This window comes from Chenopodium album, chromosome 8, assembly GCF_948465745.1.
Source record: "Chenopodium album chromosome 8, dcCheAlbu1.1, whole genome shotgun sequence".
NCBI lineage: Eukaryota > Viridiplantae > Streptophyta > Magnoliopsida > Caryophyllales > Amaranthaceae > Chenopodium > Chenopodium album.
Window position 1 is genome coordinate 18699965 of NC_137841.1, and position 72089 is coordinate 18772053.

Genomic DNA, 72089 nt, shown 5'->3' on the forward strand with positions numbered 1-72089 from the left:
TATTTATGGATCCCCATAAACCCTAGAAATAAAACTACTCACACATAATTAAATCTAAACAAATCAGAGTAATAAAACAAGACATGATCAAAGGAATAAAATAAATAACTAAGATTAAGAGAAGAGAAATCGTTACCAAAGAAAATCTGGAATTAAGAATAGAGTTAAGAACAAAGTATATGAGAGATAAACTAATCTAAAAGCTAAGTAGAGAGAGAAAATCTAAGAAATAATTAAGAAAGAGTAAAAGAAGATGCTAAACTTGCTTAACGGAAAAGTATTTATACTAAGCAAGAATCCTAAACTAAAACAAACTTAATCGTCGATAATTAACTCCTTAAAATAACACGCTCCCGATCGGGCGCGCCTTTTTCTCCGCGTACTCTTCTAAACAGTCGCGCCCGATTGAGCTAGCAGCTCACCCGATCGGGCGCGCCTTTGGCCACGCACCAGCACAAATCTCGCGCCACGCCCGATCGAGCTAAGCTTGCTCCGATCGGGCCCTTGCTTCACCTCGAGGCTTGGAACTTCGATTGGGCTTATTTCTTCGGCCCAATCCGGATATCCACTTAGGGTCTTGATCATTCGGTCCAAATACCTCGGTATCCCGATTACCGAGCCCTTAATCACCGGCTTGATGACTCTAACCGGCCTTGGGCTTCAAAGATGGTCGTACTCCTCCAATTTCCGTAGTTGATCCATGAAAACCCGGAAAATGCTCCAAAAGTGCAATTTCCTACAAAACTCAACCAAAACTACGAAAACACCAATTAGTAATAAAGTGGCTCTAAAGAGCCAAAAACACTACCAATTATGACCAAGGGACGGGGGTAAAATACTATATAAAATACACATATAATCTTCCCACATGTTGTCTCCTCACCTACCCCACTTTATTGTTTTCTTACAATATAAAAATACAAAAGAGATTTTTTTTTAGGAAAAATACACTTTATTAATCCCAACTTTGGCCAATTTATTTTAAATAAACTCAACTATCGATTATTCTGCAATAATCCCAACTTTTATCTTCGTTTTCTTCTATCAATCCCAAATCGGTCAACAAAAATCAATAACTTTCTATTGTAGGTTATCGGACACGTGTCACAAAGTGAGTGGTAAAAAAGTTTAAATTTTTTAATTTTTTTAAAAAGAAAAACTAACTTAACTAAACATCCATCCCAATTGCCACCGCTAACCTATCGCCGCAACCCACCTAAACCACCTCCTTCTACAACCACCCAACCTAAAAGGACCCCCTTTCCTCAGATCCACCGTCGAATCGACCAAACCCCAAACTCTTTCCCTTGAAATTAGGGATGGCAATGGGTCGGGTCTAGTTGGGTTCACCCAGACCGAGACCTGAAACTTTGGAGGTGGACTTTAATTCGACCCAGACACAAACCCAGATCCATCGGGTCTAAAACAGGTCCAAAATCTTGTTCATAATTATGACACACAAATAATCTATACTAATCTATTAACAGGCGTTACTAAGAACGTCTCTGTGCCATGTAGACCACGCCACGTCACTTACTCCATTTCTCATTATGCCACATCATCACTACTCAATCAACTAGAATATTGCTTCATATAAATAAAAATGATGATAAGGGGATTCGAACACCCAACCTTTTATTATAAGAAAGGTAGTTACTTAACCATCTAAGCCAATTATAAGCTATGTTATAAACATGAAAATAAATGTATATAATTGATAATCACAAGGTCGAATTAAAGTAGCAACCAGTGCAACGCCCGAGCTATACACTAGTTTGTTCATTAAAAAGTGTTGACAATGCATGAAAAAAAAAAATCTTAAAAAATAAATTTCTTGGATGTATTGACTTTCTCTAAATTCTATCATCTCATCCTCTTATTACATAGTATATTATTAAAGTATATCTGATTAAGTGGTTTTTTTTTTTTTTTTAAATAATGTTATATCTGATATATATTATTATTTATAAAAAAAATTTAAAAAACGGGTCCATGGGTCGGATTTGGGTCTATATTTTTTGGACCCAGACCCAGACCCGACCCGACCCAGACCAGACCCAGACCCATTGAGTCTAAAATATAAGGGCCCATATCCTAAAATATGGATCGGGTCAAACCGGGCATGGGTCGAGTCCAAGACCCAATGCCATCCCTACTTGAAATCACTCCCATCTGGCTCATTAGTTACTAATTCGAACTTGGGGGAAGAGAAGGGGTTGATTTTTAGGTTGGAGCAAGAGAGGGAGGGCCAGTATAGGTGGTGTGGGAAGGGAGGAGGCACCATTTCAGCAGCTACGAGCAATTGTGAGGCTCCTCTGTTTTGTGCGGAAGTGGAGATGGGGGTTGTGGTGGCGAAGGAGAGAGAATTTGACAGTTGGGGTGTGGTGTAACGAGGACAAGGTTGGCTATGGTGGCTTGGTGGTTGTGGGCTTGCGACGGAGGAGTGACAGTTACGAGCTTGCGACTGGGAAGGGGGATGGTTTTCCGATAAGCTAGGGAGGAGGGGACGCGGCTGGGGAATGAAGTGGTGGCTGAATCTGGGTGTAACAACCCGACCCCAAACAAATTAGGGAGGGGCCTATTGTCACGAAATGCGCATCGAGGGCCAACAACTGTCCCCACAAACCAACACAAGTCCTTCCGGCGCATTTTGTCCTCACTTATGCGCACCCCGAGAAAACTTCCCAAGAGGTCACCCATCCCAAGACTACTCCCAACCAAGCACGCTTAACTGTGGAGTATCTTAGCAAATGAGCTCCCTAAAAGGAAGATGCACCTTGCTGATATGAGTAGTATATCAAATCCTTTTTAAAGCAATCATGAGGGGTATTACATACACCCCCACTTGAGAACGGCAACGCCCTCGTTGCGCCTGGAAAGCTAGGGACTCCAATATTACGCCTGATGGCAACTGGGTAGCCAAAGTGTTACATCCAGTCTGGCTATGGCCATATGGCCTCATAATTCTCCCCCGCTAGGCGACTAACATAGGATTAATTATCCACGGTCAGCACACGGTCGCAGGGTTGCTCTGATACCATTTGTAACACCCCGACCCCAAACAAATTAGGGAGGGGCCTATTGTCACGAAATGCGCATCGAGGGCCAACAACTGTCCCCACAAACCAACACAAGTCCTTCCGGCGCATTTTGTCCTCACTACCAAGCACGCTTAACTGTGGAGTATCTTAGCAAATGAGCCCCCTAAAAGGAAGATGCACCTTGTTGATATGAGTAGTATATCAAATCCTTTTTAAAGCAATCATGAGGGGTATTACATTGGGAACTTAGGGGTGGTTGTGTGTGGTTTTTTTTTTTTATTTTTGTAATTATTTTTTTTTGTTGTTTTTGATTTTTTTGGACCAATGCAAGAGTGACACGCGACATTTTAAAAAAAAAAACCTTTTCAACAGGTAACTGGTTTTCGGGATTGATAGAAGAAAACGGAGATTAAAGTTGGGATTATTGCAGAATAATCGATAGTTGGGATTATCCAAACTAAATTGGTCAAAATTGGGATTAATAAAGTGTATTTTTCCTATCTTTTATACAATCAACATATATTTTAATGGACGCACTTGTAAATTTTTTTAAACTACGTGTCCATCCGGCCATCTCAACGTCCCAAGTATTATGAGACAGGGGGAGTAGTACATCCCCTACGTAGACCATTTTATATTATACTATGGGCTTGTTTGGTTGCACAAAGAAAATGGGGGAAGTGGAAAATCATGAGAATTTGCAAATGAGTAAGTTGTTTGGTTGACAATAAAAATGCCTCGTTTAGTTGACACGGGAAATAAATTCCCATAGGAAGTTGTATTTCATGGGAAGTTATTACCCTCATGAAATTCATAGGAATTTCTCAAAGATGTTTGGTTCTAACAATGGGAAGTTGAAATTCCCATGAATTTTAATTGACCAAGGGGAACCTTGGTACTCCGTAATTTATTTCCTATGTTTTGTGGGAAGTTGAAATTCCCATGAATTCCAACTTCCTCCATATTTTTTTTTGTGTCAACCAAACAAGTATCCAATTTGTCAATTCCCATGAATTTCCACTTCCCCCATTTTATTTTCTCAACCAAACAAGCTCAAAGTGTAAATGGGGGAATTGCAAATTCATGGGAATTGTGACTTCCCACAAAACGTGGGAAGTATTACCTAACCTCCTTAGGTAACTCAAAATTCCCATGATTTGCAATTTCCTTAAACTTAAACCAAGTTTAGCCCCAAGTCTTAAGACTTGGATGTGACATAATTTTTGGTGGTCCCAATTGAAAATGATGTCATCAAATTCTTGTTAAGACTCAATAAGATTTACACATATTTATCACTTTAGCCCTAAGACTTAAATATTTGACATATTATATGTAGAAATGTTTAAGAAAAAAAAAAGGATAATAAAAATAAAAGTAAGGTGAGAGTAGTGGGTTCCAATCTCAAGTCTTAAGTTGAGTCTTGAAATTCCAAGACTCAAATTGAGACTTGCTTGAGATTTTTGAAGAAAATTAAGACTTATGCTTAAGACTTAAAATGATGTCACCCCAAGTCTTAAGATATAAGTATTTAATTCCCATAAAATACAAATTCCCATGAGAATTAAATTCCATTATCAAACAAACAACACCCATGTATATTATCTCCTCTATTAATCCCCACACTTGCAATTGATAGAACTCAACTGCTATTTGTCGCTCCCATTTTACCAGGTAACGCTCCCTTTTTTTCTTGAAATTACCACTATGCCCTTTATGCAATATGGGTTATAAAAATGAACTTGTTCCCCATTTGGACACCATACATGAAACGGTACCCTTACTTCACGACATTGTTGTCCCGAGCTTCCCAAAATCGGTCCCCACGACCTTGCAACCAAATCGGTCCCCACGACCACCTAAAATTTCTATTTTCAAAAATCGTTAAATTTTCCGACGGGTCTTGGGTCATGGACGGCGAGTGGAACATACGTACGCCGGAGAATGCGTCGGATCATTCTGTAAGTATTTTTTTTTTTATTTTCGGTAAGTAGGACATCCGCCTAAAATTTCCGGATGTCCAAGGTACATCCGCCTAAAATTTCCGGATGTACCATGGAACATCCGGAAATTCCAAGCGGAAGTTGGGATCCGCCTAAAAAATCCGGATGTTCCATGGTACATCCGGAAATTTCAGGCGGATGTACCTAGGCACATCCGGAAATTTTAGGCGGATGTACCTAGGGACATCCGGAAATTTTAGGCGGATGTCCCAAATTTTTTTTTTTTTTTTTTTTTTTTTTTTTTTTTTTTTTTTAAATTGTTAAAGTACGTTTATCAACATATGTCTTGTGATTATTGTTGTGATTTAGTATTTGATAATTAATGTAATTTTGTTGTATTAATATGATTATTAGTAATATGTTTAATTATTATTATTATTAATATTATTATTATTATTATTATTAATATGTTGATATTATTGTTGTTGTTGTTGTTGATATTATTATTGTTGTTGTTGCTGTTATTTTTATTGTTGTTGTTGTTGTTGATTTTGTTATTATTAATTAGTAGAAATATAATTTTAATATTAATATTAATATTAATATTATTATTATTATTATTATTATTATTGTTGTTATTGTTATTATTATTATTATTTATTTATTTTTATTATTATTATTATTATTATTGTTTTTATTATTATTATTTTGACATAAAGCATGTTTTGTTTTAATTTGTATAGGATATGGAATCTGAGGAAGGCGGTGACGGTGTGAATTATAGTGGGAATTTTGTCACCGATACGTTTTTTCCTACATTTGACGATGCTGTTACATGGGCTGATGGTGTTTCCATAAAATTGGGATTTATATTGGTGAAATCGTCTTATAACAAAACCATTTATGGTCGGCCGTATCGGTATTTGCGATGTGATCGGTCACGAAGGAGCAAGCCGAGAGATTTGGAGAACGCGATACGGAAGGACACCAAAACCAAAGCTAATGGTTGTCCATTCTACATCAAGATATATTATGATGTCAGCACCGAAAGTTGGAAGATCATTGCGAAAAATGATCACACCGGGACACATAACCACCCAATGATTGTGTACCCAGAGGGACACCGTAAAGTGAGCGGATTGAGTCCGGGTGCAAAACAGGTTGTGCGGGACATGACAAAGTCCAAGGTTGCTCCCCGTAACATCATGTCCACTATTGCCGAGCAATTTCCTGATGATCATCCAAACATCCGACACATTTACAATTGCCGAAATGACTTCAGGATGGAGATGTCCGAAGGAAGAGGAGTTGTTCAGCAATTTCTTCATCTGGCGAGAGAGAGTAAATACATTTACTGGGTCACGAACGATGATCACAACGTTTTGCAACATGCATTTATGGTGCACCCGATCATGGTCAACATACTCCGCACATACCCACATGTCATAGGTATGGATTCTACTTACAAGACCAATCGATATAACATGCCTTTCTTTGAGGTAGTAGGCGTGACACCGACAAACCAGAATTTTCTAGTTGGATATGTTTTCATGCGCGACGAGTGCACGGCTAGCTATCGGTGGGTGTTGCAGAGATTAAGGGAGTTGATTGGGTTTGATATAGAGCCATCTGTATTTATTTCAGACCGTGATCTTGGGCTTTGTGCGGCTTTGAGAGAAGTCTTTCCAGGGACGTCACATTTACTCTGTCTATGGCACATCAACAGAGATGTGGAGGCTAAGGTGACGAAGATGTTTGGAAACAAGACGGTTGGTGTCAGTTTTAGAGCTGGGAGATGGTTCAAAATCGTGAATGCAACAACACAGGCGGAGTATGATCGTGCTCTAACTGCCATGCAAGTGAGGTGGGGAAAATATCCGGAAGTGATTCAGTATGTTCAGAGAACATGGCTTTGTCATAAGGAGAAATTTGTGAAATTTTGGACGAACCAGATTCTTCATTTTGGTAACACCACCAATTGCAGAGTTGAGAGCCAACATTCAGCAGTGAAAACTTGGTTTGAATCATCCACAGGTTAGTTGTATGATTTTATTAGTTGTTCTGGTTGTTACGTAATTGTAATTGCATTTCAATTTACTAATTGGAATCATTGGCAGGTGCTTTGGATACCGTATGGGCCCGAGTCCATTGTCATATCGGTAATCGCATCATAGAAATTCGTAATGAGTTGGAGGCATCAAGGTCTAAAATTGGTCAGATGTACAGACAGTTGCCCCTGTCACGTATAAATGGCAAAGTGTCTCAACATTGCTTGAAAGTTCTGGATAAGGAGATGAAAAGGATGCGGGATTTGAGTTACCAGGTCCATGAACGGTGCGGATGTGCTATGCGTGTGACCCATGGTCTTCCATGTGCTTGCCAGATACATGATTCGATAGTTGCACAGACGGGATTGTATAGCAGCCAAATTAATTATTTCTGGAAGACACTGGTTATTGGTGATGGTGGTAACATTCCTGAAGTGGTAAATGATTCGACCGAGGAGGCTGCACATTTTCGGTCCCTAATCGACGAAGTCATGGAAAGTGACCCGGCCGTACGTCGAAATGTAACGCGAATCATTGAAGAGGAGCTACATCCAGATCATTCACACCTTGAAGAACCACATATCAACCTTAACCCTCGTGGTCGGCCGAAAAAAAATAACACCAGGCGTGATCGTAGCTATTTCGAGCATGTGAACCGTCAACACACTCAACGTGGTGGTGACCCAGAACCAGGTAATACTAAAATTCTATATTTAATATAAAAATATGTAAACTTAATACGTGTAGCTTTACTAATAATTTATCTTTTAATTTTGTGTTGTAGATCCAAGTGACATTAGTCAATGCAGGTATTTGAACTTGCTTCCAGCCCCAATGTTGCCGTACATTTCATCTTGGAAGGATGTCATTGGTGATGGGAACTGTGGCTTTCGTTGTGTCGCCGACTTCTTTTTTGGCGATCAAAATAAGTGGTTTGACGCTCGGGAAACAATAGCAAACGAGGTCGCTGGTCATCCTGATTTGTACGAACGGATTTACGGGCTTGGGCGACTTTGGATGAACGTGGAGCGTATTCGATGGGATGGTGGGGCTGTCGGGGAGCGGCATTGGATGGTTACAATTCAAGATTTATTTCCTATTGCTACGTGGTTCAACGCAAGGGTGATTTGTCTCGGAGTAGGCCTAGTACCAACTTGCTACTACCCATGCATCACAGTCTTACCGCTTAGGGCACGCAACGGGGTTCGGTCACCGACTCGAGAGTTTGTGATTGCTACAGTTGGTGGATCACATTTTATCCGTCTTGACCTTGTACCTGATTCACCACTCCCGCCGATCGCCGGTTGGTGGACGGAACACCACGAGGATAGTGTCAACGGATGGGATCAAGCATATCAATTGAGAAGGGACATGTGGGATGCATTAGTTAGGTAGTTTGTAATGTACATTCACTAACTTTGAACATTTGTACGAAAATTAGATTTATGAAATTAATTTTATATGTATTTGCTTTTAATCTAACATGATATTTGTACAAAACATCAAATATAAAATAAAATAAGTGTCCAGTTTATACATTACATTTTTAAAAATAAAATACAAATAAGTTCATAACATAATTAAAACCATCACTAACAGAACATCTAATCAAAATAATCTAAAGTCCCATTTTTGACTTCCAATCAAATACAAGTTGCTCAGTCATTGTTCGAGTCTCACTCGACATTTCAGGATACTCAGCTAGTGCTCTTTGGTGAATCTCCATGGACCGACCCATCCACTGCAAATAAAACAATAACATATTATAACACAAAAATTAATAGAAGTCATTGTTAATATAATATTAAGCATTAATACGTACGTAATCAGTGTTAGTCCGCTCAGGCAGGTTGCTTGTAACTCCTGGACCTGGAGATACCCGCGGGTGAGAAAACCTGTACAGCCACTGCATGTAACCGGGCGCAACCGAAGGAGCTGCAGCACTAAGCCTGGGTAGGGCACCTAAAACAACACTCTGAGATACCCCAGGGACAAACCTATTCCACAACACAGCTGTCATCTCAGTCGGGAAGTCTACCCGATACATCTTCAAGTTAGTCGGCCTCTTGGCCTTCTCTGGCCTGATGATCTCGCGGGGAATGCCTTGCACGAAACCAAGCTGGCGGACCACTCTATCCGGCATGTACGGCTCAATGATGTTACGGTACTGGATGCAGCCAATGAATAAAGTGGGGGGCACTCGTAATGCAGGATCAGCTCCGTACGGTAGCCAGTTCACCTCACGGTCGGTAAGCGCATCAATCCTAGTACGAAAAGCTAACAGGCGCTCCAGGTTCTTGCTAGGACATCCCGCTCCTACATCCCAAGCAGACGCACGAGGCATTTGAAGGTCCCGGGTCAAGGTACCCTGCTGTGGCCGAAAGCACGGAAAGTACTCGTAAATCCACGCTTGCAGAAGCGTGAGACAACCAGCAATCGAATCAGCACCTTTCCGTGATGCCGTGCCCAGTTGTCGATACAAGTAGGCCAGTGCAGCTGTTCCCCAAGCATACTCGTTAATAGGGACATCCGTGTGACATAGCTCGTGGAGGAAGGAAGGATGCGTACGGTTACCACTCTTGTCTACAAACAGTGTACCTCCAAGCACTAACCACAAGTATGCATCAAGCTGCTCACTAAAATCCCGGTCGACCGCCAACGTCGACTCAAAAATCTTATCAGTCAACACCCCACTACCCTGCCAAATGGTCTTTGTGCCGCAAACCTCAGACAGATCATCTGGAGTCATATCCATGGTGACCGAGCACTCGTCCCGTAACACGTCCGTGCTAGGAGTAGTGGACACCATATTGCCTGCAACCCGTAACCCAAGTATGTTGTACACGTCGTGCAGCAAGATCGTAATCTCCCCAAATGGCATGTGAAAGGTGTTCGTATCTGGCTGCCACCTCTCAACAAAAGCAGAAATCAACGGCCAATCAAGTCTCTTAAACATCAGGCCGGGCAAGTGAGACAACCAACTAGCATCAATCTCCGCAATGGCCTCCACAGATTGACGGCCTCGCCAAGTACACAAGTCAGAACATAACTTTGTCCTACTCAAACAGCGCAAAACACTACGCTCCTGCTCCATCCAGATATATCGTGCCACGTGACCGCCAAAACTAGGGATAACTGACCCATCCTCAGGCCCACCCGGCATCGGTTCCTGCACTAACCATGCCTCTGCAGAGCTGGAAGTAGGCTGACTCGACCCACTACCAACAAATCTCCCAAACTGACCCCTATATACCATATGGTAATCCTGAGGGTCCTGTTCTTCATCCCGGTCACCAGCATGACTACCCGAACATTCGTCTTCCTCGTCAGATATGGGTGCTCCACTTGCAGAGTACAAGGGCCGACTACTACCAGACTGTTGGTCTCTCGACCAACCACTAGTAGACCCGTATTGCTGCTGCTCGGGCTGAGCCAGTGAAGATCGAGATGTCTGTCTCCTAACAGACGCATTCAGACGTCGTGATATTGCATGTCGAGCACCAGAACCCTCGATCTACATAAAATTAAAAATTAATCCGATTTTAGTAATAACAATAACAATAATAACCATAATAACAATAACAACAACAACAATAATAATAACAATAATAATAACAATAATAATAATAATAGTAATAATAATATCAACAACAATAATAATAATAATAATAATAATAATAATAATAATAATAATAATAATAATACTAACCATAACACTTCAAAATAACAACAACAACAATAATAACAACAATAATAACAATAATAATAACAATAATAATAATAATAATAATAATAATAATAATAATAATAATACTAACCATAACACTTCAAAATAACAACAACAACAATAATAACAATAATAATAACAATAATAATAATAATAATAATAATAATAATAATACTAACCATAACAACAATAATAATAACACTTCATAATAAAAAAAAAAACAAAACAAAATCCGAAAAAAAAAATAAAATTAACAACTTTTTTAAACGGCCAAAAAAAAAAAAAAAAAAAAAAAAATTGGAACTTCCGCCCTAAATTTCCGGAAGTTCCATGGAGGATCCGCCTGGAATTTCCGGATCCTCCATGGAACATCCGGAAATTCTGGGCGGATGTCACACTTCCGCCCAGAATTTCCGGATGTTCCATGGAGGATCCGGAAATTCCAGGCGGATCCTCCATGGAACTTCCGGATATTCTGGGCGGAAGTTCCAGGATCCGAAATTAAAAAAAAAAAAAAAATTTTACCTCGTCTCCACCGCCGCCGCCGCCGCCTCCGCCGCTGCCACCAGCTCCGCCGCTGCCACCAGCTCCGCCAGAAGTCCTCCCTCCGAATCTTAGCCTAATCCGCCTCGAATCACCCATGTAAAACAATTTTTGATTTTTTTTTTTTTTACAAAAAAATTGTTTGAGAGTTAGAGAGTAAGAGAGTTTGAGAGTAAGAGAGTTAGAGAGAGAAGTAAAGAAGTGAGAAATGTGGGTCGGGAATGAAAAAACCGTATTTATATATCAAGGGTAAGATTGGAATTTCAAGAAAAAAAGGGAGCGTTACCCGGTAAAATGGGAGCGACAAATAACAACACCCTTGATAGAAACGGAGGGAGTGTTGAAGTTGGCTGACCACTTTTTAAAACACCTCCTTGCAAGACAAAAGGGTAAAAAACAGAAGATTGGAAGACAGAAAATGACGAACATCCCTTCAACACCTCTCCTCCAGTCCACCGTTTGTTCTTCACCGGCCACCAAAATCAACGAGCCAAAAACTATGACACAGAATTGCGTTGCAGAAAATCAACCTTCAATCTCCAAGCAAAGGTTTATACTTTTCACTAAATTCTCTAATTTCCAATTTTCACCAATTCATATTATTCTCCTAATTTGTTTTCCAATTCCAATTTTGAGAATTCTAACTCAAATTATTGTGTTATCTAACTTCTTTAATTCTCACTTTTTTCTTCTTGTTATTGTTGCATAAATGGATCTATGTTGTTATTTTTCGATTTCTATTTTTTTGGATGAGGATTGTGGTTGAATGCGAAGTAATTAACTTGCAATTGGGTGTTTGACCATGAGTTTATTTTTCTTTTTGATGATTTTTTAGCAATTTTTATGAATTAAGGTGTGTAATCTGTAAAATTTTTATGAACTGTAAATTATAATTTTTGTGGGTGATTGTTGGTTATTGGAAGCTATTACTTTTATGGGTAGACCCTAAAGTGCAATGTAAGTTTTGTTACTAAAACCATTGTATGTTGTTGGGTACCAGTATATAACGTCCGACTATAGTTCTGACCTTGGCTTTATAGAGCACAAGTAAATTGATTGAATCGAATACTTCGTAGTGTTTACCCATTGTAGTCAATCAAAGTAGGTAGTTGCCAAAAACCGAGTGTAGTTCTATAGCTTCATTCCGTGGCATAAGGATATTCACTATCCAGAATGATATTGTCAAGATTCATAATAGGAGGGAGTATGGAAATTGGCTTAGGGTATGAGCAATATGAGTATATGACTTGTGAGAGGTTGTCGAGTGGTTTATTTTGTTTTAAGTGAGATCATCTTCCTGAGAACGAGTCTGATTTTTTGGATAGTGAATACATCTTCATTATGCATGGATGCAGCTAATGTTGATTTGCTAAGTTCTTATAGAAGATGCTGTCAAACAGGGAGGTTTTGCCATTTTGGCACTACATTATCAGTAAAGGTTTATCTTTTTTGGTGTTAAGAAAGTTTTGCAAATGAGGTTAAGCTCTCCTATCTCCTTGGTCTATTCAATGGTTGAGAAGGTAGTTAGGAGGATGGTTGTGCTTCATAATTTTAGAGGCAGAATGGGATTGATGTTAGTTGACTCTTGGTCCATTATCCAAATTTCTCTCTTCATTGATGTCACTGCATTAGTTGTTATAATCTGTTATTGTAAGGTAGATACTCTTTCAATTTTTATCCCCCATCTTAAAATAACAAGAAAAGGTGTTAGTATAGAATCACAACACTTGCAGTTCAGTTAACACTTTGATGGCTGCAAATACTGATTTAACACTCGTGAGGTGCTGTTTCTGCGACACCGTGACTGCTACTGCTGTCACTTTTTACCCCTAATGATTAGTGTATGAAGTTTTATCATTGTAAAAAGTTTGCTCTTGCTGCAACACCTTTATCCCTCTAAGACTCTATGTATAGCATTATACTGTAATTTTTCTTTTTTCTTTTATTTTTTGCAACAATGTTCTACTCTTGTTGCAGAAAGAAGAGGAGGTGGGATCAGCCTGACGAATCTTTTGTCTCTTGTGGAGCTTTACCTGGAATGCTACCCATGAACACTGTAGGATGCTCTGGTATATCTCTTCCAGGAGCGGCTTCAGCTTCGTGTGCTGCTTCAACCAGTTCCACGAAAGCTTCTTATGTCAATATCCAGGCTTCTGTTCAACAACAAGCTGCTGCTGTGGTCCAAAAACTGATTGAGGTGAGCTGTGTGGCTGTCTTGCCTTAGAACTATAGATTTATGTTATCCTCTATATTTTTAGGTATAGTGGTACTTGATGTAACTCTTGTAATCTTTTATACTTACTGGGATTTTTTTTATTTAAGTGAAAGTCTGTATGCATATCAATAATTTTGTGATTTATCTACCTTGTGTGGCTGTGAATGGTGATGATTTCTTTTGGCTGTCTTAACGAAAAGAAGATGGGTTATCTGATGTGAGTGTCTGCATCCATGGTTTTTGGGTGAGCAATGTATTTGTGCATCATGTGTATTTAATGAAACTGCTTCTCTTTTTTTGGAGGGCAATATAATACCTTTGTTAAGTGGTTGTCCAATTGACCAATTTTCCAATGTTTTACACTAGTTCAGGATTTTCTTGATTTATTTCATTTACTTATCTATAAGTATCATTCTGGCATTATAGCCGAAGATTCAGGATGATCTCATAATTGCAAGAGAAATTGTTATAAATGATGCAGATCCAGCTATGCGTTACAAGCTGACAAAACGTCAGACACAGGAAGAGGTGAATTCCCCTAGACCAATGCTATTAATATTACTAATATTGTTATTTTTTTTTCCGCATTTCAGATGGAAATATTGTTATTTTTTTGTTTCAAAATACCCACATCCTAAAGTAAGGGGTACCAACTTGGAAGCATTATATGCTGGCTGTAGTGTAAACATCGTTTGATATAAGTATTATAACTTTACAAGGAGACTCATTCACGGTTTGGTTTACAAGTGCAGATTCAAAAGTGTACTGGTGCAGTCGTAATAACTAGGTTAGTCTGTTCTTGGAGGCTCTTGAAAGCCTTACTGATTATTGTTCGTGTTATATCTTCTCCTTTTCATATCTTGTTTGTGATGATGACATATTCTCCAGGGGCAAGTATCGACCACCCAATGCAGTACCAGATGGTGATAAACCACTTTACCTTCACGTATCTGCTGGAGCTCATGTATGTTAAGTGTTCCTGATTATTTCCCTCTTTTCCCCCTTAACTGTATTGGCTTGTATTGTTTACTTTTTTTTTTTTTTTTGATGGAATGAAATGGCTAGATAAAATAGAAAATGTCATTTCATGCTCATTAATCCATATATGTTCTTTCAAAAAAAAAAAAATAAAAAAAATCCATATATGTAAACTGGTAGTGTGTAGAAAGTAGGGTGATATTGAGTTAGGCTGACTCATAAACGATTCCATTGTTTGGCACAAGCATGGATCAGCAAACGAGCGAAGTTGAGCAAGCTTGAGCTCTAAAAGCTTGTGATTAGCCTCAACAAAATTATATAAAGGTTAATAAGTAACAATATTATTCATGAAAATTTTAATTTTATTTGATGTAGCAATTTTAGGGAAGTAGTAAAAGTCCAATCTTTATTAAGTAATTATATTAAAGCAATACATATACATGCTCTACTATTATGCTCTTAGAAAAAGGGAATACAATAATTTTCTTCTTTTTAGTCATTCTTGCATGTTATGTGTGGATTTAATCCTAGACCTTCAACTTTGGCTGTTGGATAAATTCATCAAAGTTCAAATGGAGATGTTGGTTGGTAACTATTGATGGTGGGTTGACCCTTTGTTTTTGGTTGGAGATCCCAATGGGTATTGGTGTAGGTCGTGGAGGTCGGGATTTGAAGTATGGTGGTGGTTAAGTTAAGGAATTCTCGGTTGGATGTGGGTTGGGTTCCGAAGCATGTTCGGTGACGGTAGGTTATAGGTTTTGTGGACCGGTGGTTGGGTGGTGGTGGAGTGCATGAAGGGTAGAGGATAATGGGATTACTCTTGGGCCTTGATGCGGACGAGAATTAAAATAGGAAATTGGGGTAAGGGGTTTTCAAAATTAGCTAACAAAACAGCTTGAAAGGGATTTATGGTCGTTTTATTCATTTAGGGGAAAGGGAATGAGTTAAAGAAAGAGAAAGAAGAATAGAATGTAACTTACCTTGATATAGGGTGCTGTTTGGTATCTCATATCTTCTTTCTCTCATCCTTGCTACGCCATTTTCCATACTCACTCTCATGGAGTCATCACCACCCTCCACCCACACCACTTCCCCTCCTTACCACTGTTGTCGCCACACTCCTTGCAATTGCCGCTCTCCTTCTCTAATTATTTTATCACGCCATTGTTATCTTTTAGGTTTTGAAGGTCAAATTTGACCATGAAAACACTAGATTCTAAGGTTTTGAAGGTCGAATTTGACCATATAAAACCATAATGGATGATATCAGTAGATATGTTTTTCATTAATAATCTTGGTATCTCTTTTCGATTTTCTAGGTTGTGGGTTTTGGATGGGTGTTGGTGGTTATGAGTGGGTATCAGTGGGCTTTCAAGGTGGGATAATAATTTTTTTTTGGGCAGGGGTTGCTTTTGGGGGAGGGTTGCTTTTGGGTGGTGGTGTATGGTTTTGGGACGGTGGAGTATGGGTTTTGGAAGGTGGGGTGGTTTTGGGTGGGTGGATTGGTTTCAGGATGATTATCGAGTGGGTAAAGGTGGTGGTTGCGGGGTGGTGCCGGTGAGGATGACAATGGCTGGACGGCGTGGATGAAAGTGGCATGGTATGGCGTGCGGTGGTGGTGTGGTGGTGTGGTGGTTTAAGAAAGGGAATGAAAATACCATGGGGAGTGGGGAATCAAATTAGAGGACTTTGGGGGTATGGAGAGGGTAAAGAGAGTGACTAAAGTGGCATTACAAACAACAACAACGGGAATATGCCTTGTTAATTCCCTTTCCCTTTTCTGATTACCCTATGTCTTATGCCCCCTTGGATGAACTACCTTTACCTTTTCTTGATTTTCCCCGATCAAAGCAGTCCTTTAAATCAATCCAGTATCATGCAATATGTAATGAATTATTGATGAGTAGTCAGCGTACCTTAGAATTTTCAGCTCGACTAGTTTGAGATCAAGTCGAGCATGGCCAATCATGTGTTGAGCTGAGCTGAGTCTACCCCGTTGGTCAAGCTTAGCTGCCCTATGTTACAGACATATATAACCTATTTTATGTCCTTTTTTTTTTCTGTTTCATTGTTGGGCCGGATAAATTTGATTCAAGTACTCTGGTTGCTAAATTTACTATCCTGCCTCACACAGTGGATGCAAATATTTCAAATTTCAATAATTGAAAACTTAACTTCGATTCATCTATTTCTGGAACAAGGAGAATAGAAGTTAATTGATCTTGCCAGTCTAGGACCTGTAAATAATGCACTAGAATACCTTTGAGATTTGATTACCAACTAAGGAAAGCATCTTGTTCACAGATTCTTATGATTCTGATACAAGTTATCCTTAGTGATTTGCTAACCATGGAAAATGTACAATATTCTTTTTTGTAATTTGATTAAGAAAAACAAGTTGATGTGTTTTTTTAGAGATTTATCAGTTGATGCATTATAAAGATAACATCCGTCTGGCACACTTCTATATATAGTACTTTTTAAATGCTTCAGAGGAGGAGGATAGGGGGAAGGGGTGGAAATTAAAGGAAGGATCTGTAAAAATGCCTCTGTTATGACAGAATTATGTTATCCGAGTATTAAGTGTGGACTTTATTGCAGTTGAAAGAGACATCAGAACGAATCCTTGCAGTAGATCGTGCGGCTGCCATGGTTGAGGATATGCTGAAACAGGTTCGAAACTTGCTTGCCAGTTCTAGATCTTGTGCAGGCATAAACTGTTCCAGAATTTCAAATTTTTTTGTTGAATTTATCCAAAGCTAAGTTTTTGTTTATCGTAATTAGGTATCTCAGCCATTTAGCACATGTATCTATTTGGGCTTTGATGCAGATCCATCACTAAACATGGTTGCAAGGATACGCGGTCCAAATGTGAGTCAATTTCGCATCTTACATCTGCCTTCTTACTAATCAATCAATCAATCAATCAATCAATCAAAGCCTTAATCCCAAAAGTGGGGTCGGCTAACATGAACCAAATTTGATTATTCCGTGTAGTCATCAACATAAATCTTTCTCCTCCATCCCTTACGATCCAAAACTTCATCCTCACGTAAATCCATGCACTTCATATCCTTCCTCACTCCTTCCAACCAAGTCATCTTTGGTCTCCCTCTTCCTCGTTTAATCCCTCCATGGTCCCACTCTTCCACTCTTCGCACCGGTGCACCCTCGGGTCTCCGTCTTACATGTCCAAACCAACGCAGACGATTTTCCCTTAATTTATCTACAATGCCCGCCACACCTACTTTCTTGCGAATAACCTCATTTCTGATTCTATCTCTTAAAGTGTTTCCACACATCCACCTTAACATGCGCATTTCCGTAACCTCCATCTTTTTAATATGCTCTTTCTTAGAAGCCCAACATTCTGTACCATAGAGCAACACTGGTCTTATGGCAGTCCTGTAGAATTTTCCCTTCAACTTTAAGGGAATGCTGCGGTCGCATAGCACTCCCGTGGCCGCTCTCCATTTAAGCCACCCTGACTTAATCCTGTGGGTCACGTCTTGATCAATGTCACCATTCTTCTGGATGATCGACCCTAGGTACTTAAAACATTCACTCATGGTCAAATCCTTTCCATCCAAACTCACCACTTCATTGCTTGTCCCCCTCTGAGTGCCAAAACGACATACCAAATATTCAGTCTTACTCCGACTTAGCTTAAACCCTCTAGATTCCAACCTTTGCCTCCATTGCTCCAACTTGACATTAACCCCATCCTTAGTCTCATCCACCAAAACGATATCATCTGCGAACAGCATACACCATGGACCCTCATCTTGAATTGGTCTAGTTAATTCGTCTAGAACCGTTGCAAAAAGAAAAGGGCTTAATGCAGACCCTTGATGCAATCCGATTGTAATAGGGAAATCTTTTGTCAACCCTCCGCATGTCCTCACATTTGTTGACACATCCCGATACATATCCTTAACTAGGTCTACATACCTTCGTGGGATACCTTTCTTCAACATTGCCCACCAAAGTATCTCTCTTGGCACCTTGTCATATGCCTTCTCTAAATCAATAAAGACCATATGAAGATCTTTCTTCTTTACCCTATAAAACTCCATCATTTGTCTTATCAAATGGATTGCCTCCATAGTAGATCTCCCAGGCATAAAACCAAATTGGTTATCTGAAATGCTTGTGCATGCCCTCAACCTTTGTTCAATCACCCTTTCCCACAACTTCATAGTATGGCTCATAAGCTTAATTCCTCGATAGTTAGAACAATCTTGAGCGTCTCCTTTGTTTTTATAAACCGGGTACATTAATATTGAAAGAACTAAACTATCTTGGCTTCTCCATCCTAAATTTGATATTCAAATAGTGCAAATAAAATCGTGATCTTTTTGGTAGAAACTACCAATTAAATTATACACTCTTGTAATAAATTACCTTTTAATTATCATTATTAATTTTTTATGTAATGATAAGCTACCCAAAAATCTCAAAAAGTTTGGGTTGCACTATTTACAAGTGGTTCCAACTAGGGCCCTGCTAATTTTTTCTTTCTTTCGATTTTTGGCATGTGAAAAGTCAATTCTACCCATCTTATTTTTGTCTCCTTCAATGTCATTTTTTTCTTATTGAATTCCCTTATTTTCAACTTTTTTTTTTATATTTTTTTTTTCATTTTTTACTAAGAAAGTGAAATCGAATCCCTTGAACAACTTTTTCTTCAAAACTATTTTATTGTTAAGCGAAGAAAAACCCTTCAATGGTAACTTTAAATTCCCTAAATGAAAACCTCTAAGTCTATTGAAGAACTCTAATCCCCTACTTGAAAACCCTAATTTTTAAAATTGGGTGAGCCACAACTGTATATAAACGAAATAAACCCTAATATCTATATTCATGATCATGGATACATTATTGAAGAATCATGCCTATTGTTAAAGAAATCAATCAATCCTTAAAATTTTTGGTAGCTTGAATTAGTTTTGTGTTTGTATCTAAGGGAAGAAGGAAGACGTTTTAAATACGAGAGGTTTGATTTAGTAATTCATAGGTAGTTAGAGCCCTTGGAGGGAAATGATTTAGTGGGTCCCTTGATAAATTTGGCGAAAAATTGTTAACGGGAAGTGTTACCTAAACTTTAATTTTGGTTGTTTTTTTTTTTAAAAATATTTTTTTTGTTGACATTTTAATATTTGTTTCCAAAAGTGCGTATTTAATAGGTCATCTTGAACCAAAATATTATAAATTCATCTATAGATCAGTTTATTTATTCATTCAATGCAACTTCATGCCTCATTGTTGAAAATGTTAATAGTGATATCACTACTAGTGGTTTCATGTTTTTGAGATTGTCTCAAACCATCATTCTAAAACTTTTTGATTCCTTTTGGATGATATCTGAGAGTTCTGGTTAACAATTTAGTTTCTTTTTTCTCAACCTTCTGATGAATACATTATATTCTAATTTTCTTGTTATGCATGATTTATGCGAGAGTTTCTAATGTCTGAGCTTTCCCTGATGTCTCCATACATTGGGAGAGATTTTTTTTTTTTTTGTTGGTGGTGGTTGGTTTTTGTACTTGCAGGACCAATATATAAATCACATTATAAATGAAACAGGAGCAACAGTTGTACTACGTGGGTGTGGTTCAGGCTATCTTGGGAACATTCAGGGTGAAGGTATCCATTCCCCTCTTTTTTAACCTTTTGGACCCACCTCATTATTTTTATCTATTTATTTTTCCAACTTTGTTCAGAGGCATCTCTTTGCCTTTTTTGACAGTATCATTTATTTATTTATTTTGAGCGAGTCTCACTTCGTTTGTTTTTCATGCTTCTAGAGGGACAGCAACCTTTACATTTACTGTTGTCCAGTAACAATCAAAAGAGCCTTGAAGATGCAAAACTTTTAGCGGAAAATCTTTTGGATACAATCAGTCGAGAGTGTGGTGCAAATAGGTAGTTCTTACATATGAATTTTTTTTTGATATGGTTTTGTGTTAGACTATTCTCTATGTAAATACTGGAAAAGTAATTTCGTTGTATAATCATTAAATTTAAACGGCATTTTCTGAGACATGATATAGCAGGACGGGTGCAGTTTTTTTCCTCTTTTGTGTTGCATATAGTGTTTATTTGTGGCTAATTGATTTTAATTGTTTGTATTGGACCAATCCGTGTCAACTTATCATCAGCCTTCCCTGTTTGTTGTTGGACTCCAATATGTTTAATTTATTTTCTAGGTATTAAAATTGGTGGTGTACATTGTTTTAAGTACAGTTTTGTGGTACAGGGTCTCATCATGCAAAGTTTATGGTGCTGTTCCACCCCCACAACAATTGTTGGTCGGCGTTCAGAGTTCAGGGACTGAAATGCAACCAAACTTGAGTTCTGCTGCAACTTCAATGCCAGGAGTAGCTGTTCCTTCGGTTGGAGCAGTGGTTCCAACTTCCTTTTCTTATGGGCAGGTAGTGCAACATGGAGCCTTGCTTCCTCCTGGCCATGCCCAAACAAATGGGCTTCCCTATTCCCAGCCACTGACGGCCTGTACTAGCTACAGTGCATATGCTGGAATATATCCGCAGGCCACACCTTTGCAGCAAGTGGGATTAGCTATTAGACAGTCAGGTCCAGTCTCCTCTACAGTTGATCCTGCTACATCAACCTCAAGGGTGATGTCAAAAAGCTTATCAGAGTCAGAAAAGCGTAAGCGGAAATTCAAAGAGTTGCCTGCAGCTGTAAATAGAGTTGCTGTCTCCCAACAGGTACCCTAATTTTTGGTTCGTTCAGCTGGAGTGAGATATTTTCTATTAAATTTGTTTGTATGCAAAGAATTTTCACTATAATTAATTGATTGAGAACAGTATGTCAATGAATTTTCTTGTATGGGCTGAGAAACAAAACATTATCCTGAGTTATAGTGGGTTAAAGTGACTGGACTTCTAGTTCAGTTGAGGGTAAGGATAAGAAGAATATCAACATTTTAAATTGAACATGTTTTTCACATAGAGAAGAAAGCTGTGTTCTCTATATCTTACCTGCTTTGTTTTGTAAAATAGTAAATATTGGAAAATATGACCCACCCACTGAATATAGAGCCCCAAGGTATGTTTTGTCTGCCTTGTTTGTTATGGTTGAATTCAATAGATTTGAATGAATTGAATCTAGAGGACATTGAAGTGTGAAATTGACTCTTGTCCTTGGCCCTAAATTTTTGGTATTGATACTCTTCTGAAGAGGAGATCAATGGGGCTAAAGTCCACAAATGGTATAAATCGGAGAAAAATGTTGCATTCAGATGTTAATATTGAGCAAGATTCGCACAAAATCTCTATAGAGGTGGCTGAAAGAATATCTAAAGTTACAACTTATTCCCACAAAGAAGCTGGACTAGACACATGTGTTTATGCTCTCTTCACCTGATTTGAATTTATAAAAGTCTGATATGAATCTGTCAAATTTTGCCTGGCCTGGTATGAATCTTTCTAGTCTGCTTTAGTCTGATTTTTTTTTTTCTTACTGAACTTTGACTACACTTTAACGCTAATATGTAAGGAAAGACATTATCATGAGGGATCTTGTTAATCTTGTGTCAATGGGGACTTTCTACACATCTAAAATTTCATTACTTGTTTAATAATACGAACTTAAAGATATTTTGTAGTAAGTAAACATAAAAGAGATCTCCTCTGACCAGAATTCTGTTCTGGTCTAACTTTAATAAGAATTCTTTACGTTGCCTTGATCATGGAAGATCATACAATACCTTCACTAGTGATTTAATATCTCGTGACAATTATGTTTTCTCATTTCACCTTTTAAGAGGGAGAAATTGGGTGGTTGTCAGTGATATAAGGTTTATCCCGAGAACTATCTATATACTTTTTGTATCTATTATCCTAAGCACTCGGCAATCCAGAGCCAGGCTTCATACATGATACAAGTAATAGTGAAATGATACAAGTAATAGTGAAGCACTTCTATGTTGCAAAGACTTTTATTTAGGTGTCAAAGCTTAAGTATGTATCCAAGAGTCTGACATGGAAAGTTCTTTATAGGATGATATAGGAACACTCATGAATATTGGTGTTTTGTTATGGTCATATCATCTGGAATAGTATACATGTGCAGTGTCCATATGCACATATACTTGAGTGGAATTTATATTTTATGAACAAAATTGAATGTCAAAGTGTTTATATGTGTCTGGAGTGTCATTTATGCAACTTAAATACTCAAGCTGAAATGAAGAGTTTAAGTATCACAGGCTCATAACTACTCTTTGATGTCAAGGTCTATCAGTTTTCATTGTCTAGCTTTAATAGGAATCTAATGAATTATCCTCAAAAAAACTATATTTATGGCTGCAGTTTTATAATGTTGACCATAAATCTTTAACATATCATTAACAAGCATACCAGACTAGGCATTATTATTATTTTTATTTTTATTATTATGATTATGATTATGATTATGATATCTCTTAGTCCTGTTCTTTCTCATATGAATAAAAATGTTGTTGGAGAACATGGCTGTAATAGATTGTCATTATTTTCTCGTCTCCTTTTTGATAAACAATGCTTGGAAAACATATTATACTTATACATCCATGCATCTAAACTTCCTCTGCTTCTTATTATCTGTCAAATTTAATTTTTTTCCGATGTGTTTAGATATTTCTTAGTTTCTTATCAATCAATCAGTTAATCAATCAAAGCGTTAATCCCATATATTTAGTTTCTATTGTGTCTGAATGAAAATTAGGTGAAAGTCAAAAAGAAAGTAGCCACATTGTAAAAGGAGTTTGACTAGTGTTCTTCTTTGATTAAATATTCTATTTTTATACTCACACAGATATATTTATAATTCAAGTTCTCTCATGCTCTTAAATTTCCTTTGTAAGTGATTTATTTTACTTCTGTATGCTTCATATTACACGAATAAGAATTTAGTGCAGTTGATTTCTATTAGATAACCCATGAACACTTGCTATTGTTCATTTTTCTTATTGGAATATGTTTTGACTTTGTTGGGGACCTTGGGGTTATAACAAACTGCTTACTAGAATTTGTGATAGAATTTCATACTTGTATGCATTTAGCTTAACTATCATCAATTGTTTGAGTTTGCATCATTTTAGTCTAGATAGCTTTCTTGATTGACTAACAATCCAACGAAATTTTGGTTATTAGAGTGGATTGTGTATCATCATTGCTATAACTTGTTAGTCTTCATAAAAAAACTTGGTAGTCATGATTAGCTCATACTGTGATGTGTCCTGGACTATGTCGTATTATATTGACAATCCTTTTATCTCCCTTTGTTTCACCTTGACTGTTCTTACCAACTTGGAATATTTTATGTTCTCTTATTTTTGTTATTCTGTATTATAATTGCATAACTCCAGTTAAGTATGCATGTTTTTATCAATGTGGTGAAATTGTGACAAACATAGTAATTATTTCCTAGTGGTCATTTTTGGTTCCCCTTAACATGCATGTTTATCAATGTGGCAGTAAAGTTGTGACAAAGGTAGTAATTATTCCTTAATTAAGCTATCCAAAATGCATGGACACACATACACAATTATTTTTAATTTAGAAAAGTTACTTCTTTTCCATGATGGCTAACCTTTTCTACTGATTATTCCAGGTATTTTCTCTGATTTCTATGCAGCTAATAGGCCGATATGGACTGTTTTCACAGGATTTACAGCTTCAGTTGGGAGCAAATCTAATGAGGGCTTCAAGTGCTTCTGCTCCTTGTTCTATTGGATCAGTCGTTTTGATTGTTGGCTTTTAATATGTGTTTTTTTCTACTTTCATTCTTCTTGACTCTATTCATAGAGTTTCACATCTCTCATTCTATTTTGCACTTTTGGAACAACATTTTGGCAGCAGCCCTAGCTGCACCAATTTTTTCATTGCTCAGTTTCTAGTGCCTTCAAGTTTGCCATAAATTTTTTTCGTTTCCTCATTTCTGCTGTTGCTACATGTGTAGTTCTTTAAAAAGAGAATAGGTTGTTGACAATTCGGTTTTGATCACCCTTATGAATATGCAACAAATTCTGAACAACCTATTCTCTTTTTGCTGACCCTATGTGCAACAAAGGGCGATAAACAAACAAATCCCAAGCTATTCTATTTTTGCTGAATTATTATCTCCCTTGCATCACAAGACCTCTGCTTGCTACACTTCTTCAATTTCTTGCAAGTTCAGGCTATCCCCTCCTGCCTTCCTGGACTATAGTATTAAAATATTTTGACTTCATTAAGTGAAGCATGGATACACTTTTACAGAGCAATGACATCATTTAAGCTCAAATTTTAGCTTTGTTTATTGGGTTTTTGCCATTTTAACTCGTAAACAAATTTGTTTTGATTTTCAATTTGTTACAGGAATCAGATCTTCAGGACCCATGTAAAAAAGATACAAGTCTTCCACCTCCCTCTTTGAAGAGCATGCTTCCTCCTCCTCCTCCAAAGAATAGTTCTACACCTTTCCTGGATTCAAGAAGCATGCTTCTGTCACAAAATCCACCAAAGAGCATGCTGCCACCACCACCTTCATCAAACAGCATGCATAAACCTTTGCCTAAGTTTGATTCACCAGTCTCTGTCAGTAAAGTGAACGATAGGGACACCATTTCAAAAAGATTAAATCCACCCATTGTCCCAGGTAGCTGCAGAGCTTAATTGTTTTTTCATGAATTACCGCCTGGGGGAAGAAAATTCCTGCTATGAATGTTTAAATAGAGAAAAACCATAAAAGTATAATGTTTTTTTTTTTTTGGTCGTTTCAGATACTTTAGTGAAGCTAATGGAATATGGGGATGATGATGATGATGATGATGATGTTGAGGAAAGTGAGAAAGAATCATGTAAGAACAGCGCCAATCAAGTTGCCTCTTTGAAACCATTCTGGGCCGTGTGAAATGATATCTGATGCAACGAAACTCAATGATTTTTACTTTGCATCAAAGAATTCGTCTATCCAGACCACGTGAATCAAAGACAAGCTCCGGTGACAGTTTTGCAGAAATGGACTCACGGTGCTCCTTGTTCAAATAACAAAGAATCAAAGTCAGATTCCAGGATCATTGTGGATTTCAGAGTTGGCAAGGTCACTCTGCTTTGCTAGTTTTAATGCATGTTGTTGCTGTATGTTGTATGCTTGTATCAATTAGTTTTGGTTGATGCTATATTACCATGAGAAATCTCTTTCTTCCCCTTTCAGCATTAATGGATTGGAAGAAAGGGAAATATGCAGATTGTAATGTCAAATTTTTTAATGAAATGTTCAGCTAGCTCAGTATTGATACTGCAGCATATTGTCTGTTTTTATGGCTGTATTGATGCAATGGAATTACGATAAAGATGTACGGATAAAATTTTAAGTATTGGAGAGGTGATTTCAATGAAGAGGATTGATGAGAGTACCCCCTCTCAAAATTTGCTATTTTCACCTTTTGGCTCCCTTTGCTTGCTAGCCCATCTTGCCTTTGGTTGCCAGGCGGTTTGAATTGTGTTCATGTATCTCTGATTCTTTCTTCAATTATAGCTGGGTGCAGGACTTGCATGGTATGCATTTGTTGGTGATATTGGTCTAGATTTTGGGGATTGGGTTTAATCTGAGTTTGGTTTTACGCGAATCTCTGCGGTATAGTTATGGTTTCAACGTGGGTTTTCATTAATCACAAAGCTTTTAATTTGAGAGTTTTGAATCCGTTGATTAAAGAGTGACGATTTCCTCGGTTTTTTTTTGACAGGAATTTCACCGTAATTTTTTTTTTTGAGGAATCTCCGTAATTAATACTCCGTATTATTTATAATTTGTTATTTGGAAAGACAAAATAAGGCATATTATTAGAAAGATACGCAATGAAAACATTTAATTTCAAGCATTCTCGAGCACACAACTCTGAATCTAAATCTAACGATATATATCGACAAAAGTGAAATTCCAAATGTTGTAATTTGATTGACACATCCAAAACATCAACCGTTTACAATTCGAGAATTCCACAAGACCAAATATTACTTTGTGAGAATTCCTTTAAAATGACACTCGAATCCTACAATAAAAACCCATCAATAGTCCTGTCAAAAAGAGGGAAAAAAAAACGGTATGAGCAAGGAACGAAAAAAAAGACATGTTCCTCGTAAATCATGATGAACAAATTAGATAGTTCAATCATCTGGTAATATTTTCCAATCAACCAAACCTGGAATTGACATAGCCATTGTCATATATGTTGCCTCTGGGCTCATCCTGATTATTACAGTTATTGCTGGTGTCCAAGTTATGACCTTGCCAATTACCGTTGCCTTGTCTCATGGTAGTACAAGGTGTCAGGTGTCTTGCCACTAAAGCTGTTAAATCCGTTATTAGTAGTGTTGTAGCTATCAGCAATTCCATTGCCATCTCTGCTACTGCTATAGTTGCCAGTGGGTCCATGACTACCATTTTCGAAACTACATCTACCAAATGCAGCACCATAACCACTCCCAGGACTGCCTCCAAAGTCGTTACCTGCATTCTGTATATAGCGCCCACCATCAGCTCCATTTGAGACATAATGGGTCTTGAAGCTATCAGGACTGGCAGTGTAATTAGTTGCTCCATTTTCATTGGCAGAAAAGCCCTCATATATGCCAGCATTAGGCCTGCTGCAGTTGCCATCACTGTATTCTCCAGTGTTTCCAAATCCTGCGTTACTAAAGGAATCATAACCACCATTTGCGTTGTTACTGTCTCCGCCACTGAACTTGCCACCAGTGTGACTGGTAACAGTTCCATAACTGTCATTTCCTCTAAAGCTGTCACCATAACCAGAAGCACCAGAAAAACTTGGACCAGGACTAGTACACCTCTGGTCAGCAGCATAAGCTACTCTTAGAAATCGGCCATGAAGGTCCTGGAAATTATAAATTGAACAGTGAATTAGAACTCCTAGAAGAAAAATGAACTCTAGAATTAGGAATTCTGCACCCAGTAATATAGCAAAGTGAAATAACACCACCACCAACTAATTCTATTCTAAATCAAATATGATGGTCTCGTAAGAACCAGAATACTAGTGAGACTTTGTCTTTCATAATTCTCAAATTTTACAGGTACACAACCATTATCCAAAACCAAGAGGCTATCCAGCAAATGATTTCTCCCTGCCCCAATTTTTGTAAGTTCTGGTTGACCAATGTAGAAAATTTGCCTTTTTAAAAAAAAAAAAAAATATTAATTTTGGTCCAATAATGATATAAGAAGTATGTTACTTCTCACAGGTGCTAAAGTGCATGATAAATTCTTTTTGTTGTTGATGTGTGTGTTTGCGCAATTGCGCATTATGGTATTGCATTACTTTTGGCAAGTGGCAAAGGGCATAGCTGCACTTAAGCCACTAAAATAATGAGGCAACCAACTGCTTATAAATAAAATAACCCTTAAAAGAAGAGCAAATTATCAGTCATTACCCTTCCATCCAAAGCCTGGATGGCAGAAGATGCCTCTTCAGCAGATGCATAAGAGACAAAGCCAAAGCCTCTTGACCTTCCAGACTCACGATCAAATATAACCCTGGCTGCAAGAAACAGACACAAAAGTTGAAAATTCATCCCTGGTTGAAAAAACAAAAAAGTGTATATCAAAGATAAAACTTCAATACAAGATGAGTGCTAAATACACTCAGTTTACACTCTCAATATGCACTCACCAAGTCGATCTCACCAACAGGGTTTTGTTCGAAAGAGGTAAAGAATTCAAGGGTTAGCTCCCTATAAGTTCAAACATTGGTTTTGACGAAGGTTCCAAAGCCAAGATTGCTAAAAAAGCCGGGTTCTCCTATATGATGGGGAGTGTGGTTATGATGATGATGATGCCGGCCCTAGTGGCCACTAGCTTCCTCTTGTTTTTTTTTTGTTTCCCCTTTGTCCCTCCCTACTCTTGTTTGTTTTTTGTAGCGTCAAGTACAGTGCTCATTTCTTATGTGTGGGGTGGGTGGCTGGGGGGGGGGGGGGGAGGGGGGCGGGGGAGGGGGGGGGGGGGGGTTGTCACTCTTATTCGTGTGTTGGGATACAGGGTTGTTGCTAGCTTAGTGTGGGGGGATTGCATCATGTTTGGTGTGGGGAACTCTTGCTTGTTTGTTGCTAGCATAGTGTGGGACTTGTTTGTTGGGATACAGGGATGTTGCTTGATTGTTGTTAAATAAAGGTTCCTTTTGATGGTGAATACACATAATTTTGATTTTGAGGATTAATCACCCTTTGCTTCACATTTTCGATGTAGAGGCCGCACTCCCCCCCCCCCAAAAAAAAAAAAAAAAAAAAACAAAAAAAAAAACGAGGAGAGTTGGTACATCCGGCTATGCTAAATCATGTGGTAGGTTCTTATCCCTCAACTCCAAACGCTTTTAATTGATTGATTTTCCCTAGTTGTTTAGTGCTTGATTTAGTAATTCAAATATTGAACATCTTTAATTTGCTATGTCCTAAGCTCACAGTCAGAGCTTGATCTAACCAAAATATTTACAAAAAAGTTGACTCAAAAACCCTATACCCTAAAATTATCTAATAACAGATTTGTAAGAAATATATGTTCATATCTAGAGAAAGGATGCATCCATCTTGAATAATGACATGGTGACCAAAAAGGTGGTAGCCCATGAATCGAGATAAAACTATTATCAATGCCCATAGTATCCCAACAAACAAGATTTTAGCAAAGAAATCAATGGTAAAAAGTGTAGAATTAACACACCTTCCACGACATCCCCATAAGGCAGGAATGCTTCTCTTAAGCTATTCTCATCTGTAGCAAACGAAAGACCTGGAACAAAATAGACAGTCGTATAAATATACAAACCAACATTGAACAAGCCACCTTGTCTGAATAATGCGACAGGAAGCACAAGATAACTATATAACCAATGTCTGTCTTTGATTTCGGTGGTTCAAAACAATTTGGAGATGAAATGAAAGACTTAATACCTCCAATGAAAAGCTTTGAAGAAGAAAAACATCTGATAGCCTGGTGAAATGGTGCATTAGGAATTGATGGCTCCAAAATTTGCAGCTTGTGTGATGTTTGCTTGAGTATATTTCCAATCTTGTTGATAAAAGCCATCCTGAAAATAAAGTAGAATTCAGAGAGACCACATAACATGTATGTAAAAAGGCCACACATTATGCATATGACCCTTTTTAATTTTTTAATAAATAATAGGTGCATTTGATGCATTGAATAATTGAAGAACAAAAGTTAATAAATCCATTCAAACTATCTAGTGCCCATAGAATCAAGTGGCATTCACTTAACTTCTTGACTCCAGGAAACTAACATGAGATCAAGCTCAATATTTTTATACCAAGTTGAGACCACATTTCTTCTTTTGCGTAAGACAGGGAAAGAAAAACAAGTCACTGGTGGAAAGAGTTCACCAGAGTTAAAATTTCCTGCAACCTGTAAGTTTATAAAAAGACAGGCTTACCTTTTGCGAGTTAAAAAAAGGAAATAGAACGATAATTTTTAAGTTCCTATTTTCCATACTTCTGTGGACCAGAAATCTCCTATAGTACTGACTCAGTGACATGGTTATGAAATCTTATGGATGCATAGATCCCCAATTCAGACAGGCCAAGAACATGCAATTTAATTTTCAGAAAACAATGAAATGCAGTATTAAGACACATCTCAGTATTGTATAAATCCTAATTGAATCCGTGTAACATCGCTAAAAACACAATCTTCAGAACATGGTTGAATCCAAATGAAGTAACACATTAGGGGATTTAAGGGACATGGTACATGCTTCTTTGTTTCACACTGGTTGAGCAGTAAGAAAACAATAGGAAAAGGAAATATAACTTGTCAGACTATCGTTTACAAGAATTCAATTTCGTATTTCAGTTCCGGAGTTTATGTGCTAGGTATATACCAAGTAGAACCATGAAGCAAATTTCCAAAGGAATCCAAGTAATTAAATCCATTACTTGCCATCAAATTAATACAAGTACATTACAATTATCATTTCATACACTTATTACTCGTACCGGAAATCATAAACCTACATTTCATCCTTAAAATTTGCATAAACATCCAGGCATTTAAATCTCATTCTTTGCACAATAAATTGTGAAATAGCAAACTACGTGAGGTTTTGTTTGAAAAGCCAGCGCCTTTTTCAACAAGCTTCGAATTTCGAATGAATTTGGATACCTTAAAACTAATAGTTGAGCAAAATTGACTGTTATGAAAATATGAATATTGCATAATATAATTACATCCAAACAATCACATTCCACTTCCTGAATCTTGAAACTACAAATATTTGAACCCAAAAATCTCAAATTACCATATATTGTTTCCTAACAACATTACAACCAATATTATTAAGCACATGTAAACTCCTAATCATTTATGTTGAGTTCAATTGGTTAATTATTAGTAACTTTTCTGATATACAGTTTATAAAAAGTAAACAATAAATTTCAGGTAAATTAGCAAAATATTAGTGAAAAACAGAAATTGGCATCTACCCTTTGATTGAAAGATAAAAGGGATGAAGATGGAGAAGGGTTTGGAAGAGTGTTGTTTGTATCTGCTTCTTGTGCTGGACTGGAGGTTGCGCCGCCGAGTGAGTAGGACTAGCGTCTACCGGACAGGAGAAACTGGAAAGTAAGAATTTGGGTATTGAGTTTAAAGTTTAAACCAAGTTAAGCTTTTTTATTTCTCTCAAAAAAAAAAGTTAAGCTTTTTTATTTTATTTTATTTTTATTTATTCATAGTATTTATTTTTATTTTTTTTGGAGAAAAACCAAGTTACGCTTTGGTTCTTTTGGATTATTAAATGAAAATAAAAACATTGTTCATGTTAAGTAAATAAAAACGGAGGGTATTATAAAAATTATACAATAAGATATTGAAGTTAATATTATATTAAAAGAAAGGGATGTAAGGGTGAAAGAAATAATATTAATTAAAAACAAAAAAGTAGTCTTGGGTTAAGGCGTACCCAAGTGTTATGCTCATTTGATATATTATTTTTGTTCATTTTAAAATCTAAAATGAGCAAAATTATATCAAATTCCTTTGGATGCACCTACCTCTATGTGCACTCGGGTGTATATAAAAGGTTTATTGAATTCTGTGCATTCAGAGCAGAGAAATATAAAGACTTATCTTATGATATTCCAGAACCTTTCTTATTTCCAACAGATCCCATCTCAAACACAGAACCCATACCAAACACAGACCCTATCCCAAACACATAATCTACTTCAAACACAGTCACATTTCCTATTTCTCAAACTCCACCTATTCCTGATCAATTTCCTCTGAGACAGTCTACATACCTAAAAAATGGCCTTCTCATTTTGACAATTTTGTTTGCATAACAGATACAATGTCTGAACACTGGTGCAATATTGTGCAATTTGAAGTTTTACCTACAGACACTAAGGCATTAATCAATACTGTTTCTCAAGTTAGTGAACCAGTTAGCTACTTTGAAGCATCTTAGCACTCTGGTTGGGTCCAAGCAATGAAAAAGGAGGCTGATGCCTTAACAGCTAACAATACTTGGGAATTAGTTCCTTTACCCAAAGGAAAAAATCCTATAGGGTGTAAATGGGTATTCAAAGTCAAGTTAAAGGCAGATGGGACAGTTGAAAGGTTGAAAGCTAGACTGGTAGCCAAGGGTTTTACTCAGAAGTATGGTATAGACTATCTGGAGACTTTCTCGCCTGTGGTCAAAATGGCTACAATCAGATGTATTCTTTCTTTGGGAGTTAGTTAGCATTGGCAGATTCATCAATTGGACATAAACAATGCTTTCTTACATGGAAAGCTTAATAAAGAAGTGTATATGAGGGTTCCTAAAGGAATGCAGAATCCAAGTTATTTGGTGTGCAAGCTTAAAAAATCCCTATATGGGCTCAAGCAGGCTTCTAGGTAGTGGTTTGCTAAGCTGACTACAGAGTTGCTGCACATGGGATACACACAGTCCAAGAATGACTACTTCTTGTTCTTAAAGAAATCAGATACTTCTTTTACCCTAGCAGCGGTTTATGTTGATGATATTATAGTAACAGGGTCAGATCCTGTAGAGGTTGAGCATTTTAAGACTCACTTACACTCAAAGTTCAGCATTAAAGATTTGGGGTTGCTGAATTTCTTCTTGGGGATTGAGGTAACTCACTTACCTTCTGGTATACTTATGACTTAGAACAAGTTCACTAGGGAACTTTTGTAAGGCTGTCAAATGGACATCTCAAAGGCTGCTTCTACTCCTCTCCCTACCTATCTGAAGTTACAGGTAGATGTTGGTGATTTTTATCATGACCCTGAGTTATACAGAAGTTTGGTTGGAAAATTGAATTTTCTGTCTCACACAAGGCCAGATATTGCTTTCTCAATACAAACTTTAAGTCAGTTTCTCAGTCAACCTAGCGTACATCATGTAACAGCTTTGAATCATGTAGTCAGATATGTTGCTCATACATAGGGACAGGGCATCCTGCTCAGAGCAACTGATAAGCTTACTCTTCAAGCTTATTCAGATTCAGATTGGGATGCTTGCCCTAATACAAGGAAATCTGTAACTGCCTATATTCTTCTACTTGGGAACTCTCCTGTTTCTTGGAAATCAAGGAAGCAGTCTACTACCTCTTGAGGAGGTAGAGGATGCATCATCAAGATATTGGATCTTGTATTAGCAAATTTGTTATTCAGCTTCATCAAAAGTAGAACAAGACGTTCTTCTTGTTGCTGCTTTAGGAACTTCTGTGTCAAAGCACAAGTACAACCATTACAGGAACATGTAGGCAAAGGATTCATCTCAGTGATCTGATCCCAAACTGCCTTAATCTAAGTGAAAAAATCAGCAATAGAGGTTTCTGAACCTTGAGATATGTTTGATAGCTTCTGCTGCAAAGTATACAGTTGAGGACCTGAAGTCAGTGAATACCTTTCCTCCAAATCCTTCCAGATTTCTCTAGAAGTTGTCAAGTATAGAATGAAGGAGTTATGTCTTCGATAAGTGCAATTACTAGATATATCAAGGATAATTAGTTCATTCTATAGGGTCGTCAATGTTTGGTGCTAGATATGACAATTGATCTTTAACGATTATGGAGATAATTAGTTCATTCTATAGGGTCGTCAATGTTTGGTGCTAGATATGACAATTGATCTTTGGGCTAGCTTAATGGCCCAAAGCCTTATAGAATGGATCCTACAAGGTCACACATAAGAGTATTGGGTTAAACAAGTTAGAGGCCCATTATTGGGCCTCATGAGTTCATGACATGCCATGTTGACAATTGGGCTTGGGTAGTTAGAAGAGTTTAATGGGTTTTGGACTTGACATGGTTTTATTTCTAGATATGATCTATAAATATAAACCATGCTTAGGGTTGCGAGAGACAACAATTAACATACAGTGAATTGTCACACAAGCAACCAAGCTTCCCAAAAGCCCTAACTCTCTCTCTCTCTACTCGGCCATCTCTCTCTCCTCCCTGTCCGTACGGCCCTCCTCCTTGGGTGGCGCGTGGGTGGTGTTGTGGTGTGTTTGTGGCTCAAATCTGCGTTGAAGGTTGATTGAAGTGTCCAGTCACAACTAACTAGCATTAATGGAGGTTTAATCCGTGCTCGTGGACTAAGTAGAGGAATCACACGTGGGGTTCTTGTTCTCCTTATTGTTCTTGTTCGATCACTTGTGGAATCACGCTTCAAAGGTATAATTCTTACTTCTTTATGTGTTATGCATGAGATCCTTGGTTTAGGTGCTTTATGAATATGATTCATATTTTCCGCAATTTAGTACCTATAATCTCCTACAGTGGTATTAGTTAGCCTCTTGCAATTACATGTATTGAGTATTAATTCTTTGATAATCCACAATTTTAATTCAATTAGGAGGGAGAATAATTTAATTATGGGTCAATTATTATATTAAATGTGATTTAACAATATAGAATCATTAAAAGTTGTTTAATTTGTTCCATATTAGCCCTAATTTGATCCGAAAATTGCCCTATAAAATTCGAAAAATTCGAAACCCCCCACCCTATTTTTTCGAAAATATCGAAATCATAAACCCTAATTTATGAAATTTGTGTTTTGATTTTGATATAATTCGATAGTTATGTGTTTAAAGAATTTAATCTATTTGATTTCATGTTAAATTATGAATTTTTCATGATCAAATTATTTAATTTAAAAGTTAAATTGAATAGGGGATTAAATTCATGAACAACCCTAATTTTGAAATTGAATATGATTTAATTTTAAAATTAGAAGGACCACATTAATTTTATTTTAATAAAAATGTTTTGTTTTAAATTAAAAAAAAAAGTGTTTTATGGTGCGGCAGCCGCGGCTGGGTGGCGCAGCCACGGCGACTGCCGCACCGGCGGTGGTCCAGGAGGGAGGGTGGGCTGGGCATGGGTCGAACAGGGGCAGCGCAGCAGTGCACCACCTTGTTGCGTGTGCTGCTGCTGTTGTCCTTGCATCGCTGCAGGGCAGCGTACACCGCAAGGTGTACGACCACCGTGGCCGCCTTCGGCTGGCCACACCACGGTGGCTGACGCGGTTTTTAAAAAAATTTATTTTATTTTGGATAAAAATCAGTTTTTTCAAAATTAAAAAAAAAAAATTTAAAGGATAAGTTTTGATTTTGAAAAGATAATTAACAAAGTATAAGTGGTTAATTTTGTTAAGATAGGATAACTATGGAGCAAAAGATTATATTTGGATAATAATTGATTAAATAATGTGATTATCCCATAATTATTTTAGGATATTAATTGATTTAAAATATGTGATTGACAAGTAATTAGGATAGAATTTCCTAAAAGTTAGGATAATCATGGAAAATAAATATGATTTATCTTCCATAATTAAAAATAAGATTTGATTCTATCTCATACCTAAATTAAAATATATGATATTTTATAGCTGGTTATGAATAATATATGATATTGTCTAATTACAGTAATTAATTAAAATATGAGATATTTAGGAGCCATGTTTCCTTAATTGTAAACACTCGATGTTGTAGTTTAGGAAAGCATGATGAGTGATTTATTATATGACATTTTATAATATATGATGTTATTTATTGCTATATAGACTAGTATGACCCATAGATTCTAAATACAATCTGCACACCGTTTTGTATTTTTGGTAATCTAAATACGGTCTGCGTACCATTAAGTATTTTTGTAATTTATTTTATTTTATTTAAGTAGTAGATAGAATAGAATAGTATTACAGGTTGTAGTTAATCTAAGAATCCATGGAGTGAAGGCCCAAAGGAGCAAGATGGATGAGATCCATGAAGGTTCAAGTGGGAGCTTTTTCTTTATTAGTTTTCTTAGGATTAAGGGGCCATACTATGTCATGTTTTATTTATGCATTAGTAGATTAGGCATGTTAGATTTTATTTATGTTGTTTGATGATGCGCTAGAGTTCACTAAATAATCACAACATAATAAATCTAGGTCCCGGTAATATTGAGGTTGCTTTTCCAATTAAAAACCCGATGAAACCTTCGATATTTATGATAGGTCATGCCTCAGCTGGGTGTCATACTATATCTTAGGAGAGTGGGGGTAAATCACGTTTTAAAATTTTAATTGGTTATACTCAACAAGGTTACCTAAAGAGTTTAGAACCTTGAAGCTAAGGGTAATAATTAAACATGTGATGGGAATTTATTCAACCAATAATTACAAAGAGTTGTAATCAGTAAAGAGTTTACTCACCTTGAAAATGCAATACTTGATGGTAGGGCCTCAGTTCGGTCAATTATTGCACAAATAAAGGATCTTGGAATCATTCTATTCAATAGGGATCAATTAAAATTGAATAAATGCTTTAAGGTTACCAATTTTAAAATAGCTTATGGTACTTTAAAATTTATTTAACATAATTGAATTTTGCGTTTACTCATAAGTAACATGTCGTTCTAATTTTATTATTATATATAATCTCCTCGATTGAAAATAAAGTTGAGAAATGTTCTCAAAAGGTTAAAAGATAATCCATAAAACTATATTCCAATTTTACAAAAATGATTCTAAAAGGCAAGTTTTAGAAACTCATGTCACATGTCTAAGGTTGGTTATTCAAAATGTTTAAGTAAAATGCCAACACATCTTCATTTTGAAAAGTGTTTCAAGGGATATAATGAGATGGGAGGTACAAACCCTCTAAAAGACAAGTATAGAAGTCCAATAAAATCTCTTATCCTCAATATAATTGAATATAAAAAAGTGATTGGAAATCTCTATGATCAAAAGTTGATCAAATGACATTATTCTTCATCCATTTTTTTTTGAAGACCCGTTAAAGGTGATTATATTGATAATTTATCCATAAGTACATACGGAGAAACCTCACAAGGGCAATGGTTCTCCCATATTTGTTCATTACCAAAAGGTGTTAAACGGGCTAAATGATGAGCGACTACATTGCCATCCCGTTTAACATGACACCAATTAACGGAATTAAATGAAAAACAAGAAGAAATAATATCATCTAGCACTGCATCAAGGTCAGTATAATACGTCACAGCTCTGCTTAGTCTATTGACAAGTATCTGGCTGTCGGACTCCATCACAATGTCCATCAAACCGTGGCTCCTTGCAAGATTAATTGCCCACCTGACTGCCTTCCCTTCAGCAATAATTGGTGGCCAATGGGCTCTGAAACGGCGCGTGGCAGCAAAGAGAACGTCCCCCTTCCAGTCTCTAGCAACGACCCCTAAACCGACCCAACCTTCCACGCTGAGACACACATCACAGTTCAGCTTAGTTGTGCCTTCAGGTAGCGCAGTCCAGACCTTCGAACTTCGATTAGAGCTCTTTTTGACGCACCCATATATTTTCTTAGAGTATGTGTTATAATCTGCAGCAAGGCGAAAAACCTTCTCAACAATAATGGGATGGTATACTTCTTTGCCATTGAAAATCATTTCATTCCTTCGAATCCAAATATTCCACAATAGGATGACACCTCTGCATACTATTTTTGCGTCTAGCTTACTCCAAGACTCAAATAATTCAAGGAAGTTCATACCATTTGGCCAGAGAGACATTTCAGGGAAATTGCATTCCAGCCATAGGTTTCTAACTGTGGGGCAATCGAAGAGAGCGTGCTGGGCAGTTTCTGGAGTACCTGAGCACCAAGGGAAGTCCGCATAATCAGTCATATGCCTGTGTTTCAGATAGGCTCTCACAGGCAGCGTCCCTGTGCACACTCACCATAAAAAGTCTCTCACCTTCGGGATGACGTCCAATTTCCAGATATCCACCCAAGATTTGTGAAAGAGCTCAAAGTTACAAGACTTACCAAGCATGTACGCTGTTTTAACCGAATAGCAACCATCATGTGAGAACGCCCAATATATACTATCGGGCCCTGCATTAGAGCTCAAGGGGATAGCCAAGATGCTGCGAACATCCTCATCATTAAAAATACTCTCAATGCGCTGCACATCCCACTCTCCAGATTCGTGGTCAATCAACTCTTCCACCAATTGGACTTCATCAGAAATTGGAGAGTTAATAAATCGGCTTTCACCATTATCAACCCACGGGTCATTCCAGATGTTAACAGATGATCCGTTGCCAATTCTCCATAGTAACTCTTCTTTGAAAAGCCCCTTCGAAGACCATATGCTACGCCAAGAATAACTTCCTCCCAATCCGAGATGAGCATCAAGGAAGCCCTTTCCCGGATAGTACTTCGCACTAAGGACTTTGTTAAGCAGAGAGCCCGGGTTACTAGTGAGTCTCCAAGCCTGCCGACCAAGAAGAGCATCATTGAATACTTTTAGATCTCTAAATCCCATCCCCCCAAGGCACTTAGGAGTACAAAGATCTTTCCAACTTTTCCAGTGCACTCGTTTTTTATCATCTTCTTGACCCCACCAAAACCGAGCCATCATAGCATGAATGTCATCTATTAACCCTGCCGGAATTTTATAGACCCCCATAATGTAGGTTGGAATAGCTTGGATTACTGATTTGAGAAGAATCTCCTTTCCTGCCCTTGATAACAATTTTTCCTTCCATCCCGATAACTTCTTACTTATTCTATCCTTCAGAGCCGAAAAAACCATATTTTTTTACTTTCCGATGATGGTTGGGATCCCAAGGTACTTCTCATGATTATCAACTTGCCGCATTGCTAGAATATTCAACAATTCCTCTTGCATTGTGTTACTGACACCTTTGCTAAAAGAAACCTCTGATTTGTCGTAGTTAATTTTCTGCCCGGAAGCTTGCTCGTATACGTTGAGAATTTCGACGATTTTTGAGCACTCCCTTCGGTTGGCTCTTGCAAAGAGAAGACTGTCATCTGCAAAGAGGAGATGAGATATTTCTGGCCCTTTCCGACTAGCTCTGGCTCCATGGAGAGAGCCCTCCACTAAAGCTTTCCGCATTAGACCCGAAAAAGCATCCGCAACAAGAATGAAAAGATACGGGGAGAGTGGATCCCCCTGTCTGAGACCCCTTTGAGGCTATCTTATACAACACATTGCAGAGGGCAATTGGTCTGAATTTAGAGACCAGAGTAGGGGAATTTACTTTCGGGATAAGAACAATGTTAGTATTATTTACAGAGCCAATTGATTCATTACCCTGTAAAACATTACTAACAAGCCTAGTGACATCATCACCAACAATATGCCAAAATTTCTGAAAAAATATAGCATGCATACCGTCAGGTCCCGGAGCTTTGCAGGGGTGCATTTGAGACAAAGCAGCAAAAATTTTGTCTTTAGAGAAAGGCCGCAAGAGTTTCGAATTAATTTCCGGAGTAATGATGCTTTCAGTTGACTGTAAGACTGCATCGCATGCCTCAACCGACGGGGAGCCAGCCGTAAACAGGTCTTGATAGAAATTCTGAACAATCTTCTGAATCTCCTCATCATCATCTTGCCAGTTACCATCACCATCAAATAGGCCTTTGATCTCATTTTTCCTTCGTCTCTGAGAAGCTTTGTGATGGAAGTACGAAGTATTTCGATCCCCATCTTTGATTTCCGAGGCTCTAGACCGCAAGTACCAATAAGCTTCCTGTTTTTCATGGAGTTCATCAAGCTTTTTCTCAAGGTCGGCACCCCTAGCAAGAGACTCATCAGACACTCTTTCACCCCGCACCTTTTTCAACTCGTCCTCCATAACACTAATTTGTGATCCCAAGCTCTGAAATTTTTTCTGGCTCCATATTTGAAGATCGTTAGCCACGAACTTCACACGGTCCTCCACCCTACCATCATTGTCACGCCATGCCCCTCTAACCACCGCTTCACATTCGCCTTCTAGCAGCCAACCCGTCTCAAAACGAAACCTTTTTTTTCTTTTTCTTCCTTCTGTGAGAGCCGAATCTGAGGAAAATTGGAGAATGGTCTGACTTGACTCTCTCAATGTTTTCAACAATTGGATTCGGGAAAGCATCGAACCACATTCCGTTAGCCACATAGCGATCAAGTCTCTCTCTAATGAGAGTTTGCATAGACAAACCTCTTTCCCAAGTGAACCACTGACCCATGTACCCCAAATCATGAAGATCACAATCCATTAGAGCATCGCGAAAATTCGTCATCTCCTTTCTTTCATTATCGACTCCTCCCTCCTTTTCATCATAACTCAAGATCTCATTAAAGTCACCACCAAACAAAATAGGACCGTCAAACTCATTGCAAAGTCTTCTGATCAGAGTCCAAGTTTTGTTTTTATTTCCAGAATCGGGCCAACCATAAATTCCAATAAATCGCCAAAACAATCCAGTGCTAGTTTTTAAATCGCCACAAATATGATTTTGAGAGAAAGAGACAATAGAGAAATCAATGCTATCCTTCCAATACAAGCACAGGCCACCGACTTTACCAATACTACTAACACTAAAAGCATACGAAAAACCAAATCTACTTTTATTATTTTCAGCAATATTTTTATTAATTTTTGTTTTTGACAAAAATAAAACATCGGGAACTAAACTTGTGCACCACTTTCGTAGTGCTCGAACTGCACGGGGATTAGAAAGTCCCCGGCAGTTCCAACATAGTAAACTCATTGGGAATGGAGGGGTTGATCCATGTCAACCACCGCCGGACTAGCAGAAAATAGAGTCACCTCAGGGTTGGATTTGAGTCTCTTCCCAAATTGTGAGTCTTGTAATACTGCTTCAGAGTGTTGATCAGTTTGTTTCCTCTTCCCGAATAGGGGTGAGGGCTCCTCCATTGTGGCATCTATGTCTCTGTCCACCCGTTTCCATGAATTGCCTGGGCGCCCTTCTGGTTTAAAAACCTTCTGGGGAACCTCCTTCTCAAGCTCTGGCACGGAGCAATCAATGTTATTAGATGCGGGACCTTGCTCAGAATAAGGAAGCAGGCTGCCAGCTACCTCAAGGGGGATGAGATGCTGCTGCTCCTCGACGTTGGATGTATGTACCTCAGTTTCTGGACTTGTGGCCTCGGTAATAGTACCTGAGATAGGGGTCTTCACCTGTTGGCAGGGAGTCTGATTTGACTCTAAACTCCCTGCCTTGTTTGTCACTTGCTGTAGAGGAGAGCTGAAAAGCTTACGCGCCACACTTGAAGGGATTTTTCGGATGACTCTAGGATCATTGTACCCAGGCAGTTTAGTACTTTGATTACCTTTAAGTTTCGACAGCCACGCCTTCTCCTTCTCTTGTTCAAAGATCGAGGGTCGAGCTAGTTTCTTTGGTGAAGCACATAACCATGGTCCGTACTCATACACCACACCATTTTTTACTTCCTCAGCCCCGACAAACTGACACTCAATATCAGTATGGTCCATTCTACCACAATAGTAACAAAAATCAGCAAGCCTTTCGTATTGAATGCTGCACCATTTTGAGGAATGAGAGCTGTTAGCTATTTTAATTCCCCTCCGCAAAGGCTTCCTGATGTCCACAAGCACCTTAACCCTTAAGAACTCATTCCATTCAAGAGGATCGGAATCATCAAACTCCAAGAATCCACCTAGAGGCTCACCTATTTCATACGCAAAATCAGTCGATCGCTTGTTAAAGGGGACATCTCTGATTCGAGTCCAGAAGGGGGAAGTCGTGAATTGCACTTCTGATGGCTGTTCGTCACCAACAATTTTAGTCAAAAGGAGCAATTTTTTGTCAAAAAACCAAGGATATCCGTCCATTACCCTCCTCTTATCATCCTCGCTGAAAAATTGAAACACAAAAAGGTTTGTTTCAACCATCCTGATCGCCACATTGTCCCTAATTTTCTAGACATTAAGGAGGGTTCGCTTCATTTCCTCGACATTGAAGGGTCTCCTCGTGAGTAATTTGCCAACCAAGGTCAGTGAAATCTGTGTTTTTGTGTCATCATCAATACTGTCAGCAACATCATCACCAATCACCTTGTCCCCGTCCTCTGTGAGGCGCAATTTCTCCAACTCCTCCAACAAATTCGATTCCATCGCTCAATCTATGGTGAAACAGGGGAAGCAGGGGGTACAAACGAGAGAAATTGGTCGGAAATAGCTGACTTACCACCGGAAACTGGCTGAAAAAAAAACCAAACCCTAGTCGAGGGACGAGAGCATACCCTAGTCGAGAGCATATCCATTTCATATAGAGTTAAATGGTTGATTAAACTCTAATATGAATAATGATTGAATAAGACTTAGAAAAATAATGAAAAGTGCTTAAAGTAGTTAAGCAAAGCATCATTTTGAACCTAAGAGAAGTGTTCTAAGTGGCTCAAATGGGAAAGGTTTTAGGAATATATAAGGAATGCATTAAGAAGTTATAGGCCAAGAAATGCAAACAAGTTGCTACTTCTCAAACTTAGAACTACTTACATGCTAAAAGTTGTTCTGAACAACAAATGTTTCTAATTAAATGGACCAATTTCAATTGATTAGAAACTACCTCATATAGTTGGAAGGTAAAAGAATGGAAATGTTCCAATTTAAGAAGTATATTATAGAAATTGATTTAGCACATTGCTACTTCTTGGACATATGATGTCTTGTTTAGTTCTCTCTCATTGAGAATGAGGTTTAACTAAAGGAAGAAGTTATTGCTAAGGGAGAAATAAATCTACAAGTTTAGAAGCAAATGTTGCTACTTCACTAGTAGAATCTACAAGTCTGGAAGCAAAAGTTGCAACTTTACAAGTAGAACCTATATTTCACCTTACCTTGTTATCGGCTAGAATTAAATAAATGTTATTCATTCTTGCCATTATCAAAACACCATTCAATGTTAGTAATGACTAAGCATCAAAGATTCAAAAACGTGGAATAAATGTTATTCTGTGCTTCATTGAGTCATAATGTGTTTTGAGATTGCTAAATTGGTTCAAAGTTCTATATGATAGAAATAATTAAACCATTTCTATATATGAATTGTCTCTAAAATGTCAAATAATTCAAACATCCTTGAACATTGCATGCGGAAGATCCAAAGGGATGGACTTTCAATATCATTGGATTATGAATCCATTGATATATGTAATTATCATTCTAATTTGAAATTTTAACAAAAGTACCACCTAGAGAAATGATGGTGCAAACTCGAGGTCGAATACATATCGATGTAAGAGAATCACAGGTTCAGAGGCTAGAGACGGACAATGAAACTTCATTTGTGATATGATCACAATACATGTGCTTAGTTGAAGCATAAGAGTGAAAATTTTGAAAATTTCAAAATATTCAGTATAAAGTTCAGTATCAACTTGACAAGATAATGATTACATTTACAATATGATTGTAATTGTAAAAATTTAAGTCAAGACATATACTTGGCAACACATTCAAAATATTGCAATATGATCGTAATAATGAAAATTTAAGCCAAGACCTTGATGAACATCCAAGAGTTGTGAAATCGTTTTACAACAAACTCCGAAAGAAAACCTTATGAAGTGTTTATGAAGGGAGCTATCAATCTATATAAGATATATTCTGATAATTGATGAAAATTACCTATCTTCCAACCATTGTTCAAGGGATATACTTTCAAAATAAGTTACAAAACTAAACAAACTACATAGGTCAAATCAAAATGCAGCAAAGGTTTCATATGTGATATGGATAAGAAAAGTTCTTATTAAGTCTTTCTACAAAGTAAGGAATAAATGTTATATTAAATCGTTTACTGCACGATAAATTCCTATACAGAGCACGGGGTACTACTACACAAATCATACTTAGCAAAAAATGTTTGTTGCTCAAGTAGGTGCCCTTATGGAAATTGTTCCAAAAGGTCAAGTGGGAGTAGTGTAAATCTTGAAAAAGTTCGAGAAAAGCAACAAACAAACATGGTTCAAACCATGGTTGGTTCACTCTATGCTAAAAGTGCCTCCTCAAAAAGGCAAGTGGGAGTATAAGAATCTTGAAAAGTTCGAGAGCCTTGAAAGAGTTCAAGAAAAGCTAATTTGAAAATCTTGAAGAAATTTGAGAAGTAATCGAATCAAAGCAACAATATAAGCATGATTCACCTCATGTTACAAATGACAATGTGTGGTCTCATTAAGTGTAATGGGAATAATAACCATGTGTCGAAGGTAGTTCATTCCAAGTGCACATCCTCTATTGTCGTTTCTCATTGAAAACTAAACAAAGTTGTTGTATGAGTTTCAATTGTTGCATAAAAACCCACAATGATGACTAGCATATGTAAAACTTAGCCAAAGAAATATGATTTCATATTGACTAAGAGTTCTAAAATATTCAAATTTGAACATGATGATTATGCAAGTAATAAAGATGATTTGACAAATTATGACTCCAAGTGGTTTAAAAACCAGGAAATCTTAAATAGATTCTAAGTCTATAAGCAAGTGTATGACACTTGAATAATTTGCCTAATTGGATGAGACCCATTATAAGCAAAACAGACAAGAAAGAAAAATATTTTCTAACTAAAGCAAAGACTTGCTAAAGGATTCAACTAATTCATAGTATGACTATGACTACGACGAAAACTTTACATTAGTCATGTTGCAAAGATCTATTAAAGACATTTTTAGTGATTACTACCTTATGAGATTTGGTAGATGGATTTCAAAACACTTACTTGAAATTGTTCATGAAAGAAGATTTGTATATGATACAATCAGAGAATCCAATAATCCTAAGGATGCATAAAAGAGCATAAAAGATTCATTAATGGATGGAAGTAAGCATCATGGAGTTGTTGCTCTTAATTTTGTGAGTTAATCAAATCGTTTGATGTTCTCATAAAATGAAGAAAAGGTCTTGTGTATACAAGATGTTTAGTGGGGGCTATAAAGTCTTCTTAGTCTAGTATAAAGAGCAATTATTCATTGCTTGAATAGTCAAGTGGTGGGTAATGCATTTTGTATGAAAACCTTGAAGAAGAAGATGAGTACATTTGAAATTCAAGATCTATAGAGATATTTTTAGAAGGATGTTTGAGTTTGGTTAAGAATCTTATATTGATCAGATTCTTATAAGGTTCAACATTATATTGAAAGGAGTTTCAATCCCATGTAACATGACACGTTGCTTAATGATTCAATGCTTTGAGAAAGGTTGATGAAATTAAGGTTTTGAGTGATGATCCTTATGCAATTTGCAAAGGATGCATCATGCATGCCATGGACTATACTAGTCTATTTGATTCACGTGTTTTTAGAACAAATGATGATAGATTTCAATCAAAATCCAATATAACGTTGGAATACAAATTAGAAATTCCAGAGTTCCTTGCGAAAGGGCGAAGGAAAATTCTTAGTGTATGGAGATGAAAATGATTATAAAATTTAGAAATTGCAAAGTTCATGTTTATGAGAATGTCTCATGAACTCTACTTAGTAAACCCCTTCCATTTCCAAAGCATGAGAAACATGATAATGAAACTAGATTGAGGCAAATGATGTAATTAGAAGTTGTATTTGTTTTTGGAGAAAAACAAGTTACATGTGTAATACATTCATTTGCAGAATTATGTTTATCAATTGAAACAAAGTTTCAATCTTATTTAATCGTGGTTTCAAGATTAAATAAAATGTCCAAAATAATTATGAATTGATGGGCTCATCAGGTTGATGACCTGTTAAATGAAACCCCACAGGTGAACTAAATTCATACATTATTTAAGTTCCTAGTTCGGAATCATTAAAGTGAACATAAATGATTTCATAAATTGGACTAGCATGTAAGATTGATTGGATAGTACAGTTTCATGGGCTATAGGAGCATAGTGATGATGCTCGGTCAATCACATGGATATGCATGAATGATGCATGATCGAACTATAGACCTACTTTGAAGTTCAAGTGTAGAACTTCTGGATATATTAGTGGATTCCTTTGACATGAGTGGAACACTGATTCCATTCAATGATTGATTTAACTGTGGTACACTCAAACGTCCAGCCGTAATTGGGGATTATAAAGGGTGTTTCCCGGTTGCTTCATGAGTTGAGTGGGAGCTTTGGTTGCCACAAGATTGGATTGAGTCTACCTATTTAAATAGGAATGTGTCTTGGCCCCTTGAAGAGGGCGAATTCAGAAAATGCATGGCCGTGCTCAAATGCATTACATAGTAATCATTTGTTCTGTGAATCTAACTCAGTATTTCAAGAAAAGATTTGTAGACTAATATGATCACGACATGAGATGCAATCATATTATCAAATCGACACACATTGACTTAAGGAATTTGAATATTGCGCACTTGTCTCAGACAAGTGGGAGATTGAAGGAGTTATGTCTTCGATAAGTGCAATTACTAGATATATCAAGGATCACGATTATGGAGATAATTAGTTCATTCTATAGGGTCATCAATGTTTGGTGCTAAATATGACAATTGATCTTTGGGCTAGCTTAATGGCCCAAAGCCTTATAGAATGGATCCTACAAGGTCACACATATAAGAGTATTGGGTTAAACAAGTTAGAGGCCCATTATTGGGCCTCATGAGTTCATGACATGCCATGTTGATATTTGGGCTTGGATAGTTAGAAGAGTTTAATGGGTTTTGGACTTGACATGGTTTTATTTCTAGATATGATCTATAAATATAAACCATGCTTAGGGTTGCGAGAGACAACAACTAACATACAGTGAATTGTCACACAAGCAAGTCACACAAGCAAACAAGCTTCCCAAAAGCCCTAACTCTCTCTCTCTCTACTCGACCCTCTCTCTCTCCTCCCTGTCCGTACGGCCCTCCTCCTTGAGTGGCGCGTGGGTGGTGTTGTGGTGTGATCATGGCTCAAATCTCTGTTGAATGTTGATTGAAGTGTTCAGTCACAACTAACTAGCATTAGTGGAGGTTTAATCCGTGCTCGTGGACTAAGTAGAGGAATCACACGTGGGGTTCTTGTTCTCCTTATTGTTCTTGTTCGATCACTTGTGGAATCATGCTTCAAAGGTATAATTCTTACTTCTTTATGTGTTATGCATGAGATCCTTGGTTTAGGTGCTTTATGAATATGATTCATATTTTTCGCAATTTAGTACCTATAATCTCCTACATAGAACACTTCTGGCAATCAAATTATCAAGTGATCTCAAAATTAAATATAAGAGATGATAATAGCATCACACCTCTTCCAGGCTGCAAATACAGGATCATTTTGAGTTGGTTTAACCAAACTTCCATCAACAAATCCAAGCTTATTCTTGGCAGAAAGAGCATTTATCATGCCACGTTTCCATTCACCATAGCCTTCTCCAGAAAATTTCTCTGAAATCAGAGATTGACTAGTATTTTATGAAGGATGAATGAAGTAGGGGCTTGTAGGATCTTGAGTAGGTTGCAACAAATTCTCAGGCATTTTGTTTATGCAATTGAACAAACAGATTGAAGGCACAATAAAAAAAAATGAAAATGATCAAAAATTGATCAAGAAATCCAGAATTAAACTAGAACAAAAACTGATCAAATTCTCAAGATGAAATCGTAGAAATTTGATCTAAACATAACATAAATTCAAGCATTAATTCAAGCTCATACCTCGAAGAAAATCAGAGTGAAAAATGCGGAAGAATCATCAAACAAAATCAACAAAATTCAACAATCTGCTGGTAAAATTTGACTCTGATACCATATTGAATTATGTGAATTCAGAGCAGAGAAACATAGAGAGAGATTTTAGAGAGAAGAAAGAAGAGATTTCATTGATTGATTAATGAAGAAGATTACATAAGCAGTATATATAAACTGCTACTCGAAGGTTCCAAAACAGAAGCTAGCAATAACAAACTTGTAACAAACTATTACACATCAGCAGAGCTATAACAAACTCTTAACAAATTATTCCAGCGTGGCACTAGCTGCATTATCAGTTGTAATAGCAACAAGGTTTGAGTGGGACCATGAAAGAAAAAGGAAATAATGTTATGTAGTTGTATATAAAAAATGGGAGTGGAACACTTCAAAAAAAAAAAGTCATATTTGATAAGTGTAACATTTAAAATAAAGCGGAGGGAGTACTTTTATTTTGTTCAACTCAAAAGAATAGGGCTTTACACTTTGTTTGGATAGGAAGAAATGGAAGGAAAAGAAAAGAAGAGAAGAGAAGAGAAATGGAGGGGGACAAAATTTCTTGTTTGGGTAAAAGATTGAGAGAAGGAAGGGGAAGGAGAGGGAGGGATCAAATTTCCCTCTCTCTTTAATAACCATAATCTCTCCAAAATTGGAGAGATTTGGAGGGAAAATGGAGCTCACCTCCCCCTCCCTTTCTTTTCCCTTCCCTTCCTCCATTTTCCCTCCCCTTCTTTTCCTTCCTTCTTTGCTATCCAAACAAAGCGTAAGTCTTTATGGAGCTGATTAAGATAGAACAACACGTAGTTCACTTTATTAAAGACAATGTTAGAATTATGATTATCTGTTGAATTAGGGGAAAGTTAAATGTTATATATATAGTCATATAGATCATGGCAAAGGAAGCAAATATGCCGAGCTAATTTTATGTAGGTTGTTCATGCAATTCCTAACCCAACCCGAAAGGTTATTTTGAGAAAACCAGGGAGGCCCACTTGGTCTTCGTGATAAACAAAAAATCGTTTATCTAGTGACATTTTCGTAAATAAATCAACAAAACATCCCAACCAGCATGTCATATTCAGAAGTAAGTCAACTTTTATCAAAATACGGGTCTCACAAATGTTGATTTATTCACGAAAATACCATGCTGATTAGGATATTTTTTTAAATTATTTACAAAAATACCACTAAATAAATAATTTTTGAAGATAAACTTGTATTTTTTCAGACAACTGTACCTAACTTAAATCAAAACCAAACCAATTGAATTCAACCCGACTTGGCCGATATTTCATATTTTGTACTAATAGTAAGTTCTATACAATCTCATAGTTGCTTTACCATAGCCAAACATTATCAAATATAGCCTAAGCTCCATCTATTGTCCCAACTTGTCTAGCTCGCTAACCCGGGCTAGGTTGACCCGCAAGGGGTTCCGACCCGGTAGGACCCTTCATCTTACATGAATTAGTTAAATTGAATTATTGAATTACTTAAAGTGCCAACTTAAACCATTTTAACATATTATTAAGCTCTTTACTTCGCCTTATGACAGAGACAATTTATAACAGAGCGAAAAAAAGGTAGTATAGATGAAAACACTTAATCCCATTTCCTGTTTTTCTTCTTCTCATTCCGAGTTCGGCGAAATCTTTATCTCAGAAGACGAAGATAGAAGTATACATACTCTGCTCTTCTTGTAATGCTTTCTTTGGCAGTCGGTGCTGGAAAAGCTTTTATATCATGTAGTGAAAAACTAGAAGCAACTACATGTAATGCAAGAACCTGTAAGTCTGTAACACTGTCTCTCTGTTTCGAATGCAAATGCAGTTCTATTTCCATCTAATCTCGAAAGACAAGATATAAGAAGAAATGTACTCTTATGTAATATACACATCCAAACTATAAAATCAAAAATATGTGAAATACAAAGTATATCTCAATTCTTAACATTTGCCATACCAAAATCATATGCTTTACATAATTGCCACATATTGTACAAAGTTTGAATACAGAGACGTGAAAGGACGAGATTCAACCATTATATATGTAGAGAACTCGTAAACAAAATCACAAAAGCGAATATTACAGCTTAAAATTGCTCCGTTCTAAATAGCAAACAGATCATTTTCTACCGATATTATTCAATGACCTTTGAGATCCACTGAACAAATCTAGTATAAAGTTTTCCAAATCATCAGCAGTGTACTTTATGTACTTGTCACTGATTTCGTTGCTGTGTCGTCCCACAAAGGTTCGATATGCTTGGATCACCTTAAGCGATGTTGAAATACGCAAATCTTCCTGAAGCTGGGGGTCCCTGACCAGCCATCCAGTTTGATTCCTATAGACCTCCTCAAAGGAAGCATAGAAGCTCCTCAACCTTTCTTTCAGAACATTTTTTATGCTTGAATTCGATCCAGAGTTCTCACTTCCATCATCTTTGAGAAGCGAGAGGATGAAGCTCCAGGTAGCTCTTTCATAATTCATTGCTTGCTGCTGAAATTTCCCATTGTGCCTTTTGATCCAATCATCCCCAAATATATCTCTAAGCTCGGAATGCTTCACCTTTTGTGCAATGTAATAAATATTGTTCATGAGAAAGAAATGCTGTAAAGCAGGATCCTTATATAATTTTGACTTTTCATCTATATTAGCTATGAGGGCTGAAGTTAGGGATCGGAAATGGAAAGCCATTGGAGTAGCATTACAAGTGCTATCAAATTGGTTTACCTCGTTTCCAAATGCTCCAGAATCAGCCATGGGAGAAAGAGATTCCTCTCTCTCAGCATCTTCAAGAATTTGATTTAGAGTGTCTTTGTAATCAGTGAGGAGCCTCAGGTAGTTCATGACGTACCTGGTAAGATGGTGAGTCCCACCCCCGGCAAAAGGATTGACTGATGCATTGTTAGCAATAGCATTCCTAAATTCAAGAAAAGTCGCCCTCACTGCATCACCTAATCTCCTCAAAACTTCACAGAACTCATCCCTAACAGCCTGATCCTCCACATACAAAGAATTAATATCAGGATGCAAATCTGCTAGAACCTCGTACATATCAAGGATACGAAACAATTTCTCAGGTTGCCTTGGGCTCACAGCCACAGCATCCCCAAAACTTAGTAGCTGCATAACTGAAGCTTTAGATGAGTCGGTGAAGCACAGAGAGCTCAATGAGCCAAACTCCCCAAAGATATCGTCGCATAACCTTTTCTCACTTGCAAGATATCCCCTTACAAAGATTTTCAAGGCCCAAACCCATCTCTTGATTTGTGAATCCAAGCTGCCCCATTCCATCTTAAGTACATCATCAATGCTTAGTGGCTCGACTTCAAGAACAAAGAGGCATCTACTAAGGGCATGTTTTCTTGCATTAACATAAGCCTGGGAGCACTCATGGTCATAATTAGAAATGAACATCATGTTTGCAATACACTTTAGGTCCGGAATCACATCTGGGTGCACTAAATCAACAATGTAATCCTCCAAGTTTTTGCCAACAGACTCTCTTTGAAGTGAATCCTCTAGTGGATCATCCTCCAAGGAAATCGGGCTACCAACCATATCACCCCTCTCACTAGAACGGAAAGACTTGTGCTCCGGTTCAAAAGGCTGGCTATGCTGCACAATTATGTGCCCAAACTCTTCTTCTAGTCTAGCCATTGCAGTCTGAAGCACATCATGAGCTTTCCTTAATAGCTCCACTTCCTCATCATCCTTATTCAAACACAAATTCTCCAAATTTTCAGTCAAAACACGTGCCTCATCAACCGCCTTTAGGTACTCAGAAGCATCCTCTGGACCCATATCCCATATCATCGTCTCATCCGATACACGATTCGTTATCTTCTCCGAGACTAGATTAAGATACTCCTCAGTCTCACTAACCCCCCTAGTTGGAGACTCAATAACCTTTGAATCATCAACCATAGACATTGCGGTCAATCGGGTTCGAAGATCAACCAAGATTTTCTTCTCATCTTGAGACAAAATCTTTTTGGTCCCTAATGCTGCAACAATATGCTGTGCAGCAGCAACAAGGTCACCTTCTGCATTTCTTGCAGGAAGCTCAGATTCATAGCCCCCCATTATAGGTCAATGTTCACTTCTCTAAAACCCCAGAAATAAAAGACTAATGTTTTTGAACTTCTGAAACAGTAAAACCCTCAAAAGCATGAAATTCAAAAAAAAATTAAATTAATCTACAAAACCCAGATAACTAATTTGAAATAAACATCAGATAATAGCAACACAAAGTACACTTAAATTAAAATACTTAACTATACGCTTTTATTTAACATAATATTAAAAACATCAATAATTTGAACAAAAAGAAGCTTGATTAGTAAAGTAGATATGAACAAAGCTTAAACCCACAAAAGTGCAAGAAAATTAAGCTGATTTTATACAAAATGATGCAATATTAAAAGAAAATAAAAGATGGTTTAGTTATTTACTTAATTTAATATAATAATTACCATACTAATATGAAGAATTTGATAGAAAATTGGAAGAAACTGACCTTGAAGATCTAGGACAATAAACTGGGACAAATAAAAGTGGGATAAGTTGAAAGAAATTGGTAGTGTGAATATACTGAAATCTGGGGAAAAAAAGTGGAAAAGATGAATTTAATGGAGAATTTAAAGTGAAAATAAAGTTTGTATAATGAATAATCAGTCTTTGTCAAAAGAAAGAAAGAAGGAAGAAATTTGGAGATTTTTCAAAGATTAAATAATGAAGTATACAAAGTAGTATGGTTGGGGGGGAATGTAGAGTGTAGAGTGTAGAGTATTAGAATACTGAGAAATTCAGATTGGGGTAGCTACATCCTTCAAGATGTTGACTAATATGGTCTATTTCTGACACCAATGTAGACGTCTGTTTTTGTTTGTGTAGATTTTTGTTAAACTTTTACTCCCTCCTTTTTAAATTCTTGCTCCACTTTTCTTTTTAGGCCGTTTTTAAATACTTCCTCTATTTTCTTATTTGGAAAGTTTTTATAATATTTAATTCATTTCTACCACCTAGTGAACCAACAAATATCATATTTTATTCATATCATATTCTCTCACCTCTAATTTCTCTACTACTTTTGCTTTTTGCTCCCTTCGTTTTTAAATACTTGCTCCATTTCTCCATGCGCGGAGTTTTAGGAGAAAGTAATAAAATATGGAGGTAGTGGGGTTAGTGGAAGAATAAAAAATTGTAAAAGGCAAAAGTAGTGGAGAGAATATATGTTGGGTCCACTAAGTGAGAGAAATTAATTAAATATTGTAAAACCTTTTCAAATAAGGAAATGAAGCAAGTATTTAAAAACGGCCGAAAAAGGAAAGTGGAGCAAATATTTAAAAACGGAGGGAGTACAATTTTTTAATCTTCTACCAACCCCACTACCTCCATATTTTATTATTTTCTCCAATTTCTCCTAAAACTCCGCGCATGGAGAAATGGAGCAAGTATTAAAAAACGGAGGGAGTAAATAACATTATATTGAGTATCTTCCAACCTTGAGGTTAGGGGTTTAATTCTCACTCGAGATATTTTGAGAATGAAAATCCTTTATCCTTTCCCATTGTTTATAAATTAAAGTGTCTGACTCGCAAATATTGAACCAAGAAAAATCGTGAGGGTTGGTCCTTCTTAAAAATAATAGTAAGTCTTGCAATAAATTTTAGGAAATTTATAGTGTAGGAAACATAGAATGAATATTATAAAGGACCTTGTATGGTTGCACTTTAGTAATGCGAGAATTACAAATTCATATGATGTACTGAGCGCTTTCTAGGACCTCAAAATTAGGCACAAGCAAATACATAACGATGACAATTTTGTAAATAATGACATTTTAAGAGTACTATTGAGAGGTAATATAGTACTACTAAACATTCTCAGCAGTACTATACTCACTCAGTGTCTTAATAAGGGTTACACTTTGACTGATATATAGTTTTAGGCAATTTAATTGAGTTAAATAAAATAAGAGGTAAGTGCGATAGTTGAAGTTTTAAAAAAAAAATAGTGGGGTAAGTAATTTATTGAAAAGTAAGGAATGTGAGAGAAGAGAAATAATAATAATAATAATAATAATAACAATAATAACAATAATAATAATAATAATAATAATAATAATAATAATAATAATAATAATAATAATAATAATAATAATAATAATAATAATAATAATAATAATAATAATAATAATAATAATAATAATAATAATAAAAGTAGTGGATTTAGGTGGGGACCATGAGAGAAGAGAGATATAATATTAAAATATAGTTTTTTCCAAAAAAGGAAGTGTAACACTTTTTTAAACACGGTCGCATTTGGTAAGTGTAACACTTATTAAAACACAGAGGGAGTATATGATTTCGATCAGTAGCACAAAAAACACTCTGAAAGTACTGAAAAAAAAATCAGTAGTACTAATAGGATTTTCAGTAGTACAAAAGAATGTTATGCAATTTTGTTTGAGTCTAAGGATGATGTATGAGGACTTTCTCATATATATTGTAGTTGTTTGATTAACATCTATAAAAGTGAAAAAGTGGAAAGTGAAAATTCCTTGGAAATGACAATCACTAACTTTTATACGCGGTTGGCCACACGATAGTATGTTAGCCACCATAGGGCTACTCGGTTAAAGTTATGGGGGTTACTCCGTTAATGTTGTAGGAGTTACTGTTTTAGGGATACTTAATACTCCCTTTATATTTTATTACTTGCTCCACTTTTCCATTACGAATGCATTTTATTATTTGATCCATTTCCGTTTTTGAAAAGTTTTAATAACATTTTACTATTTTCCTCCCCACTAAAGGTCCCCTCATATCATATTTTTAACATTTTTCCTATTCTCTCTCCTCCTTACTTATACTCACTTTTCCTTTTTCAAAATTTTCTATTCCTTAATCAACCCACTTCCATTATATACTACCTCCGTTAAATGTTGTGTGCTACTTTGGGGTATTATTTGTGATATATTAAATATTCCAAATTTTCACATAACATATAACATTAAACGGAGGTAGTATAATACTTAAATGGGGTTTGCAGGAGAGAGAAATAATGAAATTATCATTCAAGTGGTGTTAATGAGAAAGAAATATAATAAATATTTCACCTTACAAAAATAATAAATACCTAACTAATCCTCAGGGTCGATCCAGAGACGATAGTATCAACCATGTTGCTATGAATTATAACAACTCGAGTCAATTAGGTTGAAGTTATTGTACTACTAGTGAAAGAAATTAAAATAATAAAAAAAATCTAGAATTAAATATCACCATTAGTGTAATGAATACAAGACAAATTCCTACCCCATTCAATCAATTATATGTTCATAGGGAAACGTAATCCCTAGATAGTACCAAAGGTATCTCTCGAGCTATCAATAACTTCCCTAATCACAATCAAGCCTACTGTCGTGGAAAAATCATGCAAATTAGAGACAATAAGCACATTACTCTAGCTTCCTAATCATCCAACTACTCTTGTGATGAACTTCAAACCCTTAATTGTATCCAAATCCTTTAAAACCCAACTCTCGTTGCAATTAAAACAAAAGAATAATAACAACTAATTATCTCTAATTTGGCATAAGAGCACAATCAATTAATCATGAATAAAATAAATAATAATTGAGAAATTTTTTTTTTTGAAAGATTTTAATTGATAATTTAAAAGATTAAGTTAAGCATCAATCATGGCTAGGGTTCAACCTAACCCTAAAATAACAATATACTCTAACATAATAAAAAGAAAATAAAACAAACATAAAAGAAAGAGAATGAATAAGAAAATATAATACTTGAATTGAATAAAATAAGACTAGAGAGAAAACCAGGGTTCTAAACTAATAAGCCAAGAAGTATTTATAATAAAGCTAGATAATATAATTAAAACAGACTAAATAATCCAAGAATTTCCCATATACGGACATGCCACTCAAAGGCACGAAAGTGCCTTAGTTCACTCGTTAGGGCATGGACATATATGCGCTTGTAGCTTTTCTTAAAATAGTAATAACTTGATATTTGAAGCTTTATTTAAAGCGTGTAATATATCGTTGAAAAGGTCTTGAAGTTTATTTTCCAATGCAATTAGATGGATTCCATTATCATTTGTACATCAAAAGTTATATATAATAAAAATAGTGGAGGGGACACATATTTGTCAAGTCTTTCATCAACTTTTTGCTTCATTATTCTATCTCAATTTTTTCTTGGAGACACGAGTTGAGATCCTTGAGCAGTATTTCTTCATACTCCACTATTATTATACTCAAGATTAGCCAACCATAATTCATTTGTATGTAAATCATATGAAATTCATCAATACACACAAACGAAGAATGGTAGAGCACAACCTAAGCAAATAATGTAACTATGCACATAAGACCTCTAGATTTATAAGCAATTTAGAGTAAATATGCACCTAATATGTGTATAAATTAGGACTTATTAAAAAATAATATGGTATTATTACAAGAAGAATACAAGCCTTCAAACTATCATTGAAAAGTCTGAAAAAGACAATTTTTGCAAGTTTGAAAGAGAGGATATGGAATAAGCTTAATGGATGGAAAGAGAAATTGCTCTCAATTCCTAGAAAAAGAGTACTCATTAAGACGGTGGCACAAATTAATCTTAGATATGTGATGAGTGATTTTCAAATTTCGAAAGTTTAATGAAACTGATCATACTCTATTGGGTTGGTTTTGGTGGGATTCAAGTCTGGATAGTAAGCTTAGCTAGGAGAACCTATGTATACCTAAGGTGAAGGGTGGAATTGGTCGGTTTGCAGGATCTAAAATGCTTTAATTTAACCTAGCTTTTCTCACAAAATAGGTGTGGCGACTCACAATGTAGGTGACTCAGCTCACTTCTTTGTAACTTCTTAAAGCCCAACATTTCAAACGTTCAAGTGTTATCAACACTTATATAGGTTATGATCAATTTGAGCTATTCTTAGAGGAGTATTTAGGGAGCGAAGTCTTTATTAATGGATGGGTTGTCTTGGAGTGCGGAGATGGCACAAAAATTGATGCATGGGCTGACTCATGGTTACTAAAATAAGGAAAAAATATCAGGACCTCCCCGTTACATGTGAGGGACATGGATCTTCTAGTGCGATGCTGAAAAGATATATTTAGAGAAAGAAAAATGGGATGTTCAAAAGATAAAGAAAAAACAAAAAAATTCCTTATGAGGAAATTTCTTTAGTTTTGGCCCCTAGCTGAAAGAGAAACTTTTTGGCGAATATTAAAAGATGGAGCGTATACAGTGAAGACAAGGTATATCTGACTTGCTAAGATAGGATTATCTAATCACCCTATAGGGACTAATTTTTCGACGAATGGTGAGATTTGTAATACTCTGTAATTTTGATGATTACTTTCCTATTATTTCAAAAGAATATTTTTAGTAAATTAACCTCATCATTTGAAATTTAGCGTCAATTAGATTTTACGCCATTAATATTATAAGGTAAACATAGTAATTTTCGAAATCTATATACTACCTCTGGTTCGCATTACTCGCAACAAAGAGGTGTTAATGGTGAGATATAAAATATTCGTTTGTTGCGAGTAATGCGAAGCAGAGGTAGTATTTAAATTAATTATTTTTGGACTTAATAAGATAGAATTTTATTTAATTCTTTTTATATTTCCGTATTTTATAAGAAACAAAAAGTTCAGGATTTTTCTAAAAGCTTGCCGAAAATTTTGGAAAAAAAATCTAATACCCTCGTAAACTTTATTATCTTATTTGCTAAGGAAAACCCACTCCTACTTTTTTCTCGAAATTTATATAAGTTAATTCATTAATAAAAAGTCATACGACATCTACAACGACAATCAAATTTAAAAAATACATAATATGAATCAAATAAAAATTTTCTTCATAAAAAAACTACGATAGTCGAGCAGATTTTACAATGTGGAACATCTCCCGCATATATTGCTGGAAAAAAAAGTCTTGCTGGAAAGATAATCTAATGATCCCTTGTTGTTGTGAGGATGGTTTCCATCGGATTCATCAGACCATGTTCGAAAAATTGATAACCTTTGCGACCCCGCATAAATTTTCATCAACGAAACAATTTCACAGTAATCCTTCACATCTATTATCATGGATTTAAAGTTAAAGAAATTCCCCCTCAAAAAGAGGAGAAAAACCCTGTCTTTCAAAGGACGTTGAAAAATCTTGTCTTTCGAAGTAGATTGAAAAAGCCATGCATTTCAAAGGAGATCAAAAACCCTTTCTTTCTAGGGAGAAATCATTATTATAAACCAAAAAATAAACAAAGTCTAAAGAAACAAGGTTAGGTCTTTCCATCGGTAAAATCGATGGAAGCCCCTTCAAAAATCAACAATGGGGGCTAGGGTTTTTTTTATAAAAGAGAGTAACCCACTTCTACTTATTAATTAATAATGGATCCATAAAGTATTTAAAATCTATCCTATATATTCCCATATATTTATCTTTCGGTCAAATTCCTAGAAAGAATTTGTTAAATCCTAGAAATTCCGTTAAGTTGAAATAAATCTCCCTTTTTTTCCATTAAATAAAATCCATTTAAAAAATAACTAAAGTATGACTGTCGTTACCGTGATAATGGCTAATGTATAAAGAAGAGAATTTCACTCGTACGGATCTCTATGAACTCGATTCTTATAGTGACTTGTATTAGTTGAAACCCAAAAGATATGATAACAAAGTTTAATCTTGAACGTCGCCTAAAGCTTTGGTATAAATTAAAGAAGAGTGAAAATCAATGTGTAGAACCTAGAGAAAGGCCCCAATATATACCCTGGAAAAGATAGAGAAAAAAATTGAATTTGCCACGATGAAAAAAAGTGTCGCATCACGACAAGAGATTGGCACAGTTGGCGAATGATGGTGCATGTTAGAATGAACCTGAAAACACCTAAAAATGTCTCCCCTACTGTAGGCGTCGTTCGAAGTGCGCCTACGTTAAGCATGTGTGAATATGCTTGGCACTCATAGGAAGTGAGAATTGACATATACGATTAGGGACAAGGAAATTAGGGAGCCGTCAACAAGTTTTTTTAAGGAACTTGTAAACCGTTCACGGATCATTTAAGGCAACCACGAATAAAGGGACAACGATAGGCAACAACGATTGACCCGTGAAGGTTATTCATTATCCATGAGATTACTAACTCCATATGGTTCGAAACCACGAAAGGAGGATCAGGGATGATGGTACGAAGTGAGTCATGGAGTCACATTCGCCCGTATTGGCCTCTACTCGATTCTTATAGTGAAAAGTGATTCCTGCGATCTCAAAGGCATGCAAACAAAGATTCAATTTGCTCCAAAATATTATTAAGCTAAATTGGTTGAATATTAATGCATGACATAATTCTAAAATATTGTGATCACTTGATTAAATAACAAGATTAAAAAGGAACCTAAACCGGTTGTCCAAATTATCTTATTAGGCGGGATTTTCAATTACATATTCCCTTTAAACATGCAATACGGTGATCAATAAATAATAATAGAATAAACATCAATATTGGAAGCAATTTAACAATAATAGCGTTAGTAAAATCAAATATAAAATAACCCTAATAATCATGATACTAGCAATATTAAAATAAAATAAGAGTAATTAAATTAATTAATTACTCACATTCCGCACGTTCCTTTAAATTGCTACATCATGAATAAACTGTTAGTAACTTCAATAAAAAAAAGTATAAAGTACATGAAAATTAAATTAAATTAAATAAAAAGTAGAGTTGATTTGGTCCAAACCCTCAGTTATTTGTACCTTTCACGCCTTGGTTTAAGGACAAAACCTCGGGTTAAGTATGGACTCCTTGGAGCGCTTAGGGGAATTATTATGGAAGAATAAGGAGGCTAGAAATTAGGTTAAAGAGGGAGAAGAGAATGATTTTTGGTGTAAGGTGAGAGAGAATGATTATTGGTGCCCCGGACTGCAGAAAGGGGGGTCCTATTTATAGGGAAAATGAGCAGAGGGAACACGTGGAACCCTAATTAGATAAAAACCCTAAAAAATAACACCGTTTCACGGAAAAGAGCACCGTGACACGGTGCCAGGCACCGTCAGACGGGGGAAGATCCCGTGACACGGGGGAAAACTGAGTGACGCGGGAAATAATTAGGTTACGGGAAGTGAAAACGCGTTTAGGGATTACGCGGAGAAAACACGGAGCAATCCCGTGTCACGGGATGTGCACCGTGACACGGGAAGACATGCGGTGACACGACATTGTCCACCATGGTACAGTGCAGTATGCCGTGTCACGGTGTAGAAAGTACGCGAAAATTGCACGGACAATCCCCGTGTCACGGAATGGGAACCGTGACACGGGAAATTGCACCGTGACACGGTGAAAAATCCCGTGACACGGTGTAAAATCCCGTGACACGTCAGTATTTGCCGCGTCGCGGGGTTTTAGCTGCTGCGCGGTAATTTCAGTTTTTTACCCGTTTTAAAAATAATCATAACTTTTGATCCGTAACTCAGAATAAGACATATAATATATAATTGGAAATCTTATAAAGTCTAATCTCTAACCCAATTAGAATCAGGTAGAAATGATTTGTATATTTTAATATATGGCCGTTTTAGTGGAAGGGTGTCGGTTTTAGGCCGAGTTTAGTGTTTTGCTCATATCTTTTTCGTTATAGCTCGGAATTGGGCTTATGATATATGGTTGGAAAGATTATTAAAATACCTATTCAAAAAAATAATAATTGGATCAAAATTTTATAGCCATAAAATCAGTTTCTCTTGGTAATCCGATGTGGACACGAAAAGTGGAAAATAGGTTATGGTTTAGGGAAATGAGCTAGGAATTGGGTTGGTTTATGAAAATATGGATTTAAGCGCTCCAAAGATTAAATACTCAACCCGACCAATAATGGCGGTGAAAGGTTGTTCATCATCGGGTTTGGTTTTGGGGAGACATGTTTAGGTGTCTACACCTACCGAAACCTAATGATGAGTAAAACCTTTCATCGCCATTTGGTTCGAGTAGAGTATTGAAAAAAAGGAACACTTGATTCTTGCTTAAAAATCCATGCCGTTTTCATATTCTATCATTTCATGAACCATTCTAGCCAATTCAATAGCCCAAATACTTTCCTAGCCCAAAATCCACATATCTTAGCCCAACTTTCTCTTCTAATAAATGTAGTTTCAAAACCGAGAAAATCTGAATTTCGTGTCTCATTATTTTTATCTAAGTCTTATATGGTTGGATAACCCTTAAAATAAGTTTTCCAATGATATATCATAAGCCCAATTCCGAGCTATAACAAAAAAGATATAATCGAAATACCATACTCTATCAAAAATCAACATACTTGCACTATTTTGATCACATATTTTGAACTAGAAAAGATATTGACTTAATTCTAAATGGGTTGGAAAGTAGACTTCCAGAGCTTTCCAACAATTTTCCTTAATTCAAGTTCAAGATCAAAAGTTATGGTAAAAACAAAATCCACAAAAGCTAAAATTCTAGCGCGGTATGCCAAAAATGTCGGCACGGTGATTTTGTAATGTTGACAATGCAATTTCTTTTATCTTTTTTCCGTTTTATTTGTATATAAAACGTAGCCTTTTGGGGTTATGAGCACCGCTTTTTGCCCATATTCTCCCTAATATTGTTATTCTCTTAATATTGCTCTTTCTAAACCTTTCAAAATTCCTTCTTCAATTGTTCCTAGACATTAGTACTTCACTGACTCAAATCTCTATCGGTAGTCCAAGGCGTGAAAGGTTGATCATAAACCCCGAGGGTTTCAATGTAAACTAAATTTAATTTGTTTTCTTTAATTAAATTTAATTTTCTTAATTTATATATTTTTGTAATACCCCGTATTTTTATGTATTTTAAAATTATTTAATTAATTGTAAAATACAAATTTTAGGGGCAAATTATTTTATTATGAGATTTAAATAAAAAAGATTTAATTTTTTGGGTCAATTAATATTCTATCCCATGTAGCCCATTTTCAGAATTGAATAAACCTAATCGTCCTATTTTTATATTTGGGCCAACTATTTCATTATTCAAGTTTAAAGTTTCATGAACCCCAAACCTACCCTAACCTACTCTACACTATAAATACTCTATTTATCCCCAAATTCTCCACACAAAAATCAAAGGGTAAGTTTTATGTTCTTATTTTTCCTTTTCCCTTATTTTCTCTTTCTCTTCTCCTTTCTTTTCCTTTGGTCTGACGTAGGAGTACAACTCCTTTTCTTTTCTTTTTTTTTTTCATGTGTGAACAAGAAAGCCAATACTCCTCCATGATGCCACATCATCATCACCCCTCCAACCGAACTACCTGCCGCCACCGAAAAACCTCTCGTTGACGGCCAACAGTAGTCGACTAGTGGCCAGCCGACCTCCCGGCCCTCCATAAGCGGTCTTTTCTCTTTCCTTTTCCCCTCCTTTATTTCACTAGTGTATAATTATATATGTATGGTTATTTTGGTTTTTAATTTATTGAAACATGTTTATCTAGTATCAAATCATGTTTTGATGATTTAAAAGTATAATTTAAGATTATTAGTTTGAGTTTAATTTTCTAATTTCACAATTTATGAAGTTAGGGTTTTAAACTTATTCAAGACTTGATTTTTAGGGTTCTAGTATCAATTAATTTGAGGGTTTCGAATACCCATTGATTTTGATTATTAACCAAGTATAAAGATGTGATTTTGATGAGTTTTTAAGGAGTTTTTGACAAAGTATTATTGCTAGAATTTTGTGTAAAGTAGTAGTATTGTAATAAAAGGGTTTAATAACCCATTAAAGGAGAAATTAATTAAGGGTTTTACTATAATTTTCAGATTATTTTAACTGGTCTAAAGTGAGTTTAAGTTGCTGGAGATTGTGTATACAAGGGTAATTAATTTAGTGTTATTGTCCCTTTATGAAGGAGACTTGGTTCGTGAATTGGTGTAGTGTACTCGGCTCCTTTAAGGGCTTATTTGAGGTACGTTTGCATACTTGGTATTTATTTGATGATGTAGGAACATGCTAGGCTTTGAATAATCAATTCCAAGTTCTAGGAACATGCTAAACTTTGAATAATTAATTCCAAGTAGTATCATGATAGGTTTTGATTGAAATTTGTTATTTGGTTGATGTTGGTGATTGAATTATGAAGCATGGATTATCTGTGATGGATTAATGATTGGAAATAATTATGTTGGCATGTTGAATATAAACCACACTTTTATTATTGACATGATTGGAAGCATGTTTAATTTGGTTTGGAATATAAAAAGGGAATTTTATTATGATTCATATAATTTTTATTGATGCTTTAAGCATGGGAATTGAGCTATTAAGTGTCTTGGTACACATGAATAAATTATATTGCGGTGCCCGTGTGCACTTAAGGTGTTTCTAACACCGAGGGATAGGATTTGCGGCACATTATGTGTTTAAGGTGTCTTTGACACCGAGGTAGATTAAAAAGGATTCAACATTAAAAGTTATGTGGTCACTAATTATTCAAGAATTAAATTGGTATGATTGATTGCTTGTATGATTATAATGTTTGTTTTGTTATGGTTTGAGAGTCATCACCAAGTTGAATAATATGTAAAACAACGTAAAGTGAAAGAGATTACGCATCTAAACTCTTGGAACGTATATACCTTGAGTATGAACATATAGGGGGAGTTATGGGGTTTTATATTTAACCATAACTTCCACTGGAAGTACATGACGATGTATTTTCTTTTTTATTATTAGTATGCGCAGGACGTCCGTCACTTCATGTGACATTTGCCTACCTGCTTAGCTCCTGGTGTAGTTTACCTCAATTTATTTGGGGTAAGGATTTGGTTGGAAACCTATTCGATGCGTAATCAAATTAAACGGAAATTTCACCAAATGCCCCTGAGTTATTTTTTTTTTCACCATATATCCATCAAAACTTTCAAATTCACCATATACACTTAAGTTTTACAAAAATATCATGACGTGCCCTTAATGACTAACGACAGTTAATTCCATTTTTCATTAGGGTTAATTATGCCACGTGGCGGCATTGTATTGGTTATTTAAAATTATTTTATTAATTATTTAAAAAAAACTTAAATTTTTTTTTTAAAAAAAAAAAAAAATACACAACCTCCAGCCATCTTCCACCCAGCCCACCCTCCGCCGCCGGTGCCTAGACTCCTCTCCCCACCGCACCAGCGCCGCCCCTTCCCCCCAGCCAAGCAGCCACGCGTCGGTGCTCCCCTTCCCCTTCCCCCTTCCCCCTTCACCACCATACCCCTTCTCCCTTGCACAAAACCTTAAAAACCTCCGCGCGTTTCCACCTTCATCGAAACTAGCAACCACCCCAAAACCCCTTCGCCGGCAACCCAAACCCCTTCGTCGGCAGCCCAAACCCTTTCCTCTACGTCACTACCACCCACATCAGCCGAAATCCACCACCTCAAAATCATAAAACCCAAAATCGAAACCCTGGATTTTGATTTTAGGTTTCTCTATTTTAGGGTTTCGGCTTGGTGGCTCAAGGGATGGAGATGGGAGGTTGAAGGTCGACCCTTGTTCGCTGGCGCATGAAGAGGGGTTTGGACGACATTGGTGGGAAGGAGAGGGATTTTCGAGGGAGAAAGGGAGTTTTGCGGATTGGTGGAAGGGTGGCTAGGTTACGTCTCCAGCATGAGCTGGTAGGGATGGGGCTTTAGGTCTGGGTTGCCGGCACAGTGAGGACAGGTTGCTGGCGGAGACTTGGGTGGTGGCAGTAGGCTGGTTGTTGGGGTTGGGTTGTGGAGGGGTGGCTTTTTAAAATAATAAATAAATATTTTAAAATCATATTAATTGAGAAGACACCAATAAGATGATGTCACGTGGCATACTTACCCTAATGACTAACGGAGTTAACGTCTGTTATTCATTTGGGCATGTGGTGACATTTTTATTAAATTTAGAGGTATATGGTGAATTTAATAGTTTTGATGGGTATTTGGTGAATAAAAAAATAGCTCAGGGGCATTTAGTGAAATTTCCGCAAATTAAATGGACATTGGTATTTGTCTAGTTAAATGTTGAATGCCTTGAATGCTTGTTTATAGGTGCAATAAGGTAAGTTGTGTGATTGATAGGATGAAAGCATGTTAGTATGTTTTATTACGCTTATGTACTCAGCTTTGCTGATTGTGTGTTTGTATGTTTGTTTGGCCTTGTTTTTATCTTGGCCATACGACGACCCATTTCTAATGGCGAGTAGTGGGGACAAGTAGAGAGGAGATTTTCAGGTAATGAAGCATATTCATAATGGGCATGAGGCCATGAGCTGGCATGGAGTGAAAAGCGAATCATGATTGGCATAAGTGAAGAGCGAATCATGCTTAGATTCCATAAGATTATGTTGTGTTTTATTGCTTTGATTATTTATTTATTCATTTATATGCTTACGAGACTAACGCAAAGGTTTTGGTATTGCTTGGTTTTGATAAGGGCCTACAATGGTTCCAAATTGTAGGTTGACTTTGTTTGACTTTGGTTTGACTTTACTTCTATTTGGTTTTGACTTTGAAGTTGGCTTGTTTTGAATTTACTTCTATTTGGTTTTGACTTTACTAACGCAAAGGTTTTGGTATTGCAAAGGTTGTGTGTCTTTGATAAATGTCTTAGCCATTATCACGGTGGCGGAAATACCTTGAGCATTTCTTAATTTGTATTTAAAAATGGTAAGACAAGTTATTTTAAAGGGGGTAATTTTCAGGATGTTATTGTTTTATTGAAGTTTACTAACCATTTATTCATGATGTAGTTGCAAGGTTTCACAATCGAAGTAAGTAGATTTAAGCATTCTTTCGTTTAATTAATTCTACAATGTTTATTCATGCTAGCATCATGTTTAGGATCGTTATTTATATTTATTAATATCATATTTAGGCATTATATTAATCTTGTTAGTATCATGTCTTGGATTATATATATATATATATATATATATATATATATATATATATATATATATATATATATATATATATATATATATCTATTAACCTATACTAAAAGCAAATCCTTCCATGACACTTGTCATTACCTTGTGAAATATTTTCCCGCCTTTTTCATTTTTTTTTTGGTAAAATATTTAAGTAAACTTTTTATATCTTATGTATTCTCTTTCCAATTTGACAATCATATTCCATATATACCCAAATGGAATATTTCTGAATATACTTTATATTTTGTAATATTATAGTAAAAAATATTTAACAACTGTGCATTGCACGAGATTTTAACCTAGTGTCATGTATATATATTGAGAAGTTCCAATGAGAAGGATGAGAAGGATTTTATATACATAATTTTTGTATTGAATGTTGTAGACACCTAAAAAAGTCTCCCCAAAACCAAACCCGATGATGAACAAGATTTCACCGCCATTATTGGCCGGGTTGAGTATTTAACCTTTGGAGTGCTTAAATCCATGTTTCCATTCAATACATTTCATAAACCAATCCATTTCCTTGCTCATTTCCCTAAACCATAACTTGTTTTCCTCTTTTCGTGTCCACATCACAAAATCGAGAGAAACTGATTTTCTAGCCTAAAAATTTTGATCCAATAATTATTATTTGATTATATAGTCCTTGAAATCAGCTTTCTAAAAATATATCATAAGCCCAATTTCGATTTAAAACGAAGAAGATATGAGCAAAATACTAAACTCGGCCCAAAACCGACACCCTTCTACTAAAACGGCCATATCTTAAATCTACAAATGATTTTTACCTGAACATAATTTTATTGGAAAGTAGACTTGATAAGCTTTCCAATGATATATTATATGCCTTATTCCATGTTACGGATCAAAAGTTATGATAATTTTAAAAACGCGTAAAAAACTGGAATTACAGCAGATTAGCTAAAACTGCCGCGTCATGGGAGATGATGACGTGTGTAGGGAATATTTCAAGCATTATCCATAGCTTGAACCCCACTGTGATCATACACTTAAGTATGGTGTAGTCCAAAGGGAAAGAAGATAGGGCAAAAGAGTCGCCAACCAGTTTTAGGAACTTGTAAACCGTTCACGAGGTGAAGGTTACACCCTTAACGATCCAGGAGATCGTCAACTCCAATAGGTCTGGAACCATGACTGGTAGTTCGAGGATGAAGGTACAAATCCAACCTAAAAGAGATTGAACCTGCCCTAATAATAGGCCTCTACTTTATTCTGATTGTATTCATGTGCGCTTTCTGACTAACATGCAATCAATATGTTTAACCCTAAACCTGTTTATCTATGTTGGTTGAATATTAATGCACAAACAAAACTATTATTGGAGATCACTTTAATTATAATCATGTTAACCCTAAACAAGATTATTAATTATCTTATTAAGCGTGATTACAAGTACCAATTCCCTTTAAACATGCATAATAGGCGTGATCAAGCAATAATAATAATAAGTCAAGCAACATAATGATCATAATAACAATAATCATAAAATTATAACCATAATCAAAATAATTATAAAAATAATCATGAATCGTGTTAAAACATAATAATAGCAAGATCCTAGGAATGATACTAACAAGATTAATAACAAACCCTAGCATGTCACTAAGCATTAAAGATCATATATATAGCCTTAACATGATACTATTAGGAAAGACAATAAAAGACATCATAGAAATCATAATTGACATTATATATTCTTTACCCTAAACATGTAACTAGGAATTTATTGTTGTCACCCTAAACATCAAATTAAGAAAAACATCCTAACATGATACCAGGAATCATAATAACAACCTAGACATGATTTCTATCATAATATCAATTAAACAATTAAAGCACTTTCTTGTATGCCTCGTACCTCTTTCTAATAACAAAATACACACGTTAGTAACTTCAAGGAAAATAATAAACAACAATTAAATTAAATAATTGAAATAAAGATTTGGGACCAAACCCTCAGAAATTAAAACCTTTCACGTCTAGGGTGAAGGCAACTTCGAACAATGCTTGGTGTTTCTTGATCTTGTGAATGCGGAATTTTGTATGTAAAGGGTTGGTTTAGAAAAGAAATAAAAAGAAAGCTTTAGCTTAGAGAGAGAAGAGAATTAGAGAGTTGATGATTGTAGATGATCGAAAACGGAGATTTTAGGAGGCTATTTATAGAGAAAATCAGCCAAAAAGATAGAAAAACAAACCAGAGTTCTGACGTGAAAAAATGAAGTTAGTGCCAGACACTGACATTAGCGCCAGACGCAAGCGTCAGGCGCTAGGCTTCGCTAATGCTGGCGCTAGGCGCGAATCAAAATTTTAACGCGTTTTCTAAATTCAGATAAAATTTAACCGTACAGGAGGATAAAATCGTATTTTCCTTAAAAACACTCTTTTATTCTGATTAAAACTCTAAAAAGTCAACAAAAGTCAATTTATCAATGCTAATTGAATTAAGAATGAAAAGAACCTTCTAAAAGAATCTAGAAGTCTAAAACCACTCCTAATTGCATTAGGAATGATAAATCCATATTAGGCCCTCCTCTAGATCATTGGGCCGCATATAAGGCTCAAACCGGGCCAATTTTAGTAATTTTGCCATAACTTCCTCATTATTCATCAGAATTGGGCTTATAATATATCGTTGGAAAGCTCTTTTCAAGCCCCATCCAACTACACCATTATTGGACCCTTTCTATGAACCAACCTAACTGGATTGGCTATTTTCTTAAAATAGGTTTTCAAAAACAAAGAGAAAAGAAAAGAAATTAAAACTATCCGCAACACTAGACTTTCCACACTTTCACTTCATTCGATTATGATTAGACGTGAAAGGTACTCATCACCGGGTTTGGTTTTGGGGAGATACAAATGGGTGTCTACAACGTGGCACGGGGGCCTGGTACCGTGACACAGGATTTTTCACCGTGTCACAATGCTTTCCCGTGTTTCTTTCCCACATGCTTAAGAATTTGGACGCAAAAACTCCACCGTGTCATGGGAAAAAGTGTCGTGCCACGGGAAGTATTGCCGCATCGCGGCATATTTTCCCGTGTCACAGTGCCCATGCCGTGACACGGGGCTGCTCTGTGTCTTCTGCGCGTAAATTCAGAGCATAAAAGGTATTGTTTGGACTGGTGGCTTGTTTAGCTCGATTGTGATTCCTTGCGTGCGCTCTTATCTTCTGTAGGTTAATTCTTTCCCGCGACATATCATATGTCCCCGCGTCACACTAAGGTGTACCGTGTCACGGCAAATTTTGCCGTGTTGCGGCAATCTTTGCCGTGTTGCGACATTATTTTTTAGGGTTCCGTGTGTTCCCTCTGCTCATTTTCCCTATAAATAGGACCATCCTTTCAGCAGTTCGGGGCATCAAATCATTATTTCTTTCTCTCTTTTACACCAAAAATCATTCTCTTCTCTCTCTCCCTCATATTCTAAGCCTAAAACCTATATTTGTAATTACACCATTTTTCCCTTAAGCACTCCAAGGAGTCCATACTTGACCCGAGATTCCGTCCTTAAGCCAAGGTGTGAAAGGCACAAATAACCGAGGGTTTGGACTAAATCAACTTACCTTAATTTAATTTTCATTTGATTTATATTTTTTTATTGAAGTTACTAACAATTTATTCATGATGTAGCAATAATTTAAGGGAACGAGCGGAATGTGAGTAATTAATTAATTTAATTACTTGTTTTATTTTATTATTGCTAGTATCATGATTAGGGTTATTATTATTATTTGATTTAACTAACATTATTATTGTTAAATTGCTTCCAATATTAATTTTTATTCTATTATATTTATTGATCACCATATTGCATGTTTAAAGGGAATATGTAATTGAAAATCACGCCTAATAAGATAATTTGGACAACCAGTTTAGGTTCCTTTTTAATCTTGTTATTTAATCAAATAATCACGATATTTTAGAATTACATGTTGCATTAATATTCAACCAATTTAGCATAATAATAGTTTGGAGCAAATTGAATATTTTGTTTGTATGCCTTTGAGATCGCAGAAATCACTTTTCACAATAAGAATCGAGTAGAGGCCAATATGGGCGAATGCGACTCCATGACTCACATCGTACCATTATCCCCGATCCTCCTGTCGTGTTTCCGAACCATATGGAGTTAGTAATCTCATGGATTATGAATGGGATGTAACCTTTATGGGTCAATCGTTGTTGCCTATCGTTGTCCCTTTTTTCGTGGTTGCCTTTTATGATTCGTGAACGGTTTATAAGCTCCTTAAAAACTTGTTGGCGGCTCCCTACTTTCCTTGTCCCTAATCGTATATGTCAATTCCCACTTCCTATGAGTGCCAAACATATTCACACATGCTTTAACGTATGCGCACCTCGAGCGATGCCTACAATTTGGCGACTCCAATAGAGAGGATTCTTGGTTATTTATCGATTTGAGTGATCGGTATTTAATTGAGATAAGTGGATGAGACTTGAAAGATTCTTGAATTGTATTCCTACGATTTAATTGGTATTGTCACATATGCATATGCATTTTAGATTACCTATTTTGCCACAATAGTACATGTTCTACATATGTGGCTAGCCCGGGGGATTTATGCTCTATCAACCCGAAAACGCTCATGGCAATAAGGGTTCCTCCGAGTTTTTAAATCCACCCAAACCATGGAGTCGAGTTCGATTTCATCACGAACTCGCGGAGCCGCCCGTTGGCATACACCCTCAAGGGAGGCTGCCTTGCTAAGGCTTCCAAACTCTTAACCATGGTACCCTTTGACACCCAAAAGCTTGACCATAGTGTGACATAGATCTTGACTTTAGGTTGCGAACTTCATTGCATCATGCTTGACGATGTGCTTTTGTGCATATTTTTTATGAACTTTTTTTAATTATTATTTTTCTCTTATCAAATCCCTTTTATTTTTTTTAAAGTCGAGTCATAGATTTTTTTTGTTTTTTTTGTTTTTTTAATTTGAGTCAACCCGGATTTTTATTCTCGTATCCTGCACAAGAGTCAACTTGTTTTGGTCATATACGGTGTTCTAGAAAGAGATACGTGTCATGCCACATATAGATCAGTAGCCCTGAGTTTTATCTTTCATTTGAAGTTGGTTTCGTCCCAATAAAAGTCACAAATCAAAAGTTATAACCGATATACTACAGCCTTTCCAGTTTAGGTGTCTTTTTAGTGTCAACTGTTTTTTTTTAATATCTTTTCGTGTCAAACTAGTCTTATCCAATTCCTTTAATCCGTGTCAACTCTAATAACATAGGATTATAGATTTTTGTTTTTATTTATTTATTTATTTTTTATACCCATGAGTCCTAACTCTTCTAGAATTCTAATCGTCTTCCTAGTTTCTTGTGATCGATTTTTGTGCTAACCTTAACATGTGTTCTTTGTCTTTGATTGTGGTTGATCTTATTTATGACTAATGATTTCCAATGGACTGTTTTCACCTAGTAAATAGCATAAACATTAAAATTGGACAAAATTAATCAAGTTAGTTTGTCTTTTAGTCTTCCGTGCTATTTGGTCATTGGGTCCTTTGTTTTTCACAACGTCCTCATGTCTAGCCATGCGATCATACCACGAGTCTTAATAAACTCACCTAATCACACATGTTGAGTCATTGCACACACTTTGTCTTCTAGTAATGCACTATATTGTTTATGATCGTATACTTGGACCATGCATGCGTCGTTTTCCGTCGTAATAGGAATGAGTGGAGTATTTCCCATCAGATTTCAAAATTGTTTCATACAATCTTCCTTTCTAATTCGAGTATTGATTGAATACATTAAGTGAGATCATTTTGTTCCATAGTACTCGAGTTCAAGAATCACTAGGCAAAAGTTGGAAGAATAAGGGGAACGTCATTCCTTCCTTCTTTTCTTCCAATCAAAGCATCAACAATAACAAAATTCTTGTCCCTATTAGCTGTAACAAGTAATTAATAGGCAACCATGAAGACAAAGCACAAGACAAGTTTCCATACAAGATTCATGCTTTTTTTTTTTTCTTTCGTTTCAACCCTTTTCCCTTAATAAGTCTAGAATAGGTTCTCCTTATCCTTATGTCTATATGCCATGTTCCATAAATGAGCATTTCTTTCCTTTGCATTTGATCTTGTCATTCACCAAAAAAAAAAATCAATTTCCGAACTAAACACAAGGTACACCAATTATTTGAGGCACCTTTCCAACCCTGTCATTCCCCATTAACCATTCAAGCACATTCCATTTCTTCATCAACCACTTTGAGCCTCGTCTAGTGTTTCGCCTTCATTTCTTCAACCCATATTCACTCGACCCTGGGATTGGAAGATGTTTAATTTGTGCAACATTAAAAAAGCAAGTAAAAAAAACAATAAAACAATGTCTAAGGGCAAGTGTTCCTATGTCTTTGATATGAACACGTCTCAAATTGCATCTCTCATCAAGTGCTTGGTACCATGCCTGAGAAACATGAATGCTAAGTGAGTGATGGACTGCATGATCTGATATTGCCCACATTGATTCAAAAGAATGAAAAAAAAAAAAATTCAAAGTAGAAAAAGAAAAAAAATGTTGAAAATAAACTTGCAAAA

General features: G+C 36.4%; 4 protein-coding genes and 1 pseudogene across 9 annotated transcripts; 1 reads left to right on the forward strand and 4 right to left on the reverse strand.

Moving 5' to 3' along the window:
• Positions 1–8487: 8487 nt before the first annotated feature.
• On the reverse strand, positions 8488–9649 carry LOC145555871 (uncharacterized). Its single transcript, XM_081617586.1, has 2 exons — positions 8852–9649; positions 8488–8770 (listed from the first exon to the last, which is right to left on the reverse strand). Exons 1-2 carry the CDS (start codon positions 9371–9373, stop codon positions 8648–8650), a joined length of 645 nt encoding a protein of 214 aa, XP_081473712.1. The 5' UTR covers positions 9374–9649; the 3' UTR covers positions 8488–8647.
• Positions 9650–11633: 1984 nt separating this feature from the next.
• On the forward strand, positions 11634–25783 carry LOC145641745 (protein RIK-like). Of its 3 annotated transcripts, XM_081692681.1 has the most exons (12): positions 11645–11848; positions 13277–13496; positions 13941–14042; positions 14267–14301; positions 14403–14478; positions 17094–17165; positions 17277–17363; positions 20045–20138; positions 20300–20417; positions 20752–21223; positions 24857–25136; positions 25261–25783. In XM_081692681.1, the coding sequence occupies exons 1-12, from the start codon at positions 11718–11720 to the stop codon at positions 25389–25391; spliced, it is 1818 nt and encodes a 605-aa protein (XP_081548807.1). In that variant the 5' UTR covers positions 11645–11717; the 3' UTR covers positions 25392–25783. The 3 variants fall into 3 exon arrangements, with proteins under 3 accessions (XP_081548809.1, XP_081548810.1, XP_081548807.1); XM_081692683.1 differs by lacking the exon at positions 25261–25783 and having other exon boundaries at positions 11634–11848; positions 24111–24999; XM_081692684.1 differs by lacking the exon at positions 25261–25783 and having other exon boundaries at positions 11635–11848; positions 24165–24999.
• A 599-nt stretch (positions 25784–26382) lies between these two features.
• LOC145555872 (uncharacterized) lies at positions 26383–31172 on the reverse strand. Of its 2 annotated transcripts, XR_014091607.1 has the most exons (6): positions 30992–31172; positions 29444–29580; positions 29214–29282; positions 27932–28038; positions 26683–27375; positions 26383–26557 (listed from the first exon to the last, which is right to left on the reverse strand). XR_014091607.1 is itself a non-coding variant. In XM_081617587.1 (5 exons), the coding sequence occupies exons 2-5, from the start codon at positions 29577–29579 to the stop codon at positions 26776–26778; spliced, it is 912 nt and encodes a 303-aa protein (XP_081473713.1). In that variant the 5' UTR covers position 29580; positions 30992–31172; the 3' UTR covers positions 26383–26775. The 2 variants fall into 2 exon arrangements, 1 of the variants encoding a protein (XP_081473713.1); XM_081617587.1 differs by having other exon boundaries at positions 26383–27375.
• Positions 31173–38590: 7418 nt separating this feature from the next.
• On the reverse strand, positions 38591–40074 carry LOC145642781 (uncharacterized). The gene is made up of 3 exons (XM_081693955.1): positions 39993–40074; positions 39087–39856; positions 38591–38986 (listed from the first exon to the last, which is right to left on the reverse strand). Exons 1-3 carry the CDS (start codon positions 40072–40074, stop codon positions 38591–38593), a joined length of 1248 nt encoding a protein of 415 aa, XP_081550081.1.
• Positions 40075–49407: 9333 nt separating this feature from the next.
• LOC145641747 (exocyst complex component EXO70E2 pseudogene) lies at positions 49408–52266 on the reverse strand (annotated as a pseudogene). 2 transcript variants are annotated; one of them, XR_014115514.1, is made up of 2 exons: positions 52009–52266; positions 49408–51596 (listed from the first exon to the last, which is right to left on the reverse strand). The product of XR_014115514.1 is annotated as an exocyst complex component EXO70E2 pseudogene, transcript variant X1 (transcript). The 2 variants fall into 2 exon arrangements; XR_014115515.1 differs by having other exon boundaries at positions 49408–51635.
• Between the last annotated feature and the right edge of the window lie 19823 nt (positions 52267–72089).

What these genes read in the sequence shown, in the direction of transcription:
- LOC145555871 (XM_081617586.1), bottom strand. Translation starts at nt 9,373, where the DNA reads ATGCCTCGTGCGTCTGCTTGGGATGTAGGAGCGGGATGTCCTAGCAAG. An exon ending in AGCGGACTAACACTGATTAC is followed by an intron (nt 8,771 to 8,851) that starts GTACGTATTAAT and finishes TTTTATTTGCAG; the next exon opens with TGGATGGGTCGGTCCATGGA.
- LOC145641745 (XM_081692681.1), top strand. Translation starts at nt 11,718, where the DNA reads ATGACGAACATCCCTTCAACACCTCTCCTCCAGTCCACCGTTTGTTCT. An exon ending in GGTGCAGTCGTAATAACTAG is followed by an intron (nt 14,302 to 14,402) that starts GTTAGTCTGTTC and finishes CATATTCTCCAG; the next exon opens with GGGCAAGTATCGACCACCCA. An exon ending in GAGTTGCTGTCTCCCAACAG is followed by an intron (nt 21,224 to 24,856) that starts GTACCCTAATTT and finishes AATTTGTTACAG; the next exon opens with GAATCAGATCTTCAGGACCC.
- LOC145555872 (XM_081617587.1), bottom strand. Translation starts at nt 29,579, where the DNA reads ATGGCTTTTATCAACAAGATTGGAAATATACTCAAGCAAACATCACAC. An exon ending in TTATGGGGATGTCGTGGAAG is followed by an intron (nt 28,039 to 29,213) that starts GTGTGTTAATTC and finishes TGTTTCTTGCAG; the next exon opens with CCAGGGTTATATTTGATCGT. An exon ending in TCCAGGCTTTGGATGGAAGG is followed by an intron (nt 27,376 to 27,931) that starts GTAATGACTGAT and finishes TATAATTTCCAG; the next exon opens with GACCTTCATGGCCGATTTCT.
- LOC145642781 (XM_081693955.1), bottom strand. Translation starts at nt 40,074, where the DNA reads ATGACGAATTTTCGCGATGCTCTAATGGATTGTGATCTTCATGATTTG. An exon ending in GTGGTTCACTTGGGAAAGAG is followed by an intron (nt 39,857 to 39,992) that starts GTTTGTCTATGC and finishes AATTTTCCTCAG; the next exon opens with ATTCGGCTCTCACAGAAGGA. An exon ending in GTAATGAATCAATTGGCTCT is followed by an intron (nt 38,987 to 39,086) that starts GTAAATAATACT and finishes TGTATAAGATAG; the next exon opens with CCTCAAAGGGGTCTCAGACA.